Raw genomic sequence first — 72,089 nt, forward strand, 5'->3', positions numbered from 1 at the left:
CCCCAAACCCCACACCAAACTCAAAACACATATTAATGAAAAAAAATTAAAATTTGGGGAGACTAGACCTTTTGGCAAGATTGAGAGTGAGTGAGAATGAGAGGGAGGAGTGAGTGTGAGAAAATTAGAGGAGATAGTGAGAGAGAGAGAGAGAGATGAGAGAGTGAGTGAGAGAGAATGAGAGATGGTGAAGAGAGAGGAGAGATTAAGCGATGGGAGTGAGTGTGAGAGAGAGGGTCGGATTTGGGGAGAGGGAAAGAGAGGAAAGGTAAGAGTAGAGAAAAACATTGAGAAAATTGTGGAGGAGTTATTTTGGTTTTAAAAGCCGTATCACTTTGTGTGACGAAGGATATGAGTTTGCGTGACGAAATATTAGTCGCGCAAAATCTTAAAAAAAATAATAAAAAAAAAACTTCCCGTTTCCAATTTTTGGTGCCTGCCCAAATTTTTAGAGTTTTGCGCAACGAAGTGTTGGTCGCTCAAAGTTTTGTGCGACGAAAATTGGTCGCGCAAAGTCTTAAAAAATAAATTTCCTGCATCCCATTTTTGGTGCCCACCCAAATTTTTAGAGTTTTGCGTGACAAAAAATTGGTTGCGCAAAGTCTTAAAAAAAAAAAAAAAAAATTCCCGCGTCCCATTTTTGGTGCCCGCCCAAATTTTTAGAGTTTTGCACGACGAAGTGTCAGTCGCACACAATCGTAAAAAAAAATTTAAAAATTCCCGCGTCCCATTTTTGGCTCCCATCCAAATTTAAGGATTATGCGCGACGAAAGATTGGTTCGTCGCGCAAAATTTATAAAAATAATTTTATTTTACAATTTAAAATATAAATAAATAAGGTTTAGGCGACCAAATGTGTATTCGTTGTGCAAAGAAAATAATAAAAAATAAAAAAATAATTTAGTTTAACAATATTAATATAAAAATAAATAAATAACGATTAAGCGACGAAATATTGATATTCATCACGCAAAGCTTTTAAAAAATAATAAAAACTTATGAAAACAACTATATTTTAAAATTTATAATATAAAATAAAATAAAAAACAAAAATAAATTGGCTTGTGCAACACATGTATATAGCTACACTTATATGAATAAACGAAAAATCACGATTTAACGATTATTTTAACTCCGATTTTGATAATTTTTTACAGCTACACTCCTTGACAAGGGCGGATCCACATAGGGACCTAGGAGGTCCCAGGGGACCCTTTAGCAATCCTAAATCGCTGCTATAAATTTTACGGGGACCCTTTGTACTCAAGCATGAGGTCTGTGCAGGTTGTAGGTTGCAGGTTGCAGTGGCTGTCTTCTTCTCAGAGAAGATGACCGCGCACGGAGAAGAAAGAAAATAGGGACCCTTCCCGCCTTTCTCCTCCTTGCTTCTGCCATGGTCTCATCTGTCGGTGCCACCCACTTGACACCCCGACCGAGATCGGAGCGTGCTGGCCGTCACACGAAGGTGACGTAGCCATGTGCACGTGCGGAAGCTAATAAAGTAGCAATATAAAAGTACGAATAATTAAAAACTAGCATACAAAGTACTAAAATAAGTGCTAGCAAGTGAGATACAATTTCAGAGCAGGTCTATAGCAGCCCAAACAAAACGACAACAGTAGTACGCCCGAACGCGACCCTACAATGGGGAGTGTCTGTCAGAACGCCGGAAAGCCCTCAGGGGAAACCACCGCAACGGCTAAGCAACTAAAACCTGGAGGGGCGCAAAACAAAAGCGTGAGTGGGCAAAAACAAAGTTCTTTGAAAACCATTTAGCAAAATACATTCTAACCCCTCGCCGTAAAACCTGTATACTTCCCAGAAAATAAACATATATACGTATGTATAAATATGCCAAACATGCTCAAGGGTATGCCAATCATGCTCAAGATATGCCATGCCAAAACCTCATAATGGAATGCAAGTGCTCAGGTATATCTCATAACGATAACATATAATCTGGCAGCCGGAGTCACCTAACGTGACCTGTACGGCTGCATATAGAGCTCAAATCTCAAACTCAATAACTGAACCTGCCCACGAGTCGGAACCACCTAAAGTGGTCTGTACGACAGGCCTGGGTGTAATACATATATACGCTCTAGTGCTACGATCACGTGAAGACTGTGCGAATAATCGCGAGTCACCTACGAGTCGGAACCACCTAATGTGGTCTGTACGACAGGCCTATGCACCTAACTTGGATCCAAGCTGAGCGTGTGGTGCGGGAGGTGAACATCACGTGAAGGACTGTGCCCTACTCTGGGCGGGAGCACTAACACCGGGGGTGCAGGTTATGAGCTCTCTAAGTCTCTCAAACTACTGCTGAAAGTAAATATGAATACCACTTACCTGGCACTTACCTGTGCGTCCACAGCACCCAATATGCATATATATGTATGCCACTACTAATACGTGCAATGATGCATAAACGATAATAATAACATGCATGGCATAAGGCAAATAACCCTTTTTAAATCAATTTCTGGGAATATAAATGTATATAGGTATATACGGAAAACAAAAGCCCACTCACTGGTATGTAGAAGGGTCGTAGCCCCCCTGCCTCGCGTGTGCACGCTCGTCCTCGGGGTACGTGTCACCTAAATGCGAAACAACTATACAAACGTTAACTTTAAAGCACATAACCAACTTCTCGTAATAACTTCTCATACATTGCTCAAAATGGACAAATGAATATACCAACGTGCTCTACACAACCTCAGGATCACAACCATATTTTTAAAATAATTTTCCTCCGCCGCATGCGCCCCCACGCGCCGGCCAAGGCACGGACCTACGCGCCCCCCACGCGCGGCCACGTGCCATGCACACTGACGGTGTCAACAGACGCCGTCAGGAATATTCCGTTAAACTGACGGAATATTCCATTAAACCTAACTGATGCCGTCACTGCCGTTAGGAATATTCCGTTAAACTTAACAGAATATTCTCCTTTCTTCTCCGGTCAACCCTCGCCGGACTCCGGTCGCCGGAAAACTGGGGAAAACTTCAAATTCACTATTCTCCTTCGTTTTTCAACCATTTTCTATGATTCTTGTACCAAAAGAAAGCCCTAGACTAGTAGAATCACGTTACACAACTTTTAACAGCTAAAAACCACGTGATCATACCTGTCTCAAAACTCAAAACTCGGCCAACTTCGAACCAGGCCTTCCCGACGTCCAAATTCGTCCAACGAGCTACTCCGACGCTCATTAGGACCTCACTAAGACACCTACGAGCTCAGAAATCCCAAAAATTCAATGTATAAACTTTGCATGAACAGTACTCAAATCGGCCATTGTTGAATCGACGTGAAAACGAAGTATTTCTCACCTGAAAATGGTATGTCTGAGCTCGCCTCGACCTCACGAGTTGAATGGTGTCCTTGGTTTCCTCGATCTGTGATGGTTTGGGTGGTTTTGGTGCTTGTCCGTACGTATGGTGATAACGGGAAGGAAGAGAGAGATACGGGGAAGAGAGACAGAGGGAGGGGAAAGAGTGACTGTGTGTGTGAGTGTGTGTGTGTGGTCCAACACATGCCACACCACACAAAACACCCACAACGTGACAAAAAAAAACGAACTAGGGGCAAAAAGGTAATTTCACACGTGCGTTTTAATAATCCCGGGATGGGATGTCACACACTTCTCCTCCAACCTTTTTCTGTCGTCTGGCGGGGGCAGTACATAAGCCCAAATTTCCCCAAATTATTTCAACCATCTTAGTAATTTTTCTTATGGGTGAAATTTCCTTCATAAGGTTAGTAAGATCGATATGATCTATCATGGGTTGGTGAAATTTGGGGGTGGAGCTACCATGGCTTCGGGAGAATAGGGAGGGAGGCGGTTGGTGGAGGTATGACAACTTTGTTCTTAGTGAAAGAGAATGTGGATGTTTGGAAACTGGTAAAAGAGAAAAATGGTGTGTTTGGTTAGAAAGATAGTGGGAGTTTGGGGAGAGTTTTATTTGACCGGTGTTTTAAATTTAGTAGTTCATATTAGATAATCAATAACTTAGGTACTCCCTAGTAACTTATGAAACCTCGTAATAGACGCCGGAATTATGATTTTATAATTTGTAATATTGTTTTGCATATGATTTTTGAATGAAATGTATTATATTTAAATTTTCAATATTATTTTTGTCTATAAATTTTTTGACCTTTATAATTGGGACCCCTCGAATTTAAAATCCTAGATCTGCTATCACTTCTTGACCCTATATGAATACAATTAATGAATTTGATCTTCAAATTAAAATATTTACACTAATGGATACCACAAAATCTTATGTTATACTTAATGAAAGTATAAATAAACTCTAAGTGTTAGTGAATCTATTGTTTTGATGGGATACGCATTCTACAAGACTAGTTTCAATGATCTAACCATCAAACTTGTTTCTATATACTTCGAGATCGCATATCAAAAATCACAAAAAACAAACATTCAAAGATAAAGTAACGGGACAAAACTGTTCAACGGTTATAAACGAAAAATCACGATTTAACGGTTATTTTAACTTCGATTTTGATGATTTTTTACAGCTACACTCCTTGATCCTATATGAATACAATGACTGAATTCGATCTTCAATTTAAAATATTTACATTAGTGGATACCACAAAATCTTATGTTATACTTAATGAACGTATAAATAAAATTTAAGTGTTAGTAAATCTATTGTTTTGATGGGATACGCATTCTACGAAACTAGTTTCAACGATCCAACCGTCAAACTTATTTGTATATGCTTTGAGATCACATATGCCAAAAATTACAAAAAAAAAAACATTTAGAGATCAAGTAAAAGGACACAACTTTTCAACGGTTATACACGAAAAATCACGATTTAATGGTTACTTTAACTCCAATTTTGATGATTTTTTACAGCTACACTCCTTAACCCTATATGAATACAATGACTGAATTCAATCTTCAATTTAAAATATTTACACTAATGGATACCACAAAATCTTATGTTATACTTAATGAAAGTATAAATAAATTCTAAATGTTAGTGAATCTATTGTTTTGATGGGATACGCATTCTACGAAACTAGTTTCAACGATCCAACTGTCAAACTTGTTTGTATATACTTCGAGATCATATACGCCAAAAATTTTAAAAAATAAACATTCAGAGATCAAGGAATAGGACAAAACTTTTCGACGGTTATAAACGAAAAATCACGATTTAATGGTTCTTTCAACTCCGATTTTGATGATTTTTTTTTATAGCTACACTTCTTGACCCTATATGAATATAATGAACTAATTCGATCGTCAATTTAAAATATATTTTTCCAACAAAAATCCGATCCGAACTACAATAATATATTTTTAGGTAAATTATAAACTATCTCAACTATGGGTCAAACTACAATCTCATACCTCATGTTTTAAAAATGACAATATTATACCTCATTTTGACAAATTTGTTTCAATATCATACCTCCGTCAATTTGTCAGTTAAATGCTGACGTGGCGTAAGGCAGAGCCCACCCCCTAGCCAAATGGATAAAAATATTAATAAATTAAAGATAAATTATTTTAATATTTTTATTTAAAAACATGTGAGACCCACCCATTTTCTCTTCCCTTTCTCACATCCGATCTCTCTCATCTCTTTCTTATATCTCTCTCACATCCATTCTTCACCTTCACCTTCACCTTCATTCATTCTCTGGATTTCTGTGCTTAAAGCCCCCACTCATTACAAACTTACAATTTAACGATTCAAACCCTAACCCATAAATTTCTCTAATTCTTAATTTCATTTTTGATTGATTAATCGTCACAGAAGAAGAGATGTCGACCTTGTCTTGTTGTGTAGACGTTACTGTGGCACCTCCTGGCCACCTCTTTGCTGGGGATAACTCTATTCTCGCGTCATTGTTCTCAGGCGTACCTCTGGTGACCATCATCACCACTGCTGCCGTTGATAATTCCCATTAGTCCCCATCCCTCTCATTCAACCTCTACCGAATCGACGCTTGGGGTGGGCCCTACTCCACCGTCAATTCCTTTGGCAACGTTGTCGTCTGTCCTCACAGGAGGGCGAGTCTGCCGCACCAGGAGATGGATCTGCTGAAGATCATGAAGAAGGTTTCGGGGTGCCTTCGATCTGCTCAAGAACCAACTCGAGTAGGTCCAGGGTGCCTTCGATTTGGCGATCCGGTCCCACAAATACGGCTCCCACTACCAGGGCGTGTACCCAGTGAAGTGCAACCAGGACTGGTTCGTCGTGGAAGACATTGTCAAGTTTAGATCGCCATTCCGATTTGGACTGGAAGCCGGGTCGAAGCTGAAGCTCAGATGTGAGAGATAGGATAGTGGTGAATTTTTTTCTCTCTGCCAATTTAAATGTCTGGAGGATATGTGTGTGTGAGAGAGGAGAGAGCTTGGATGTGAGAGAGAGATAGGACAGAGAGGAGAGAGAGATTGGATGTGAGAAAGAAGGGAGAGAGAATGGATGTGAGAGAGATAAGAGAGATCGGATGTGAGAGAGGGGAGAGATAAGGGGTGCGTCTCACATGTTTTTAAATAAAAATATTAAAATAATTTTATCTTTAATTTATTAATATTTAATTAATATTTTTATCCACTTGGCTAAAGGGTGGGCTCCGCCTCACGCCACATCAACATTTAACAGACAAATTGATAGAGGTATGACATTGGAACAAATTCGTAAGATGAGGTATGACATTGTCATTTTTAAAACATGAGGTATGAGATTGTAGTTCGACCTATAGTTGAGGTAGTTTAATGTAATTTACCCTATATTTTTCTAACAAAAACCTGATCCGTATAATAATAAATTTAAAGCTACTTAATAAATATATATACCATTCAATTTCTTAAGTGTTATACATACAAAAGAAAAAAACGAAGTCTTTACGAAGTTTAGAATTTTGTGCTTATACATTCAAAGATTTTGTGCTTATACATTCAATTGGTTTAGAATTTTCGCAAAGTCTTGTGTTATACATTCAATTTCTTAAGTCTTAACGAAATAAAATAATTTTTTTATTTTATTTATTTTTGTAAAGACTTTGTGTGACGATGTGTTTTTCGTCACAAAATTTCGTTGCACAAGACTTTGCGCAACGAAGTTTAGAATTTTGTGCTTTTCGTCGCGCAAAATTTCGTCACACAAAACTTAGCACAACAAAGTTTAAAGTTTCGTCGCACAAAGTGACTTTGGACGACGATGTGTGTTTCGTTGTGCAAGGTTTTTTTTTTACTAGTGTTAGATGTCTACAAATGTTTGGCTTCTAGTTGTTAATTCAAGCAATTAACTATATGTCAGTTTAGTGGTATATTTTTTTTTATTAATTTATCAAAGCAATCTGAAGTTCTAATTCCCCAAGATATTAAAAAAAGTTGTAGTTTAACTCACTTTAAACTCCAACTTGGATTTGCTTTGAAACTGTAAATTGAAAGGCACCATTCAAGTTGGAACCGGTTAGCTGAAAAATACCAGGCAATAATTAAAATCCAAAAAGAAAAAAAATTGAAAACATTTATAATAGCTATTGGTTTATTGCAGAATCGTCACCATGAAGTCTCACTTCTTCTATTATTTTTGATAGAGGATTGCGTAGCACATCGCGGCAATGACAAAAAATTAATTATGCCTATTTATTCAGTTGCGAGTTCAATTTCTCTCGATTCTCCTTTTTTTTTTATAATTATTTATTTAATTCATTCATGCTAACATTATCGTTCTACTAAAAAATAATTAATGAGGATCGTGATCATATCTTTCTTCAATTTAATGATATCTGTTCTTTTTCATGTTACAGGATGTTCTAGTTTGATAATAAATAAAGAAAGCTGTTATTGGTACTCAAAAATTATACTGTACACTTCAAACTTTCTATATTTAAAAAGAAAAATATGCACAATGAGATTTTTAGAGTGTGACTAGTGTTGTAGGCATAATTTACTGAACAATTATGGAGGCTAGAAAGAGATAGAGGGTGCGGCATAGAGAGAGAAGAAGAGAGATGTGTAATTGACTTCGTTGATGTATCATGGCTTGGTCGGGTTGATACATGCGACATAATCTTCATAGATCGTCGTCGGGACTCAACGATGGATGAAAACACAGCAAGTACTTCGAAATTCTCAACAATAACTCCTAACCATGTCTCACTTGTGGCATAGTGAAGTGAGGATAGTCTTGGAACGATTCGAAGATTTTGCAACTAAGGTTATATCGTGGACCTCCAAGATATTGCGATATCCTTAACGGTAAAGACATAACCATTTGGGGATTTTGCCTTGTGCGGGTTTGATAAGTAACCAGCGTCAGTATAACAAACAAGGTAAGCATCATTCTGAGGATCAAGGGGTTGGATCCACTAAGATGCGTTGGGATTTGCCCGTACCTTCAGGGTACGTCTTTAATACCAATTCAGTGGATGCATGTAGGAGCGTTGTTGCGTCTTTACCAATAGATCAACAGCGAAGGAGATGTCCTGTCTAAATAAAATAAGCTAAGTACAACGAAGTGCAAAGTTAAACTTTAGATATGGAATTTCGGATTCCATAACCTCTTCAAGAGTCTCATTTGTATATAACATACAGACGATTAAATGTATACTCAAAAGTAACACATTTGAGATGTAGTTCGACTAGTAGACCAAAATACCGTCAGAACAATGCTTCAACTTCAGGTCAAGGTATAAGCGAGTTTCCCAAGATCCTTTATCTCAAATTCCATCTTCAGGTGCAAGGCAGGTTTCTCAATTTGGAATAAGATTTCATAGTTTAACACGTAAGGGCATAATTCATATCCTTGACTGATAAAATAATCACTTAGATAAGTATACCACATTCGTCGGATTGTAAGTGAATGCCTCAAAACGAGGTAAGAGGGTGTTTCGTGGTTTTGGAACTATTTGAACCAATCCATGTAATTCTTCAAGAACTTACATGTAAATCTCCGTATCTATATCCCCATGGAGAAAACACTGACCATATTTCATAATGCTGTTATCAATCATAGGACATTTAAGAGAAACCTTGCACCGTAAAACATGCATCATATCGCACTATTTCATTCATCCCATAATGCTTCATTTCCCACTTGTAACATAAGAGGGTTACCTTGGGCTGTGTAGGAACGACATGTCCAATACACACTTTGGTAAGGAATTTGACCTAGATTGTAATTTCAGTTGTCTAATCACTTCTACATTGCCACTTAATCAACGAAACACGGTTCGATATCGTCGCTTTTCAATTTATATCGATAGATGGCATATAAGTGAAAATATCATCGATGATAATCTCATTTCAATTCCATTCAGCTCATCCAAACTAGTATACTGGACCAAGAACTTTAAGTCTCGGGAGAAATCCGGATTAATCTCATGAGATGGAAATGATTTGAGACAGCGATCGAGTTTAGATTCATTGTTGTGCCATGTCTTCCTCTTCCAGGGAAGTGAATCTAACAAACCGAGTGATCTGTCATGCTCTAGGCTAAGATAGATTGATTGGTTATCCACCGGTGTACCGAACAATCCAACAGAGGTGACACACCCTCTAGGGATGTTGACTCGACATCTGTTAAGTACGTCTATCCTTGAAGGCATGTTTGCAGCTGGTATATGATCTCATCACTTTAGCTAGATCAGAGGAATGCGTCTAGAGCAACATTCTGAAATCTAGAATTCATCGTACTTACTCATCATACATGTGTGGTACGGGGATCGAGATGAGACATAGTGGGTAACGTCTACGCAAATTCACGCCGTTTTATAAGAATGTTGACGTTCTTATCTCCCCCTAACGACGAGAAGACTGTTTCATTAAAGTGACAACCCGCAAATGAGCAGTAAAGAGATCACATGCAAGGGCTCTAAGAGAGCTAGTATGAATGAGAATCATGATCGACAAAAGATACACATCCTTCTTTGAAGACCCATAATGGTACCTTGCGGCGGTGTAACTTGGCACATGGAATGCATACCCAAATGTGTAAATACGAAAATCGTCAGGTTCGTACCCAGTAACCAACTGTAACGCCATATAGGTTGGGTAGTAATGGGCCTTAAGGCAGACCAACATAGCTGCGTACAAGATTGCATAGCCCTAGGAAAAAATCGAAAACTTGATACGTTTACCAAAATTCGGATGATCATTTAAATTACGTTTTATGATCGCTAAGCGAGGCTATTTGGGGTGAACATAGGAATTCGATGTTCAAATTATAAACCCAAAATACATGCAATACTTTATCGAAAAACAGTCGATATAAACTCTCCGGCATTATCTAGTCTCCCGGACCTTAAGGGATAAGTAGGGTAGTGAGCCCTTAATCAACCATGAGGTTTAGCAGCAATGTGTGTGGACAAACATATAACCAGTTTGTCGATTCATCAACCAAAACCATAAGTATTTATATAGTCCGCATTTTGGTTGGATTAGTCCACATATATTCCCTTGAATCCACTGTGAAAAGTGAGTCGTGTTGCATCTTTGCAAGGAATGATATAGAAAATCAATTTCCCTAATGAGCATGCTTGGCAAAGTGTGCTTGTAGGCACAATATCCTTACTTCAGATAAGGAGATGCGTTGTAGTATCATTGTTCGACCTGAATGTCCCAAAAGGTCGTGTCAAAGCAAGTAAACTGCTCAATCACCAGGCTATAGGGCGGCCACATATGGTGTATTCCCAGTTGGGAGACAACCCATTAGCCCCAAATCAAAGCTTCAGACTCATTCTTGGAGGTGATGCAAAGATATTTCACTCCATTTTCTTTAGTGGTTTAATTTATGATCGTTGTCATCTCGAATATCCTTAAAAACTCAACGTCAGGGACAATTTAAGGTCCCTTAAATAGTGATGCAGTACCATTCATACAACGAGGAGAGTGCCAATGCTCTTAATCAGGTTGGATAGACCTGAAGTCATTGTTAGAGATGTGATTTAGGTGTAAAGTTAGTGTGCGTAGTACACATTCATCCAAACAACTAACTTTCCCACATTCCTACCTAATCACATGTTTAATTAAATTGGTCACATGTACTAAGAAACATGATTCAATTAACTCATATTCAAGGACAATATCAATAAGATTATCCATAAGTAAAACATACACCAAACTTAAATCCAAGAACATGGAAAAATGTTCACAAAGTAAACCAAAGTTACTAGGGTAGATTCGGCCAACAAGGCCATCCATGTCAAAATTCTGCTCTTCCAACGATGTTTGGTGGAGCAAAATTAGTGTCACATATTGACTACTAGAATGGTACTCCTTAACAACATTGTTAGAGGCACGAACATGTGCATAACCAATGATCTATTCCATCAAGAAGGAAGTAGATTATGCGGGGTTAAGGTTTGGGAATACTATCCCTTATTCTTGAAGTTTTAGGTCTTAAGTACCAATGATCACACTTCGGGCATGATGCCACACCTTGGCAGGCCTTGATTCTACCCTATGTTTGTGGTAGTTATCAGATCCAAGAATTTGGTAAACTTCTGCTTTCTACACTACTGCTTCAGGGTCGAGTTAGAAACATGGAATGACGGGAAAAGTATTCTCCATTCAAAATTCGATCGGATTCATAAACTTCAGAATTGTACTCATTCATAGATGTAATCATGGTGTACTTCGGACAATATGTCGCATGATCACACGATCTGTAGGAGCGAGCCAAAGAGCTATGGAATCCTCATTTGGGAGGTATTTCCATTGATAATGCTTCGGGCATAAGTCTTCGAATGAAGATTATGGCGGAGGCTTATTTAGCTCTTTATTGCCATTATTGGCTTCAATGGTTTGTCAACTTCTTGATAGTCAAGTGGAGATTCATGTCTTGTACCCCACATAAAGTGGTTTCTATTATAGATGTCTAAATCAGGAAAATAGAACTTGTTACAGTTCGACAATCCACTCAATTGGAGGGAATAAGATTGTGATTAGTGCTATAGGAATGAATCAACCATAAGCATCAAAGTTAGAACATTCGAGTGCTAAGACATGGTTTTCATGAAAACGTCGGGTTTTCATGGGTGTATTGTTTTATGAAAACTTCGGGTTTCAAAGGCACTGAATGTGAAACTACAAGTTCAATTTAATTTTATGAACAAATAGTTCATAATGAGAAGTTCCTGTAAGAAACACATAATGCAATATGCTAATTTAAGTATAGTGGATTTGAGTTTCTTTAAGAACTCAAGTGTGAGAGCTTCGTTACTACGAAAGTATGTGACGGTTCAAAGTATAAAAATAAATTATTGAATCGTTAATGTCCAAAAGTGATCTTCAGGTTAATAATTTTGGATACATTATCAGATTAATGGACTACAAGTCACTTTTAATTAATTCAATAAATCGGGCCATACCGGGTCGATTGTAGAAGCAAAATAATATTAAAATAATATTATTGGGCGAAAAATATAGCCCCAAAATAATTTGGGCTTAGTGCCGTGAAAGCTCGGGTTAGCTGCAGGAAAGCAGTCTCATGGTAGCTGCAGGCCACGGGCCTGGGTAGGGTGGCATGGGGACAAGCCCAGCATACGCTGGCTTGTAGGTTAGCACATGGAAAAACCCTAAAAAACTGGGGCCATGGTCCTTGGCGCGAGAAGCCTAGCCGCATGTCTGGAGTCAGTTTGTTGTGGGTCGAGCAACAGGCTGCGGGCCTGGCATCACAGAACCTAGCAACCTTAAAGGTTGCAGCGTACAGGGAATAGAGCCCAGTCAATCTGGGCTAGGTTGGATGGCTGTAGGCCGTAGTGCAAACGGGAGAATGGCTGTCGGCCCACCATATTTTCCCCAGGTCGAAGCCTGGTGTCTATGTGCACAGTGATGGTGCGGTGGTGTGCCGCACCATGTCCAATTCCCATATAGTTTTCAAAATCCCTTAAGGTTGAGGAAACCCTAAATATGCTTCTAATTTATTTTATATAATTTGACTCACAAATTCAACATAACAATTTAATTGTGCAATGCATGAAACAAATATATAAATTGAAAAATATATGAACATATACAATATATATATCGGAAGGAAAATGTAAACATAGGGGGGTTCATGCATCATGAGGAATGTTTTCATGCTTCGTGGACGTTTCAAATATCTTCCTATATTTTAAGTGTACCTGATTAGCAGAAAACGACAAAAGCCTTTGAATTTGTAGAAGATCCTTCTCGGAAAGCCGAAATTGTATCTCTAATGTGTTGTATCACGTTCAACAAAGAAAAAATAAATTGAATCAATAGCATGTAGATCAATTCAATAAAATAATAAATTAATCATAATAAGAATGATTAAAACGTAATACTTCCCTGATTGAAGAATAAACTTTCTTTAGCGCAGCGTAAAGAGCGTGCTGATAACGTGTTATAGGCATAATTTACTGAACAGTTATGGAGGCTAGAAAGAGAGAGAGAGTGCGGCATAGAGAGAGAAGAAGAGAGATGTGTAATTGTGAGTGTGTGTTATTCCACCCCATTATGCCTTTTTTTTTATAGTAGTAAGATAGGGAAAAACTTTTCCCTTTAGGATTACAACTCTTAATAGGTAATCTACTCCTAATAGGAATGTAAGATACATTCCTATATTTACTAGGATTTACACAATCACATTCCTATTCTAAATATGACTACAACAACTAGCAATTTTTTAAATAAATAAATACTTGAACATTCCATCAATTAATGATCAAAATAAGATGCATGGTCGTAGACCATTACGTTCATGTCCCTGGATAATTAATTATTTTCTGGTCAATGCCATCTTTTTTGCTTTTATTTTCTGGTCAATGCCATCTTTTTTGCTTTCTTTGCCATCGATCTAAAAGGATTTGTATACGCAAGGAAGGGATCGAAAAAAATCCCATCCAAAGAAGTTTTTTGTAGAGAACATGCATGCTTTTGTTAAAGAGGGGAAACATCGTGGAAGACGAAGAAAAAATAAAGGAGCTTAAAAAGTGAGAGCGGTGCAAATGTGATGCATAGGGGAACGAATACTCGCTGTTGCACATGTGTATGTTTGCTCAAAGACATGCTTCTTTTCAAAGATCAATCCTATGTAAATCGATCATTCTAGAGAGACTTGAGTGGATGCATATGGTTTGGAAAATATAACTGCCCATATGTGCATTTCAATTTATTAATTTCATGTGTTAAAATACTTTTGTTTGGTATATGATTGAGAACTCTAGTTTGTAGCAGTGGTGGATGCATATTGGAATCTAGGTGGTCCCAAGACCATCTGAAGTCTAAGAAATATACTATGAAGGTCTTCTGAGGACTCTTTGAATGTTTGGTATGATTTTTTTTTGTGCACACCAAGTGTTTGAGGAAAGCTCTCACATGTTGTATCGGCAACACTCTTCAAATTCTTTCAATAACACTCAACATATTGCTTCGGCATATGTCAATACCTATTGACATGTGTGCAACTTGGTTTAGTTGACGATACAAATTCATCAAGTGTTCGACAAAATGTCTCAGCGAATAGACTGTATTTTTTTTTTTTTTGCGCGCGCTTCCTGCTCTTTTTCGATCTAAAAAACTTGAACCTTTAATAGTGGTGTTTAGAATAAATCCCACATTGATGGGAGGAGAGACTTTGCATGAGCTTATAAGTAAGTTGAGCTACTCCCATATTGCCAATTGGTTTTATGGTTGAACCTCAACTTTCTTCATGGTATTATAGTTGGTTGTCCCATGTGTGAAGCAAACAGCCACAAGTGCTCCATGACATACATTGTGATGTCCACATGTTAGGCTTGAAAATTCGCCACACGTGTTGAGACGTGTTGAGAATGAATCCCACATATTGATAGGATGAGGGACCTTGCATGGGCTTATAAGTAAGTTAGGTTACTCTCCATATTGCCAATTGATTTTATGATTAAACCTCAACTTTCTTCAACTAAGACACCCTAAAATTCGAATCTTGAATCTGTCACTGATTTGTAGCGATAACACGAAAAATACACAAATCAAATAAAGAAGCTCGGGATCATATTTGTAGACATCGAAATTTCGGTGAAATAAATGTTCACCAACACATTAAAGTTTCGACATGACAGGGCATATGTGGCATGCATCATGTGTCTCACAAATCACACATGTGAATGTGACTCATCAAAATCGGACGATTCATCAAGAAAGACACGTGTCAACACTTGGCGAAAAGGAATTATTTGATTTTAATTAAATTAAATCAAATATTAATTGATGAAGTCAAATCACGAACCAGCCTACAAATCGAGTCCTGGTTCTTTTGTAAATTAATCAAGCCCACAATCAAGGCCAACCATATGTAGGCAAAGCTTAGAAGTTTATAAATATGAGGCTCCATGACAAAAAAAAGGATCCAGAAATCATTCAAGCACCCAGATGCTGCTAAAGCTCAAGCACCCAAATCCCCAAAACACTTTGAAGATTTTAGAAAGCTCTATGCATTCTTCACCAAACCTTCAAAGAATCATCAAGCACTACTACCTGTGCCGATCCTTCAAATAGCCAAGAACCAAAACCTCGCAGCAACTGTTCATCCAAGATTAAGTCATCGCGATCCTTGGATCAACAACATACATATCTACACATCTTTTGGAGATCAAATCAGAGGAAACTTGTAAACAGAGATTGGAACCCTACAATTACATTAATACAAACATTTACTTTGTACACGTGTTCTTATTTTATTTGCTACAAGATTTTCATGTTTACAATATTGCTTGTAAACGTATTAAGTTTTTCTTTTCGTTTGCAAGAGTCAATCGCTTGCATTTTAGGGTTAGCTGATAGCCCTACCCATGCATGCAATTTTTTTTTTCTTCCTTCTTTTGTTAAAGCCATGCATAAAAATATACGTTGGAAAACAACAGCAACTTTGCAAGAAAAGAGCACGTTATCAAGATAAGGTACGCCAATTAATCACAAATGGTTGAAAAGCAAGAATGGTTATTGGGTTAGAGATATACAGTGTTCTGAATTTCTTAATAAGGTAACACAACCTCTCAAGTGTATAATTAGCTTTTGCTTTTTTATCTTAGCTATGCAGCTGTTACGCATCTAGTATGGTCGCAAGTTTTGGTGGGCGCCCAGTTCTGGTCGCCATGCAAGTCGGCCCTGCAATGAGACGTGGTTAAAGAAGAAAATGCCTCATCATGTAGGGCTTTTAACTCTTTTTATTTGGTTGTACATGGATCTCCAGTCTTCATCCGGTGAGATATTCTTAACATGCAAGTCCTCCTATGCATAACTTGTGTTTTATATAGAGACTAGTTGATAATTATTTCGTTTTCAATTTTTAGTTTTTATTTTCACTTTTTAAAAATTTTCAAAATGAAGTCTTGTTTGGTATCTATATTCAATGTTAATTGAACGATTAAAAGATTTATGTTTTGGTTGATTTTTTGTAGAGTTTACTTTTAAAGAGTAAAGTAGACCATTTCTATCATAATGCAACATTGTTAAATAAGAAAGAGAGTGGATAAAGTAGAACGAGAATGTCACAAATAAGGTCGTTCATCCTCCTTTACAAAAAGCTTTTTATGTTCCTACGAATTTGTAAGGGGTTGCTGATTTTCCCTTAACTTTAACTTTTGTTGATTACTCCCCTAAACTATTACAATTAGCCAATATCTCCTCTGACGTTAGATTTTGAAAACTTTCATCCAATTTTCTATTCATTTTGGTCACATGACAAATATTTGACGGCAATAAAGTAATTATATCTTTAATTGGAGAACAAATTGTTTTTTTTTTCCTTCTTCTCTTCTTCCACCGTTAGTTGACTCTGTACATTTTCTATTTGAATTAGCCATGGAAGTCCAATTAGCAGCTGCAATGCATTGGCTTTGTGCCCATTTTATCAAAACATTATTACCTTTTTGCCAACATACAGTTTCCATGTATTGTCCGCGTGACAATGATGGATGAAAATTTTCAAAATCTAACACTTGGAGAAATTGGCTATTTACAAAAGTTTTGGAGCGTAATTGGTTAAAATTAAAGTTCAAAAGAGAAGTTGACAGTTCTATACAAATTCGGAGGCAAATTGACAAATTGATCAAAAGAAAAAGAGAAAAATGTCCTTTGCCAATTGCCATCCATGCTGAATTTATGGATCACTTCTTTGGGCTTCAGTGTAGCTCATTAAGGTTTAGAAGTGAACTAAACTGGGCTGCCCTCTGTCTTAATTGGCTCGACCCTAATAGTCAGGTTTGGGTTGAAATATGTGGCCCAACTTCCAAGACTGGTTTCATCAAAACTTAATTAAATCGGACCATCTTACTTTTAAAAAATTTGATACTTTTATATTGCTTCAAACATACAAATTGTTATTAGCACTTTATACAATGTTATGGAGAAATGTTAAAGAGATCAAAAGAAAAAATTAAAAATTAAGCATTAGTGAATTTAGTAAGATTTACATAATAAGTCATTTCATTTTCTAAAATGTATATTGAGAAATGTTAAGGGTATTCCCTTAAAAGTAGAATTCTTTATGAATTCTCTATTACCTCGTATTTTAACGTCAATTCTCGTATAAACATTATAAAATATTGTGTCAAACCTCCCCTCCCCACTAAAAAAAAAACCAATATTAAACTTTTACCAGAACAAATTAAAAATTTAACTCAAAAGCAAAATTATACTTATGTCTTGATACAGGCAAATTTATACATACGTCACATGCAAGTAATAAAGGTAAAGCATTTAAAATGCGACAATGATTTAGAACACCAATAAACACTTGATCATGAATTTAATAGCTATATGCGGTTTCTTACCAAAATTTATGATTCTAGTTAGGTGTGGAATTTTTTGTCAAATTACAATACTAACTAAATTATCAACCGTACCATACCAAAGTTGTGTCAAAAAATTTGTACCATTGGTAATGGTACGGTATTTGTACCGTACCATACATTTTCGGTACGGTAATGGTATTCAAAACCATTACTAGTGGTATACATACCACTATTATTAATATTATATCATTTATTTATTTATTTATATATATATATATAATTATGTATTATTATCATTATATATGCACTTTATTTATTTTTCCTAGTCATTTATCAAATCATCTCACCCTCTAACCTCTACTTTCCCAATAAAAAAACCTAAGCCTTCTTGCCCTGCGACTCTTCATTTTTTCACTCATCTAACCATCGGCTTCATCTATGTTGCTGCCGTTCCGGCAACTCTCTCTCTCTCTCTTTGCTGTCCATCTCACCTTCTCCTTTATCAAATTGGGATGTCTTTCTCTCTAGCTTCATTTATCAAGTTAATTTTTGTACAATTTTAAAGAATGTAGAGATGGAATTTAGGAATCTTTGTACTATTTTTTTTAGGGATGTTGGGTTCTCTTAGCAATTCTTTCATCTATTTACTTCTTGTTTCTTAAATGAAACTCTATAAAATTCTCATAATTAAATAAAAAAGTTGTAGAAAGCCAAAGAGTAGCCAAACACACATTTGGGCCTTGAATTGGGTTGGAAAAAAAAATCAAATTTTCGCCCAAAAGAATGGCCCAAAACAAAATGATAATTACCATTATCATACCATGCCAACCGAATTATTTGGCATGCCGAAATTCGGTATACCAAAAATCTGGTAGGGTAATAATAATAGATTTTATCATATCAAAAATTTGATATGATAATTAGTACATAGGTTTTGGTACGGTAATCGTACAAATACCACCCCTAATTCTAGTTACAACAAAAAGATAAAATTTAACAACTTAACAAAATATAAACCATAAAACCTAAAAAAACAAGAAAGAAAAAAAATCTTTAGTCATTATTTCAAAAAGATATTTGGTCATTAATTACAGGAAAAAAAAAAGAAAGAAAAATGAATTAACTCTGACCTGGTTTGGTACTGAGGTGATTCTGAAAAAAACTGCTATAAAAAAAGCTGGGAGCTGTTTTTGTGTTTGGTAAACACTCAGCTTCAACTTTTTTTTCACAGTTTTGCATGAAAAAAAGCCAAAAACAAGAAGCTGCAAAACCTAGCTTTGAAAAACTGGCTTTTTTTTTCACATTTGTTTTATATAAAAGTTTACCAAAACACTCTAATAGTGTTTTTTTTTCTTTTCAAAAGCAATTTTACAAAAAAATTTACCAAACACTCTGCTGTTTTATTTCACAGCTGCTTATTTTCATAGCACAGCAGAAGCAGCTTTTTTTCAAAGCACATCAATACCAAACCAGCCCTCTCTCCTGAGAGATTTTTCAGTGTAATCGTTACACGGAATGATATATCATGTGTCATTACATAAATAGTGAAATATATATGTCCAAAACTTAACAACTTAAAAAATATAATTTTTCACTACGTGTATCATCTGTGTTCCCGTCACAATTAAAATTTTCTTCTCTCTTATCTGTTCTCTTCTCTCTCTCTATCTCTGTCTCGTGCCGGGGTCTAATCTGTCAGCTGCTGCCTTCTCAAATCTTCGTCTCGCTTTCTCTCTCCTCACTTTCTCTCTCTATCTCTTTCACTTACAATGCGCTGTTGATGAGTTTGATGTCTCACCCCACCAAACGCTCCTCAGCCATCAACCACAGCAGCAGCGGCACCTCCTCCTCCTCTTCCTCCTCTCTCAACCCTTCTTCCGCCGGCCCACCCATGAAAAAGGCCAAGTCGCAGGCGGTGGCCTGTTCCCTCGATCCCAGCAAAAATGGCCTCCACCACCACCACCACCACACTCACACTCACCCTCCCCAGGACCCCGATAACGACGCCGTATTCGACCCCTCTTCCATGTCCCTCGACGATGATCTCAGGCCCGACGACCCCTCTCCCCGAGGCGTCGCCGCCAATTTGTCCCGCAAAAAGGCCCAGCCCCCTCAGCCCTCTACCAAGAAGCTCGTCATCAAGCTCGTCAAAGGTACGGCTTCTTGATCCTAAAACGCCGTCGTCTTTTGGGCTAATTTTGATATATTGGGTTCAGATAGTCATTTCTAGGTTTTGTAGGATTGGATAGGATCTTTGGTTTTGCTTTGGGGTTTGAGGACTAGGGCAATTTGTTGACTTAGGTTTTGGGTTCAATTAGGTCGAACTGAGAGGTGGGTTCCAATTTGGATACTTCAATTTCATGTGGCTTTTGTGCAAAATTTCAACTTGTATCATTTGCAAGACGGGAATAAAGAAATCCTTTTATGTTTTTGAATGTGTATTTGCCCTTAATTTTCTTTCCATGCTAGCACTTCTGCAAATTAGTTTAACACTAGTGCTCGAATCTTGCGTGTCCTATGCAATTTGCATGCTTTCGATGAAAACATGTTTCGTCTGCGGTTACTGTGATTGGCTAGCTGATTTTGATGACAAGTACTTCTTAAGCCACTATCTGGTCAGTGATTGAACTAGGGAAGTTCCAGTTCTGTTTATGGTAATCTGAATTAGGTGTCAGCATTGCTGTCCTAGATGCTCTCTGTGTAGGAAGTAGTTGGTTCATGAACAAAGTGAAGGTTTTGCATGACATATAGCTTGAGCTTATTATCTACCATACATTTAGATGAGACACTTTAAAGTTCATAGGAATTCTCTTGTTAAGACCCTATGAATTGGTTAAAACCTCAGATTCATAGTAAAACCATGAGAATTCAATAAAGGTGTCATTTTGAAATTCCACGTGTCTTTGTAGTGTATTTGTATTGTTTTAGTAGTAGCTTTGTAGTGCATGGGTATTCTTTGGTAGTGTCCTTGTAGTAATTATGCCGAGTTTAAAGTTCCTTGGTACTTTCAACATCCCTCCTCCAAAACATAGGGCTAATGTTCTTTGTAGCATGATTAGGTTTGGATTAGAAATTATGTTTTTCTGGGGTGCTAGTTACAAGCGGACGTAGCAGTACACAATAATTGTTAATTTGGGCTGGTTGTCTGGTTTCATTGCAGCAAGGTCTAGTACTGGCTTCTACACACATACACACAAACGCACAGACATGCGTACACTCATACATGAAGATAGAGATAGAGAGAGTTACTCACCAATGTCATGCTCATTTTGTTTTGCAAATTACACTACATTTTGACAAAGGTTACCAACTAATTCCATGTTGTCTTAATGAAGCTAAACCCACATTACCCACAAATTTTGAAGAGGAAACATGGGCAAAGCTGAAGTCGGCTATTTGTGCTATATTCTTGAAGAAACCTGATTCTTGTGACTTGGAGAAGCTTTATCAGGTAGAACAACCACATTTCTCTTTGTTTTGCAATATGAATTTCCATGCATTAGGGTTAACAGAAAACAAATCATGTTCTCCTCAGGCTGTTACTGATCTCTGCCTGCACAAGATGGGAGGAAGTCTTTATCAACGGATTGAGAAGGAGTGCGAAAGACACATAGCTGCAGCGCTGCAATCTTTGGTTGGCCAAAGCCCAGATTTAGTGGTTTTTCTATCACTTGTTGAGAGATGCTGGCAGGACCTCTGTGATCAGATGTTAATGATTCGCAGTATAGCCTTATATCTTGATAGGACATATGTGAAACAAACACCAAATGTGCGTTCATTGTGGGACATGGGATTGCAGCTTTTCCGCAAACATCTTTCTCTGTCTCCAGAAGTTGAACACAAAACTGTCACTGGCCTTTTAAGAATGATAGAGAAAGAAAGGTAAGTTATATTCCATCAATATGTTAGCAGTAGTAAAATGATTTTGGTTGAGGTTGTCCTACTTGTAATCTGATCCTCTGGAGAGTTTTTCTTGTTCTGTTCTTGGTGGATTTCTTATCCACTTCTGTGTATTACACTTTTCTTTTTTAATAAACTGTTATAGTTTCTTCTCAAAAAAAAAAAATATCAACTAATGGTATGTTGTAGGACAGATTCGATAACATTTGTGGTGGGTTGGTTTGGAAAATGTAGGTCCAAAAAATGATTGTAAACTTTCAAGACCATAATTATAGTCCTTACTTCCCAGATTTCTCCTATTTCTAGAAGGTTAGTGAGGGTTTTAGGCTGTATGGGTGGATTGATTAGGTGAGGTTTTGATGGATGAATGCTTGTAGATATATGTTATATGTTATAGGCATTTGAATCGTCTTACTTTCAAAAGGAAACTTCTCACTTTTAAGTTCATTATATATAGCCAAGATTGTGTTGGGTCTGTAAGGGTAGACACTTGCAGCTCCAAATGTTTGTCTTATTAAGGGGTAATGGGGAGGCCATGAGGAGTAATAGTATATGTGGCGTGCCATAGAGCTCCCACACCATGAAGTAAAAAGCTTAGCGCCCAGGTGTTAATCAAGACCTAAGACTTGCATGTTGATCTATTAACATATTACAAGTCTCTTTATTAATTTGTTGCGTTTGTTTTTGCAACTAGTAAATCTACAATGTTGTGGTTTTGGTTTTCCAGATTAGGTGAAGCAGTGGCCAGGACTCTGCTTAACCATCTTTTGAAGATGTTTACAGCTTTAGGGATCTACTCAGAAAGCTTTGAGAAGTCATTTCTTGAATGTACTTCTGAATTCTATGCTGCTGAAGGCATGAAATATATGCAGCAAGCAGATGTTCCAGATTATTTGAAGCACGTGGAGGTGCATATTCTCTCTCCATCTCTCAAGTCTTTATGAGGCCTATTTACTTCAGCAATTTCTTTTCTTCTCATCTGTATTTTTTGAACATAATGACTTCTTCCTATTACTTTGAACCTATCTAGCTTGTCTCTTTGTCACTATGATGACTTATGCCTACCATTGGAGATTTTTGGATAACTTGTTGCAGACAAGGTTGCATGAAGAACATGAAAGATGTTTAATCTACCTGGATGCAAGTACAAGAAAGCCATTAGTTGCAACAGCGGAAAAACAGCTTTTAGAGCGCCATATTCCTGCCATTCTTGACAAGGTTTTGATCTTGTTATGAACTTTATTTTTCTGTCTTCAAGTTTTTGAACTCTTTCTACCCCTATGTACTGAATTTAGGTAATTATGGTTCCCTTATAGGGTTTCACATTGCTGATGGATGGGAATCGCATTGAGGACCTTCAAAGGATGCACACTCTTTTCTCCAGAGTCAATGCCCTTGAATCACTAAGGCAAGCACTTAGCTCATACATCCGGAGGACAGGGCAGGGGATTATCATGGATGAAGAAAAAGATAAAGAAATGGTTGCTTCTCTTTTGGAATTTAAGGCTTCTCTTGACACTATATGGGAAGAAAGCTTTTTCAAGAATGAAGTATTTTGCAACACCATAAAGGATGCCTTCGAGCATTTAATTAATCTCCGACAGGTAACCTTTTATCCCATTGCCTTTTCCCATGTTTCCTCGTGTTTCTTTTCCTTCATAATAAAATGGGAAATCTTCGACGGGGTTTCAAGTGATGCAATGTAGGAAAGGCATAATTTAGCAGAGAAATGATACTTGATTCAAAAGTGGCAAGAGTTTGGATAAGTTTTGGTTATGGCCTTTCTATCATGAATAACCATCTATAGATTTATTGTCTTCAGTTGAATGTAGCTAGTTTGATTCCATGTACAATCACCCCTTCCCCACCTTTTCCAGTGTGTTTACAATTTAAGTTTAATGCACTGCTCATAGACATGTTTGATGACGAGTTTTTCTTTCTGTTATAGAACCGACCTGCTGAGCTGATTGCCAAGTTTTTGGACGAGAAGCTTCGTGCTGGGAATAAGGGTACTTCTGAAGAGGAATTGGAGGGAATGCTTGATAAGGTCTTGGTTTTATTCAGGTTTATACAGGTAAGATTTAAGAGTTAATGTCCAAATTAATAATTTGATTACAGGGTTAATTAGCATATCTCATATGCATATTTTCTCTTATCTGTCCGTGCAAGCCCTTGTTACTTAGCTGCTCATGTCTGTCTACAAATGGTACTGATTTAAGGTTCTTTCTTCCTAATCCAGGGTAAGGACGTGTTTGAAGCATTTTATAAGAAAGATCTTGCAAAAAGGCTACTGTTGGGAAAGAGTGCTTCTATTGACGCAGAGAAGTCTATGATTTCCAAGGTAAATAATGGATTTTGATTTTCTTGACATAATACTGAATGAGCTCTCTGTCACTTGATTTGGCTGACCAAATTTCATATGTGGACAGCTGAAGACCGAGTGTGGCAGTCAGTTTACAAACAAACTCGAAGGAATGTTCAAGGTGTGCATATTTTCTAAGTTGTATTGATTAATTAATATTGTCCCATTATTCATGCCAAAATTAGGGATAGAATTTGTCCTCGCTGATGCATCATTTCAGAATGACTTTTATAGAGTGCACAAAAAGTGAGGTCAAGATCGTAGGGGTTGATTTGTTCTTAAACTTAATCCAGGCCCAAGGTTGCTCATCTCTATAGGATGTAAAATGTGGAAATGGATCTCTTACAGGCTTGTTTAACTGTTATAGTCTAATGAATTCTTGTACTAATTTAAGCTATTCCATCTTACATGCTGGTAGGTGTTGTAGTTAACATAGCACGAATAACACAGTTTCTAGGCTTAACTTTTTCGCTGTTCTCTTTTTGCGAGTACTCTTGGCTGTTCTACTGTTGGAGGATTTTGTTAAAGATTGTAGATTTAATTAGCAATGCAAAGCATTATCTGATAGCCATTAGTTGATCACAATATGCGGTACCACATTAGTGGTTTTCAGTCAACCATTTTGCTCATGTAACACTATGATAGGTACTAGGGAAGGAAACTAGGGAGAATGAATTAGGGTATGTTATGAAAGGAACGAAAAGTTGGAAGGATGGAGAGGAGTGTTCTTCTCTCCTGTTGTTTCGTATGCATCGTAGGAAGGAAAGGCTAGTCGAAATGAAGGAACAATTGGAATCTCCTTCTGAATGTCTTACTTTATTTGTTTTCTGTTTTTCGTTGCAGATGAAAACCATATTTAATGATGGTAAAACACAAGAAAAGGAACTTTCTGTATGGTTGAGTTCAACTTTGCTCATGTTATGGGTTGTAGGTTTTTTTCTTTTCTTTGTGGGCAACAGGGGAAATGTAAATAGTATAGCACTGGGTTGAGATCAACAAAGTTCATTTGTATATGAGCTCCTGTAGTTAGTTTGGGATTCATAATTACTTTCTGTATCGTCCACTTTCTTCATTTCTTCTAAAAATCATAGTTACTTTATATAGGGATGGATTTGTGATTCACTTGTGGCTAGAGTTATATTGCAATATTTAATGATACTAATTTTTTTTTTTTTGCATGTACATCTTTTCAGGATATTGAACTGTCGAAAGAGATAAACGAGTCCTTCAAACAATCATCCCAGGCTAGGACAAAACTCCCATCAGGGATTGAGATGAGTGTTCATGTCCTTACGACTGGGTATGCTTCAAATTATTATTTTTTCTTTTAATTTTAAAAAATGGAATGCGAAAAGTTGGTTTGGTTTCTTGTGATGTGTTCAATATGTTCCCTTACAATATTAGCATTAAAACTGAAGATCATGAATCTGACTAAACATTTGTCTTAAAAAAATGAATTCATAAATTTTCACATTTAATTTAAATTTCTTCGATATTGCTGGATCTACTTTAAAACTGTTTATAAAGTTTGGTGAATTTGATTTATATGTCATTTCCATTTAATTCAACCGCATTTCAATCTGTCAAACAAGATATATTCTATATTTATTTAAAAGTATTCATTTGTGCATATACCTTATTATTGAAATTATACATTTTAGTGAGAGAACATATGGAACCTATTGTGAAGAACTTTACTTAGAACTTGGACTTTATTTTTTTGCATTGTTTATTTTCTCCGTATCTGCAAAGAGTTCTAAGTAGTGCTTTGGTACAGGTACTGGCCTACATATCCTCCCATGGATGTTAGACTTCCTCATGAATTGAATGTATACCAGGTCAGTACATGCTACCCAACAGATGCTTTCATTTTTGGCGAGGTTAATGTGCTTAGTAAATTGTTTAACTCATTTTTCTTTGTTCAACAGGATATCTTCAAGGAGTTTTACCTAAGCAAGTACAGTGGTAGGCGTTTGATGTGGCAAAATTCATTAGGCCACTGTGTCTTGAAAGCAGAGTTTCCTAAAGGCAAAAAGGAGCTTGCAGTTTCTCTGTTTCAGGTTGGTCATTATGCTTCTGTTTGCCGGCATTCGTTTTCGTTATCCAGCAGAATTCTGTAAATCTACTTGTCTAAGTGAATGAATTATAATCGTTTGGTTTGCCAGACCGTTGTCTTGATGCTGTTTAATGATGCTGAGAAGCTAAGCCTTGAAGACATTAAGGATTCAACTGGCATTGAGGACAAGGAACTGAGAAGAACTCTGCAGTCCCTTGCATGTGGAAAAGTTCGTGTCCTACAAAAGGTCGGTGTTTGGATAACTTTCCAGATTCATCTGCAAAATCTTTGTCTATAACATAATTGGAAATGTTGAGTCTTATCCTTATTTTTGGTGTTTTTCCATTTTCTAATTTGTGCTATAGTTTCCCAAACATAATTGGAAATGTTGAGTCTTATCCTTATTTTTGGTGTTTTTCCATTTTCTAATTTGTGCTATAGTTTCCCAAAGGGAGAGACGTGGACGATGGCGATACATTTACGTTCAATGATTCATTTACTGCTCCTCTCTACCGCATAAAGGTAATTTGATTTGCTTGTGCTTAGTGCAAAGTAACAGTTATCAAAAGGTCTCAAGCTCCATGTGCACAAAGGCTTGTATAAGTCTGAGAATTTGCATAGCTGAAAGTATTGTCCTGTCGGTTTTCACCTGTGCTTTAAACCACTCAGGTTCACTGTAGTTTTGGACCACTCCCATGATGTTGCTTACTTTATTTTGATGGATGCAGGTGAATGCGATCCAAATGAAGGAAACAGTGGAGGAGAACACGAGCACCACTGAGAGAGTATTTCAAGACCGCCAATATCAGGTCAGCCTTTTCTCTGTGTTCCAGATTTTTCCTATTACGCACGTTGGTCGCATCCGAAATTTCAAAATAGATTGTTGTGATCGTTCTGATTGAAAATTGTCTGGCAGGTTGATGCTGCAATTGTTCGGATAATGAAAACTAGGAAGGTGCTGAGTCACACTCTTCTGATAACAGAACTGTTCCAACAGGTAAGTAAAAAGTCATTTGATTTCTTATTCAAATCCATTCATTTATACAAATCAGCATTTACGGGCCTGGAAACAAGTAACGAGCGAGGAACACTATTGAGGGAAATTGTGTGTTGATGGTGTTTGTTGTGGTGAGCAGCTTAAATTTCCGATTAAGCCGGCAGATTTGAAGAAAAGGATTGAAAGCCTGATTGACCGGGAGTACCTAGAACGGGACAAGAACAACCCGCAAATTTACAACTACCTAGCATAATAAAGGAAATGAAACCCAGCAGATATTGAAGTTTTCTCCTTTGTAAATGACACGGGAAAGACCACGACTTCTGTCTTGGGGAGGGAAGAAGGCAGGATGTCCTGTCCGGTCCGGTCCGGTCCCTTCCCTCGTCTAATTTATTATGTACAGCAACTTGTAGTTTTTATCTTTTTTTCTCTTAAATTTTTGTACTTCGATTGTAAAGAATATTTAGTTCCTGCGAAAAAGAGTCGACCACTTGAATGAATTGCTGTGAACAAAGAAAAAGGAAAGAATTATCTTTATCTTCTCTTGCGGCGTCGGTGGCGTCTTCTCTGTGTTGTTGTCTTCTTCACCCGTTTTGTTTTCAGTAGTCTTTACAACACAAAAGTTCGTACCAAAATTCATCAATCGCTTCTTTCACTGGATTAACGTTTGGTTTTGCAAATTTCAACAAAAAAAAGTTCGTCATAAAACGTGTTTCTGTAGAATTTTCACGGGGCCAAAAGCTTTTCAAAAACTCATGCAAGACATTTCAAAAATGTTTGATGTTTGACGGAAGTTCGTTTCAGGCTGTATGTCTTTTTCAACAGACGATAACGTTAACGGACTGGATGTTAGGGGAGAAGGAAATCAGTGAAGATTGAACTTATACTGTGATACATGGGTATGGATGCTTTTTGTTGCTGCAGTAGAGCGTTGATTTTTTCTGCCATTGCGGTAAAACGTTATTTGTCCTGGCTGTAATGGTTTTTATAACAAAATGTGACCACAAAATACCGTCACCCTGGGAGTCGATATATCAAGGGTGAAAAGGTTTAGAATGCATGGTAGTGCTTTGATGTTTTAATCTCCACCATCGGTTTTAAATGCGACGGTGGTGATTATAAACTCAGATCATCATGTAGAGAACGAGATTACAGTTCTATAAAATTCTTTTCGCTCCACGTGATAAATAACCACGACATATTGTACTAATTTACCCTTAAAAAATTTAATTGAGTTTTAGAAATAATTATTAATAATAATAACAAAATATAAGAAAAAAATTGAAAAGTAAGTTAACAGCGTATGATCGGAAAAGGAAAAGGAAAACTATCAGACGGCCTTGACGCCGTCGGAATGTGAAGAAGCTGCGATGGCAGCAGCGGCCTTGGGATCCTCCGCCTCGAGATCCACGGCGATGGTATTGACGGCGGGAGGGTTGAGAGGGGCGTGGATGTCGGAGGAGACGACGGCGTCGTCTGGATCGTAGTCGGGATTGAGGTTGCGATCGATGGCTTCGCGGCCCTGTTCGAGGCAGGGCTTGCAGGCAATCTCGATGGCGATCCAACCGAGAACCACTCCCACTATCGCAATCACTGAGGTCGTTATCGCCCCCATTTTCTTCTTCTTCTTCCTTCTCCGCGGTTCTGCTTCGTCGATTCTAGGATTTCACCCTCGAGTCTCAACTCACAACGGTGTCGTTTTGTTCATTACGCCAACGAAGAGTATATTTGATAAAGCTACCTCGCTGGGCCACACTCCGCACCACCTAACCCTCGTCTAAGCCCATTTAGCAAGGCCTCCATGGGAAATGACGTGAACATGTGTTTTTTTTTTTTTTTTTGGGCAAAAAACATTAAGTTAGTTGGTTAAACCAGTGTTCACTTTTAGAAACCAAGTTCGAATCATTCATCAAAAGAAAAGAGGCGATCCTAGTCTTATTCTTTTTCGCACTGAAAAATGGTCTCTATGCACCCAAAAATCATCTACGAAAATTGTTTCTGTGTGCTCGAAAATAGTGTCCATGTGCTTGAAAATGATTTCGACACCCGGAAGGGAATTAATTTTTCGCATGCGCATTTTCTCCTTCTAAATACTTTCTGCTCATTTATGTCTCGTAATTCTCTTCCAATTTGCTTACCTCAAAATACAAGCGTGCATAAGTAAAAAGTGCAGAATTCACTTCTCAAGAATCCCTATCCACCCTAATGTATAAGCACAAAAGACAGCAGCGTTGAGTCTTGCTCCTGGGGTAAGCTAGTACACAGTAAAAATTTAGGAAAGGAAAGAATCATTTACAGTTTACTATTTTTTTTAACGTTGAGGTACCATTCACGCTTTGTTTTCAGTAACATAGGCACTTTGTTTCACAATAGCCCCACAAATTATATCCTGTTTCCGAAGATTCTAAAGTACATAATGTATGATATCCATTGCTCAATTTAACGATCAGATATGCACTTAAAAAGTTAAGAGAATTTAACAGACAAATCTAAGCCACTTAAAACGCAATGTATACTATATAGTGATGTATAGTAGGACTCTTGAGTTTCTTCTACTTTTCTCCTCTCTCTCATCACATGAGTAGTCACGTGATGAGAGAGAGATAAAGAGAGGCGTATGAAACAAGGGATATAAAAGTATCTTCCCTCACAGGACTCTTCGACTCCAAGCTGTACGTTAACTGGTTTCCACCAGCTGTTCCTCTGTGTTTTGGTGTCCTTTTCAACCCCAAATCCAGCTCTTCTCAACCTCAAATGCCACAAATGCTCCATTAACTCCCAGTTACTGAACAATCCTGCAACTCAATTAAGGGCATGGTCCTCTTTAAGTTTGGTTCAAGGACAGCTATATACCTACCTTCACCCTTTTCTTCGACGCTCACACAGCTTCTTGAGCAATCCAGATGCCAATACCATAAATGTAAAGCGCTGAAATATCCGATGCAGATGCCACGAAAGCAACTCATCCAAGGGTTTACTAAAACTGCATACGAAAACAGTCGCAAACCTAAGAAAGTCATGGAGGGATTACGTAAACCTGGTGTTTAGGTTGGAGGAATCTAAGCAAACCATGTGACCACAATAAGGAGCAAAAGTAGCTAGCTCAATCGAACCCTATGATCATGGGCAAGATGCAGTTAAGGAGAGATGACTAACAATCTGCATTAGTAAGAGGAGCAGCGTATTTAAATTAATCTTGCGATAAACAGTATATCAAGTTCATCCGAAAACATGGGGATAATATCAGGGGTATCCAAGCAAGAGTAAAATAGTCTATGCAACACACAATGAGAAATCAAGATAAGAGAGGAAGAGAAACCAAACGATGAACAGCCATATAAACAGAGGAAAAACAACCGTATACTTAAATACATTCCAATAACACATAACCATTTTACGCACGTCCATTAGCTTTTTATAGCTACGGTATTTTATATAACCACAACTTATTCAAGGACATACAAAGTGGCAGAACATGAAATGAGAGATCGACAAGCTAAGCAAACAGGACCTGCGAACTTGAGGGCGTCAAGTCAGAGAAACAATCCGGTGCATCAACCACATTCCATCGAACACCAAAGCTCCACTTCTTCTCGCAAGTTCCTTTACGGCTAACCCTTGAGATTTGACCAACAGCAACATGAAGGTTCTTGCCCACAACATATATCATGCAATCACAGGCATTGACAGCAAAGGGTTTACAGATCTGCTCTGGCAAAGGGGGCCCTTCTATTGGTTCCCAGGAATCAGTATCCGCATCATAAACCTTAAGCTTCATCCTTTCAAGCTCTGAGACCACAAACAAATGGCCACAAATCACCACACTTGAACCTGTCCAGCCTTCTCTCAGTCCAACAGCCATGCTCTCCCAATTATTAGTTCTCGGATCATAAACCTGACCCCTGGGAGAGACAAAGAAAGGCCACAACCAGCCTTCTGTAACAAGAAGCTTTCCGTTGAGAACTGCTGCATCATAAGAGGCCATATTTGCTCCCATGCTAGCTATGGGATGCCAACTCCCTTTAACGGGGTCCAAAACCTCGGCTGAGTCAAGCTCAAAAAGATCTGAGCTGTTTCCTCCAGCCACATAAATCTTCCCATCAATAACTCCACTTGCAAAAAAAGACCTCGCACTTATCATCTGATTTATCACAGTCCACCGATTCTTCTGAACTTCATATTTCAGGACCAAGTCAAGCGGACAGTCCATATCAGAGACCATACCACCGCAAATAAAGAGAGTTCCTTCGTGGGGCATCGATACACATCTGAATCCATGGGGAAAAACTTTGTCCCTGCAAGGCATGGCAGGGATAGTGTGCCAAGAGAAATTAGTGAGATCAAGAACCTGCCATTGAATCCTTCCAGTGCACTTGTGAAAGGCAAAGACAAAAAGCCAAGGGACTTTGAAGCCTAATTCTTTTCTTCGAGTAAAAAATCGCTCTTTACTACCAAACATTAGATGCCAACGCTTGCTGACAGCTTTGCTTGCTGTGTGGCCTTCGACTGGAACCCGAAGGAGACAGTTAAGTGCAACATCATCAGGAAGGCCAGGAATGAGGGGGGTTTCCTCAAGAGACAGCTCTAACTCCGGGGAAGGATTCAACAACGAAGACTGGATAACCGCTAATCTAAACTTCGGGGATAACGCAATCTGAGAATCCCCTAGCTTGTGTACCGGCGCCTGTTGGGAGGACAGTCTAACCCGTTGCATCCTATCCCCCTTTGAGCAAAATATACAAAACCCTTGCTTTAAATGCAACTTAGTTCCTATATTTCGTCTCCGATAATCTTACTAAGAAAAGCACTTATCTTCCACAGGTTTTGTGCAAACAAAGCAATCCCAATATCCAAATTTACAGAAGCAAAGCCCTTTGCATGATCACAATCTAAACATCCAAACTTCTACTCACATTTATGAACAAAAAAACATGAACTTTTCCTCTCTATATACACCGCAGCCACTGTAGCCAATCAGAACACCAAATTCAGAACCAAAAGCTACGAAATTTCATCCCACTGATTAAAAAAACAGAAAACACCCAAATTTCACAATCACTCATAAAACAAAAATACCTCAAAAAGCAGCTCAAAATCCAATCTTTTGTCCTTTAATGCAAGCAAATCCAACCGAAGACAAAAACCCAGTTCGGAAATCATACAGAATCAAACTTTCTGTGACCTTTTCAGCTTCAACATTCACCAAACACTAAACCCAGAAGAACACAAACAAGCTGTACAGCTTGTGAACATAAGCAGCATAGGAGAGCGAAAGAAGGAAGAGAGAGAAAGTGGTAAGGGGAACAATGACTTACAACCAGAAAAGGGTTGAAAGATTGTTATATAAAGATGGTGACTTGATAAGATTTAGAGAGGTTTTTTTTTTTTTTTCATTTGCAAGGAAGAGAAGGAACATGGTTCTTTGATTCTGGATTAAGTAATAATTACGCGCCAAATCAGCGAGGTAATTACGCATGAGAGTGAAAAGATGCGGAATTCTTTTGATATAAGTTGGAGAGTGATTTGCACGCTCCTTAAGGAAAGTGGAGTAAGCTGCGGACTCACTCTTAAAATATTGAAAAGGAGATTGACTACAAAATAAGATTAAGATTAAGATAAATGATAAAACCCTTGTTAATGCGTGTTTTTATGCTCGAAATGTTGTGTTTGATAGAGATTTTTGTTTTAAGTTCAATTCTAGAAGCTTGCATGTTTATTTTAGTTCTACTTATCTATGTAGTTATTTGATTTTCTTTTTGTTTCTGAACTTTTGACTTAACGTAATCATAACGCATAATTATCTTAAGGGTTTGAACATTTCGGTTAGTTTGAGCTACAAATATATGTTATTGTATATCTTGCTAATTAACAAATAAGCGAGAACGAGTGTGTTATGTAATTTTGGACGAAGACCTATTAGAATCAAAGTTATGACATCATATTAGACCTATTATTAAAGTTAGAGGTGAAATCAGCTCAAAATAGCTTGAATTTGCATTTATTCATGCTAGTGTTTGATGGAAGAAATTTGACCACTTATGTGTTAAACTAGTAATCCATGCATAAAATAAAGGGCCCTAAAATAAAATAGAATAAGTTCTCAACTTTATATCTTATAAAGTCCCATATATTATTCTCCTTTGCTAGGAAGATAAGAATTTTGCTGTGATTAAACCTTGGAGGTACCACAATGCTAAAGGAGCAAGATACCATCATTCACTTTTAACAAAATGAGAAAGAAAGGGAACCATCACGAGGAGGTTTAATGGTCGAGGTGAACTTCAGGTACATATTCCACATGATTGGTTTTGAGTTTGATTCTTACTGCTCGTGAAGACTGAAATGCCTCTGTGGATCTTCCCAACTCCTGACTAGTCCCTAAAAAAGAAAATTAAAAATAAAATTAAAAAATTAAAAAAAATTAAAAAAAAAAAAGAAGAAGAAGAAAAGGGATGTCTCCTCTAAACGGAAGAAAAGAATTTTGCAGTCATCAAACCTTGGAGGTACCACAATGCTAAAGGAGAAAGATACCATTATTCTCTTTTAACAAAAAGAGAAGGAAGGAACCACCACGAGGTGGTCCAGTGATTGAGGTAATTTCAAACTGGTATTTCACAAGATTAGTCTTAGGTTTGATATGCTCGTAAATCACACGATGGTAACTAAAAAGAGGCTGGAACGCTTCTGTAAGTGATCTTGGCCCCCAAAAGAGTGGATTGTAGTAACTTTGCTACCAACTGATTCCCTTTTTTGAAAAAAAAAAAAAAAAAAAAAAAAAAAAAAAAAAGAAGAAGAAGAAGAAGAAGAAGAAGAAGGGGAATGTCTCATTTTAACCAAAAAAGAAAAAGATAGAAAAGTGGTGTTTACATTCTTTGCTATAATAAATAAAAGGTTAGGAATATCCAATAAGTTTGTGATAAATAAATTGAGAGATACGTTTAGTCTTTTTTTTTTTTCTTCTAAGAGATACGTTTAGTCTTTCACTCTTTTTAGAGATGATTGAAAACGAAAGAAAGACAAATGGGAATCAAACCGAATTTTATTTTATTTTTTGGGAAAAATGAAACACTACTTTCTCATGGTCGCCGTGTTTTATTTTGCCATCTGAACTTTCAGTTTAATTCTAAAACTGCTTTGCACTTTTAATTCATGCAAATGTCTCTCGACGTTGGTTTGTTCAGTTACACACCGTTAAATTGATGGTCATTTTTTGTTTATTTTATTCTTATTTCTTTCTCATCACTTAGTTATCAAAATTCCAAGCGTTTATTAAGTTACGTTGTAAAATTACATTCTTAAAAGTTTTCACGTGACTACATTTCATAAAATTAGCAAAAAATTGTAACAAAATTGAGGTTGAGGTGTTGGTTTGTGAAAAAAATCGAGAGTTTATGGAGAAGCGAAACAAGTTCCTCAATTCATGGAGCATTGCTAGATTTTTTTCTTTTAATTTTGGGTAGTGCCATTCAGTATTCACACCCCTTTTGTACCTTCCGCACACATTTATTAATTTTTGTCTATTGATCTTGTTCATTTCATTTGATCAACCAACCGAAAATTAAGAAGAGTATGAGAAGTAAAAGTAAGTGTCTGGATAGCACCACACTAGATTTTTAGGTGTGTCTTGTTTGTATTGTTGGGTTTGGTTTGGTCCAAATCACATAACCATCACACAATCAATGAGGGTATGAGATGGAGGGCTAATGGCCATGCAGTGAGCATGGATTTTTTGAATCCCAAACCCTTTGAAGTCCAACCAATTCACGTCACTGCATTTGTTGTTTGGAGGCATGTCATTTTTCAACCTCCTACACTGCAATTCCTATGATTCCTAATCCTCCTTGCTGGATCGGATACTTCTCTTTGCAAAACAGACCCAAGTTTGCAGACATTTCAAAGAAAAACACATGTTGGGTTTGCTGATTTTGGAAAGATAAAATAGGCAGATAGGAACCGTCACCAAACCCAACCACATTGTTAATAATCTGGTTATGTTAAAAAAAGAACCGAGTAACTATCTAAGCAACCGGTGCCTCTCATTCGTGAGAAAAACTTGGCTATCGTGGGTTCAAACACTCATGTTTTCTGTGTCTCTCATCACCTGACATGTCGTGTGATAAATTTCCAAAGAGAAGCTCTAGCTTGTCTTGACAGAAGACTGCAACTGCTCATTAACATCCTTGATCATGATCTGCAATCTACGTATAAACAGAACAACCTCCAATCGACAAAGAAAGAAAAAGAAATGCAGCAGTAAGATTCCTGCAATGATTCCATAAAAATAATGCAATGAAGGTCTAAACACGATTCTGTACAGGGGAAAAACAGCAATAAGAATGCTTACGTGGTCGAATTTAGACTCCCAAATGAGTGTTATAGCTCCATTTGCTATCTCATCTGCCACTGCATTCTTCTCTCTATAAACATGCAGTGTTCAAATTGCTGCATAAAAAAATCTGCACTTCAAAAGGGGTGACAGCGGAAGCATTACCTTGCTTCATCAATTTTAGAATAATAGCGAAGTCCACCTGAATACATCTTTTAGTGCTTTTCTTCTAAATTGGAAACTGCAAGCCAAAATGTATCCCCAGATTTCTGCTTCAATATCCCCTGCCAAGATTGGATTAAATAACTTTCCCTGCTCCAAATCCACCAGATGCCATTCTCCTCGGCGCATCAACATTCATATTCTGACATCCCATGTCAGGAGGCTCCCATGCCAGAAAGACCTGTACTTCCAATTGGTTTTTGAGAACAGGGGAAGTGGCGTCCAGCCAACCTCTGACAGATACCGACATGTGCAGATAAAAAGGCTACTCCCTTCAAGACTATCACACTACAAGCATACAAGACTTATAATCCAAATAAAAGGAGTAACAAACTGGTTTGCCACTCTGATGTCTCCCAAATGGTTTAAGCTCTGCTGCAATCTCTCAATATATGAAATATAGATCAATGGGCCAATGCCGTAGTTGGCATACAGCAATTTTCCCACAGAAGCTCCAGCAAGAGCCAGGCCGTTGGTCCCCTTCAAAGAACAGGCCATATGCAGACACTAAAGTGAACATTTCAAGTGTCCCCCATAGATGTATATCACTGACATGTCCAATTAAAACCAGCAGGATCACCAGTAATAGTCGCACCAAATTTTCTGCGGGCATGCAACTGCAAAATGTTTAAGAATTAAAAATAACAAGCATTTCTGAGAGTGCAAGGACCATATGTCACTTACCGATAAGGTACTTTTGTCCACTGTACAACCCTATTCAATAACAGAAATAAATTTGTTGTGATAACCTTGTTGCTTAGTAATCATGTAAGGTAAATCAGGCAATTACATGCATTGTACAAGATAGTACAGAAAGAGGGATACGAAGACTTGAAAACCCTATCATATTCAGGATAACAATGTATAAGACAACAATAATCCAAGATGATCTTAAGGCTTAAGCAAGTTTGAGTGGATCGGTTACTCCGCCAGGCTTGTAAACCAAAACTGAAGGTGCAGACTATAGTTAGTAATAAAGTACGGAGGCACACCACAATATCTCAGTTTATTTCCTAAACACAATACATTTACTTCGAGGATGAAAAAGAAACAGAATAGTGCAGGTATAGAATGAGTAAAAATATGAAATCATTAATGAAAATAAAAAATTAAGATTTCTTTTCATTTTAGAGAGGGAGAGGGAGAGGGAGAGGGAGAGCTCATGTTCTTCTATCAAACCCATATTTATTTATATATATTCACTACTTACAAATACATTGAATAGATAAAGCAACAAATTAGAGATTGAACTAGATTTACCTGGCCTTCCAATTTAACATAAAAGTTATTTGTGACCCAAAAAAGGAGTTTTCATCTTTAGAAAGATCTTCCGAGGCTGATCTGTTCCATGATCACTTAGAGTTTTGTAATATAGCTGAAGCAAAGCTACAGATCTAGCAAAAGATGAAGATCTGTCTGGCTTTCCTCTTTCGCATTAGAAGCTATTCTTGACCCAGAAAGGCAGTTCTCTGAATCTTTAAAAAGAAGAAGCTCTCTCTCCGGAGGCTTTTCACTTTCCATTGACAGTGAATTCATGATCTCAGCGCTTCCTCCTCCTCCTCCACCAAACCAGTGTCCGTTACCTCCTACAGAGTTTAAGGCAGTTTTGTCTTATACAGACCAATTTCACCTTCGCCTGAAGATTGACAGAGATGTGGAGGCTTATCTGTTTCCATTGATGACTCAGAGTTGATCTCAGGCCTTTTTATTGCATTCATCATCTCAGCACTTCCTCTGGCTTTGCATCAGGACCACCGCTTCCTTTTTTCAGAGGTTAAGACAGTCTCTGTCTTACACCGACCAAATTCACCTTGGCCAGAAGATTGACTGGGATGTGGAGGCAAGGAACCACCAGTTTGAGGTTCCTCGAAGCCAGGTGACTGATTTGAGCTGAGACCTGAATCAAGATCAGTTACAGCTTTCGCAAGATATGAAATCATACCATCAATGCGGCCTTGAAGGTATGGCATACCATCCGTAAAAGATTGAAATCAATCCTTATTAAGCTCACAAACCCCATTTATGACATAAGAGAATAATGGGCTGGAAGGGACACCAGTTGGTACTGCGCTACCAGAGGAACCGGCCATAAAGGATAAAGGTTTAGAATCTGGGATTTCATCATAGCCACTGCTAGATGAAAATTTTGGAGGCATGGCGCTTGTATTGGTCTCATAGGCCCTCACATTCACCCGGCTATTTTGATTTGAGTAGAATCTCGTGGAGAAATTCGAAGGAGAGGTTAACTTATTGATGAGATTACTTGGATGCTGAAAGGAGGAGCATTGTAAGTCATATTTGTCGAGTTGTCGAAATGGCTATCATAAATCTAGCTCTTCTTTACCCTAAGATGGCCCTCTAAAGCCTGACGATTTTGTAACACCCTTTTGCAATAGAAGCAGTGGACACCCACATGTTTGTTTGCCTTTTATTTCTTAGGAATTAAAAGGACATTCATTCTTGAAGTGAAAACAGCAACCCTTAACAAAAGCCTTGAGAAGAAGAACATAAAAACTAGCATGAGCAAAAGCAATGAAGGGGTAAAGAAGATGCCCTGCTTCTTTGCCTGTTATATCCATGTGTGGGGATGCTACAAAACCTATTGATAAATTAAAATATTCGAAAAATGACAATTCTCATAAAACTCATTTAAGAAAAGAAGACACGTTACACAAATACGACCAAAACAGCTGCCACGTAAAGCTCATGTAGAGGAAATTTTAAATCACTCTTATCGGCAAGAATTTGCATGGAGGGCTCATACTGCTTAAGAAAAAAAAATGTGCATGCAGGATGAACACGTTGCAAAACAAATGCCATAGAACTATAATTAATACACATTCTTATAACATGGTCATGAAACATGTCAGTATCGTTTTTGCATCAGTTAAGGGGTAATATAAGAAATTTCATCTCGCAGCAAAATATGGTATTGGCGTAAACTCACATAAGAAATGGTCTTCACTATGACATTGAGTCACCTTTTTCAATTTTGTATCTTTCTGCAAGATACAAAGTCCAATACTAACTGATGTAAACAGTGACAGGTTGTTTCATGACACCCTATTATAGAATGTGTAATAATTATATTTCTATTACTTTTTTCTTCAACGTGTTCACCGCCCATGCAATTTATTTTTCTTAAGCATTAATAACTCTCTTTCATGCAGATTCTTACCGATAAGTACTTTTCTCCACTGTACAAACCTATTCAATAATAGAAATAAATTTGTTGCAATAACCTTGTTGCTTAGTAATCATGTAAGGTCAATAAGGCAATTATATGCATTGAATAGATATAGCTACAAATTAGAGATCGATCTAGACTTATTTGGCCTTCCTATTACGCATAAAAGCTATTTGTGACCTAGAAAAGGAGTTTTCATCTTTAGAAAGCTCTTCCGAGGCTTATCTGTTCCATGGTCCCTTCGAGTTTTGTAATATAGCTGATACAAAGCTACAGATGTAGCGAGAGATCAAAATTTGTTTGGCTTTCCTCTTTCGCATTAAAAGTTATTCATGTCCCAGAAAAGCAGTTCTCTGAATCTTTAAAAAGAAGAAGCTCTCTCTTTGAAGATTCTCTCTTTCCATTAACGATGAATTCATGATCTCATCACTTCCTCCTCCTTCACCAAAGCAGTGTTCGTTACCTCTTACAGAGTTCAAGGCAGTTTGTGTCTTATACAAACGATGTGAATTCATGATCTGACCTTGGCCTAAAGATTGACAGAGATACGGATGCTTATCCATTTCAATTGACGACTCAGAGTTGATCTTAAGCTTTTTTAGTGCATTCATCATCTCAGGTGTTCCTCTGGCTTCACGTAAGAGTACCGTTTCCTTTACTCAGAGGTTAAGACAATCTCTGTCTTACACCGACCGATTTCACCTTGGCCAGAAGATTGACTGGGATGTGGAGGCAAGGAACCACCAATATGAGGTTCCTTGAAGTCAGGTGACTGATATGAGCTAAAACTTGAATCAAGATTAGTTATAGCTTTCACAAGATATGAAATCATACCATCGATGCAGGCCAGAAGGTATGGCGTACCATCCATAAATGATTGGAATTGATCCTTATTAAGCTCACAAACTCCATTTATGACAAAAGAGAATAATCGATCCATTTGTGTAACGTATCTTCTTTTCGTAAATGAGTTTTATGAGAACTGCCGTTTTCCGAATATTTTTATTTATCAGTAGGTTTTGTATCATCCCGCACATGGTATAATAGAGGAAAGAAGCAAGGTATCTTCCTCACCGTTTCATTGTTTTTGCTCCTACTAGTTTTTATCTTCTTCTTCTCAAAACTCTTGTTAAGGGTCGCCATTTTCACTTCAACAATGAATTTCCTTTTAACCCCTAAGAAAGGAAAGGTAGAGAAACATGTGGGTGTCCACTGCTTCTATTACAAAAGGGTGAATATGACAAAAAAGTTGCCACGTAGAACTTATGTAATGGAAACTTTAAATCAATATTATCGCCAAGAATTTGCATGGAGAGCTCATACTACTTGAGAAAAAAATTTGCATGGACAATGAACATGTTGCAGAATGGTCATGAAACATGTCAATACCGCTTTTGCATCAGTTACGAAGTAGTATTGGAAATTTCATCTCGCAGAAAAATAGGGCATTGGCGTAAACTCACATAATGGTCTTGACTATGACATTGAGTCACCTTTCTTAATTCTGTATTTTTCTACGAGATAAAAAATCCAATACTAACTGATGCAAAAGCAGCAGTGATACATTGTTTCATGACACCCTATTATAGAATGTGTAATAATTGAGTTCTATTACATTTGTTCTTCAACGTGTTTGCCGCTCATGCAATTTATTTTTCTTAAGCATTAATGACACTCTTTCATGCAGATTGTTGGCGATAAGATTGATTTAAAGTTTTACTGCATAACCTTTACGTGACAACATTTTTTATCCTATTAAGCATTAACGGCTTTCCTAGATCAATCTCCTAGATCAATCTCTATATTTGTAGTTATCTATTCATTGCATTTGATATTTATATAGATTATAGACGTAGGGTTTGATAGAAGGACATGAGGTCTCCCTCTCTGAAATAAAAAAGAAATCTTCATTTTTTTTTTTTACCCTTTCATTAACGTCTTCATATTTTTATTAATTCTATATCTGCACTTTCAGCTGTCTACCAATGAATTTATTTCTTCCTTTTTCTTATATCTCTTTTCTTCATTAAATTTATTATAATTTATTATTTTAAATGTTAGATTACAATGAACAATGCAATTAGAAGAATATTATCAGGTGGGTAGCATTATGTTAAGGAATCAAGGGTTTGAGGACAAAACTAAATGTAAAAGCTTATGACAACAAAATTACACAACTGGAAAAGATGTCCTTAAAGAAAACTCAAAAGAGAATCAGCGAGACAACAACTAAAATCCCCCTCGCTATGGAAACTCAGAAAGCTAACTGATAGCAGCTTTCCAATCAAGCCAAACTATGGAAAAGGACAAATCTTTAAAATTTATAGAAACCGACGCTCACAATGAAGACCATACTCTTTAAACAAAACAAAAAATGTAAAATTAAAATTCAAAACCAGACGTACCTTTGCTTCACCTGTTGCTGAAGCCATAAAGCCCCTTGTTTCACGCCATTCATCACTCCTGGAACATTAAGCCAAAATAACATCATTTTCACATGAATGGTAAGCATCATACCTAGTTTTTGCACAGCTTCTTTTAAGGGTAAGAATATACCTATCTTTTTGGGCCTAATTGGCATACAAAGGATGTCAAAATCTTACCCAAAACCATAACAAGCCCAAGCAGTTGGGTTTTGAGTAGTTCTCTTCAACATCATTGATGATGTAAAACAGAAAAGGACAAAAATAAAAATAAAAACCGTAAACGCCTTTCAAAATGCTGAGCTTGAACCATTTTGGGTTGGACTCGAATTTTTTTCAGTAGTCTTTTCAAGACCATTTCGAATGTTCAAATGGTTTCAGGTACTATACTTGAAATCTTTTTCAGCATGCTCAGAAGGCTTCAAGTAAAGTACTTCAAAACCATGTTTACATTTTTTTTTTTCGTTTCAGCTACATTACTTGAAGATATGTCAAGCTAGTTTCAAAGCTTAATAAAAAGTGTCAATGAAAACATGAAAAGTTTAAAACAGTTGAAAAGACGATAATGCATTCTCTAGATAATAAATGACTACAGCAACTTTAGGCCTATTCGTGTCCCAATTCTAGGTAGCAAACTCACTTTCGAAATTGAGATGAAGAGTAATAGCGTTGTTGCAGGTTTTACAGTAATGACCAGTTGAGCCACATTTTCCACAATTCCGTGTAGACTGTTCTTCTCCATGAGACTTTCTTTTTTTTTTTGGTTGAGATGAAAATCTTTCCTTCTTGCACCTTTCGCATGACCTCCATTTAGAAGAAAGTTCTTACCCTAATATCTTTCAATGCACATTCAAAAACCCTCCTAGCTGTCGAATAACTTATATCCACTCCAAGATCTTTCCGCACATCCTCAATCATATTTTTCGGTTTGCATTGGCACAAAACACGCTTGTACTTTGACTTTACAAACTCACCAATGAGAGAGCTGCTTGCTTGTGGTTGACTGCCATTTTTAGCATCTACTGAACCGCCATTTTTAGCATCTGATGAACAAGAGTGGCGGCTATCATATTTTGTTGTCATAAAATAATCAGCCTCGCGACTTGGTCGCATGGACTTTCCATATGCAGTTTTCATTCACGCAGTTCAGCAATTCTCCAATTTGATTGGACATGTAAGTGATTAAAAGGCTCTGAATACCAATCTGGGCCAGGATCGGACTGGTCGGTGGCCGAACAAAACCAGTAACACACAAAAGAACACACTTTTAGACAAGGTATGATTTGCAGATGAATAAGTTAACTGGGATTACAATGTTGCGCATAGATAAATCCACAACACCAATGCAAAAAAGAACATAAGAATGCAACCGATTATACAACTTATGTTAACCCAGCTCTTAGATGTGCAAAAACAAGGCAAGAATTGTCATTGGCTACAACCAAGATAAGTTCTTCCATCATGGAAGAGCTTTTGCAAGCAAAGTTGATGCTTTCGGAACAATGTAGCTCGTGATTTATGCCCAATTCCAATGGAAATGGATTGAGTCGGCCAAATTATTCAAATTTTTTTTCGAATGAGCTCATCAGGCTGCGAAGAAACCCTAAACCCTAGCTTAATTTACAGCACAAGGTTTCATTTGTTTTGGTACATATAGGGGAGCAAAATTCCTAAATCAAATCGATTGCATAATTTAATCCAACAAAACCAAAATTTAACATCAATAAAGCGTAAGAATTTTACCAACGGCGAAAGCTACAGAGTGTTGCTGACGATGGGCGCGGTGTCGCCCGCGGCGGAGCTGACGGAGGCGTTTGGAGAGTTCTGAGCATGAAGCAAGCTGTTGTACGACGGGTGTCGAGTGAGGTGCCAAGGCGTGGCGGATTTTAGATCAGTGGTGTTGGAAATGGATATACATTGAACCTCGGGGGCATCGACTTGGGCCTGGAGGGCCCATGAATAACTTTTTCCCATTTGGATTACAAATTCTTGGCCCATTTTTGGAAACCTGTGGAATTTACTCAACACACCCTCTCTTTAGAAAGTATAGAAGTACCATGTCCCATTCGTCATATTCCGAGCAAACGACCTGAATTGGATTGTAGAAATAATTTTCTTTTTTATTACATTGGAGGGTTTCGAACTCTAGGCCTGCTCCTGCCCACCACAATACTCATCTTACGAGAGATTTTTCTATGTTAATGGAACACAGCTCGATATACCACGTGTCATGATATAAGTAAAGGGATACATGAGATGTACCGTGTCGTTTTCTGAACACACTGAAAAATCTCTCTATCTTTATCAAAGTCTAATCCTAGTGGCTTAGATTGTATAAATAATTGACAAAAAGAACGGTTGGAATTCATAGTTCCACTATTGCCCTTTTGTGTCAAATCACCAAAGCCATGAACCATACAAACACAACTAGGGATGGGCAAATACCCATTAGTTATGAGTAACCGCGGTTATCCGCCCATTTAAATTTGACGGTTACAGTTATGGGTAACCGTTTAGATAAATAAATGGTTATGGGTATAACCGTTTATCTGTGAAATTTAAATGGGCGATTATGGCTATTACCTGCGGTTATAAACGGGTACCCATTTAACCATTTATTTTAATATATGTAAAACTAAAAAGCAAAAAAAGAAAAAAAATAATTTCTAACTAGGTTTAGTATCCCGAGAAATGGTTATAAAGGGCCATATAATATATATATATATATATATATATTTTTTTTTATGCCTCACTTGAGAGAAAAATATAGTTGATAATACAGGCTAATATTTAATATAAGTGATTAAATGTGTTAAAGCATTAGTGTTCGACATTTTTGTTTTGGAGTCTTTTGGAGCTTTGACTAATTAAAGATAATGATTACCTTGAACATTTAAAAACATGTTATTATTAGATGATGCATACCTATATATATATATATATATATATATATTTAATTGGCCTTGAGTTTTCAATAAATATTTGATCCCAAAATTAGAAATCAATTAAAGGGCTTGGATCGATGAACATATGTTTCTAAATAAAAATCCAAATATTTATCAAATTAGCCTATTAGCAGATTGATGTGCACTTACATATATATATATATATATATATATATATATATGTATGTATGTATACCAGAATATTAATTAACCTACAACCATGCATGATTCTTGTAATAGATTGACCGTCAAATAATTGGGAGACATCACATAAATTCATAAATAATATTGCCATTAATATAAAAATACATGTTAAATGTACTTATAACGGTATTTAATAGTTAGAAAAAAAGAAAATTATGACAAATTTCTTTTTAATTTTCAAGTTGTTAAAAAAATAGGTAGATAGGTAAAAACAAAAAAGTAAACGGGTACGTGGTTATGGGTAAATGGGTATACGGTTATAGGTATGGTTAACCGTTTATAAATAGTTATGGGTATGGTTATACCCATTTATGTAAATACCCATTTATGTAAATACCCAATAGGTAAACGGTTATGTGGGTAAAAGCTTAAACGGCTATAGGTAAATAACCGCGGCTACCCGCCCGCCATAACCGTTGCCCATCCCTAAACACAACCCCAAATGTAGAGTAGGCCCTCTCTAATAATTAGGCTATATTGTTGGTGATAAAGAAAGTTTAACATGCATAGAGACGAAATATCAAGGACAAGGGTTTTGGGTGTAGGACCAACTGCTGTTTTACGTGGTTCAGAGTGGCATCAGCTTTGTCCAATTGGGTAGGCCCATGAAAACACAAGTTGCTTCTTTGTTTGTTTCATTGTTTGTTTTACTCCAAGACCAAACCAGGGCCCAAGTGAGGCCATTGCAGACTTGCAGTGCTAGATTTCAGTATTAATCGGAATACAGAGCAGTACGCTTATATGGTATTATATAATTGTAGAGACGTATGACATATTGTTTCGTGTTTCGATCACATTGAAAAATCTCTCATTGTGCTCTGTCTTGCTAACCCATCAGAGTCGTTGAGTGCTCTCACAAAATGAAGATCAATTCAATGTGATACATATGTGTTAGCTTTATAATTAATCAATTAATCATGTTGGTTCTTCACAATCCATAGTTAATTTGGATTACTTGATACTATGGCAATTACTTACCAAGTTTTTGTGTGTCTTAGGCATCAAAATCTGGTTGAAATGATTTGCAAAGTGATCTGACACCACACTGTGGATATATATATATTTACGTTGCATCCAATTCATGTTTTTACAACTAATTCAAAAACGTCCTTTCAAACTAGTGATGATAAGTACGAGCATGAAACTCTGTCAACCCCATATTTGTTCTTCTTTCCGTCTCAAAAAATATAATCCACCAAATTTATTTGTAACATTACGTACGCGCAATATACTTTATAATAACGACAAGTCTTTTCAATTACGCACCTACTCTATTAACATATCAAAATTTGGTTCAATTGAACTAACTTTACGTTGAACTCTACAAAGTGGAAGTCAATTTCACCTTGTATGATGTGTCTTTGTTGCTTCTAGTCCTGAATCACTAAGATCTCCTATTTGGGATTGGAAAAGCCCCTCCAAAAGAATGGAAAATTTGCAATTGTATTTGTATAAAAAATCAGTAATTATAATTTTCAATAACCTAAGTCCTAAACCTGAATTCCAAGGCACACGCAAATTCTCCTAATTTTAATTACGATAAAATATATATTGATTGCATGTAGATTGTACAACCTATAGGTATGCAAAACCGTAGAAAAACCAGATCCAATTCCCTTCTTAGCCATGGATGCAATTCTCTGGCAATCTACACTTTGGGTTTAGGGTTTAGGGTCATTGCAATGGAGACCATGGGGAGACCATTGACCCAATTTATCCACTGTTTTAAGGTTTTGGGTTTCAACGAATCAATTTCATAATGCAATCCATGATCATGATCACATCAGATTGTGCTTCTGATAAATATAGTAATTAGTAAGTTCATTGATTTGGCAAACTACATACGTAACTATAATTTCTGAGCAAATGTGGGTAAAAAGTTCCATCCTTTTTGTAAAGGATAAAGAATTTCTTTGGTGAAAGTGGTTGTATAAGTGGAAAATTGGCATGGACTTTAGGGAAAAATTGGAAAATTGGCATGGAGTATATATTGATGAGTTTGTACGAATTGAAGTTTCTGCAAGTGGAGAGAGAGAGGACTCTATATCGATCTCATTGATTATTCTGGGGATGGTGAGTCTGATGACAACATGACATGGAAAATAATTTTCACACATTTTTTTCTTTCTCTTTTTAAGAGACAATTGTAAACAAAAATGTAAGAGAAACATATTGAAGGTGCATAAATCATTTTCCATTCTTCAAGTGCATAGAGGACTATCGATCTCATTAATAGGATTATATATGTGGCTGCCTTGCCCTAGGCAGCATGTTGCCTGTTGGGTGTGTGGTTTATCGCTGTTTTTGCCAGTTGTATATTAATTATATGGTGCAGCCAGATCAGATGTTGATGTGGGATTTCTTCGACGTTTATACGCCTAACTTGGTTGCTCCACAATGCTCGGGTCCAGTTAGAAATACATACCATCATCAACACTTCTTGTCCCTGCTTGGCAATAACGCAAGCAACTTATAGTCACACTTTTCTCCTGAAAATTTTCTGCCCACCACTTGCATATCTACGACCCAAAACATGCATGCATATTGGGCGGCTCAAAAACACATTGACCACATATAAAGCATTTGTCCAATAATTTAAGTTTCTCAGCATGAGTATATTACTTGCACATACATTTAAGTTAATGATCAGCATATATATGTAGGAACTGTATGAAGAAGTATAAATGGTATCTTATGATTAGAGGTGGAGCTATGAAGGAACCAAGATGCTCCCATATCCATCCTGACTTTTTTTTACGCAAGAAAGTTTTGTGTTATGCCTATGATTTTCAAGGTTGTCCGTGGGCTTAAGGCTCCAATCTGACGTTTTTACTTTGATTTCTTTTATCGTGTTTGATTTGATATTATCATATTGGTGGCTCCTATGGAGTGCAAGCAATCCGTTGCTTGTGAGCTTGAGAAGGACTTTGGTCTGCAATCAGTGAAGGGAGAGAGGAAGAAAGTTAGAGAGAGGCTTGGAGTTTAGGTTTAAGGAAGGTGATGATGAAGACGACACCATACCAGGCCCAAACAACATTGGTTGGTTGCTTACCACACTGTAGAGTAATTTTTATACGATCAAGAGAGCTTTTCGGATTGAGACCTTTGGACCCCTCCTAGGTTAAATTTCTGACTCCACCATTGCAACTAATTAAGTTAATTTTAATAAGTTAGTTTCAGGTTAGGTTGAATAACGTGTGGGGGCGGTAAGCCCTATATATCTTGACTCATGATTTATGTCTTCCAACCCCACTTGCCTAACTTGAATATTAAGATACTTTAGAGTTTTCTGTTCCCAGATATGCTTTAGATATCATTGGTCTGGTTCATGCACCTGAACGAGTACTAAAAAACCTAATGATTATATAGAAATACTCATAAGCAAGCAAGAAAGAAAGAAAACAAAAGAAAAGTTTATTAAATTGGAAGTTTAGCAAACTGATCTAGAAGGCCAGGAATTATTATGAAAGAGGGATAGAAAAAGGGTGTGGAAAAGTAACATATCCTATATTCATAGTTAAAGAATAACGTATGGAACTCTTGAAGATATTGATCTGGGATTGGCTCAAGGTACACCTACGGAACAAGAATCTGACACATATATCATTGGAATAATTTTTGTTGCAAATTGCAATCAGTCCTAACTGGAAAAATACAAGTAATTCAAAAGAAAATGTGACCATTTGCAAAACACCATCAGAGTTTTCTTACTAGAGACTCAATTTCAACACACATGCAATGCTCATTTTTGAAACTCGGATCCAAAAATCTAAACCATTCAATTTAAATTATGTGGCCCTATTAGCTCATTTTATCGGTCTACTTCATGCGAAACTAAGCCTTTAAACGATCCGGATCTTTTTCTCTCTATCTCAAACAGTCCAGATTTTCAAATCCGTCGACTTTGGATACAGAGATTTGGCAATGATCTCAACTCAAAATTTCCAACCTTTGTATTCCATGGATTATACATCCCATGTTATTCAATAATCTCTCTCTCTCTCTCTCTCTCGTAAATATTGTTCTGCCTAAAAAGGTAGCCAAATTCTTCTAGAAAACAGATTCCAAGATGAATTTGGTATGTTGTTGAAGTGTTTTCATTCCGCAAGCCAAAGTTATAAGAAAACAATATTACTTATTAGAACTTGGTCAAAGGGTGTAAGGCATATATAAGAGAGTCTACGATAGGGAGTGAGTGGCAAGAAGAGAAAACGAAATTAAGGTAGAGTACCCAATACAATTCCTTAAGGAATATTACGTAGCATAAAGCTTTCCATCATGAAAAAAAAAAAACCAAAGAAGATAACTTATATGGCATTAAGTATTAATTAAGAGCTAATTAGTTAATTAATCAAGTGATAAAGTTAGGTAGGTTTTGGCAGTTGGTAGTTTATTCAGGTCGGTCAGATCAGTTGGAGATCTGTTTTATTAATTTATCCATGTGGAACTCCTCCTTGCAGTCGATTATTCTATAAAAAAAAAAATTAGAAAGAAAAAGAGGACCACATGATTTGCATCCCAATATGCATACACTGAGCCGTGTTTGGTGTGTAAAAACTGGAAAGCTCGGAAAGGAGGCTTTAGCAGGGGTAATATTATCCACATACCTAAATTTTGATTTGCATAATCTCTACCTACCAAAATACTAAGGAAATATTGGCAAAACTAAGGAAATGAATCCTCTCCGGATCACTTCTACTAAATTCACTCAATCAATCAATTCGGATCTTTAAAATTTGATCAAGCGGCGACAAACAGGATGCCCTTTAAAAGTTATAATAACTTTAACCGTTGGATCAAATTTTAAAGATCTAAATTGATTAATTAGATAGATTTGATAGAAGTGATCCGGCGAGCATCACTTTCCAAAAACTGGGGGGTTTGTCAAAAGTTAGGGGACTTTTAAAAGTTACTAGGTGTTAATATTTTCTAGTTAGGTGTACGATACTACTTTATACTTTTTTAAGTAGTCAATCTTCATTATCCCACTTTTTGCCTAAGATAACTAACTAACATAGGCATGCATTTTCATTCAACTTTTATAAAAGATTTTTCAATATACTGAAATAAGGGACGAAATACAAGTTATATAATTGAAGGAAAATCTTTTTCAAGTATTCTTACAATTGTATAATGATATGTAGTATTTCGCCATGTATTCATAACGTACTGAAAGAATCTCTCCAATGCTATAGTCAAGGGACGAATAAGTCTTCCTCAATTAATTGCGTTGGTCAAAATAGAAAAAGCTTAAAACAAAAGGATGACACACATTGATTAATTAATCTAAGGGAGAGTGTTGATCATGCGTTTTCTTGCATCACTTTTGCTATTGCTAATTTGGTAGTCGGAGGTCATATCTAATGAATTAGGGTTATGATAGATAAAAAAGATAGAAAATTTCATTTTAATCCTTGGTAAAGATGACTTTTAGATTAAAATTATGAGTAAGATCAAAATCTAATTTTAGTCTCTTGATACATTAATAACCTCATTTATTAATTATATTTTGATTTTTTTTATTTCTCTTTTTCTTCCTAATTTTTAATGTATTAATTTTATTTCATTATAATTTTCATTTTCATTTCATTTATCGTAATATATTTTATTGTAAACATTTAGATAAATTAATTTTTGTTATACAACATATTTCGATGTACTTTGTCTTCTTCATTTAAGTACATTAAAATCATTATAACACATTTCAGTGCATACATTTAGGTACACACATTTCGGTATATTCATTTCAATACAAACATTTAGGTACATTACTTCAATGTAATACATTTCGGTGCATACATTTCGGTACACACATTTAGGTACTTTAATTTAATATAATACTTTTTGGTGCATGTATTTTGGTCAGTGTTCTAAAAAAGGGCTTAGGCCCTGGGCGAAGGGTGGCCGAGGCGTTTTCTTGCAAAACGGTGGGAAAAAGCGAATGGGCTCTAAGCAGCCCTAGGCAGAGCTGGGCGGTTTTTTTTTTTTTTTTTGAAATTGAAAAAAAAAAATCCTATCTTTATTCTAACTTTCTAAGTTCTCGTTCCCTACATGCGCCTATGTTTATACTTTGAAATTTTGTTAATTTTATAGAATATGTGTGTATCAACTTAAATTCCGGGATGTTAAAGACAATTAATATATTTCCTTATTTTCCTCTTATTTTGCATTTTATGTGGTTTTAAATTGCGAACTTGTTGTACATGTGTCATTGTAACATCCCACATTGCCCAGGAGAGTGGATACTATAAGCCTTATATGTATATTCCCATCTCTACCTAGCACAAGGGCTTTTGGGAGCTCACTTGCTTTGGGTTCCATGGAAACTCCGAAGTTAAGTGAGTAGCGTGCGAGAGCAATCTCATGATGGGTGACCCACTGGGAAGTTCTCGTGTGAGTTCCCAGAAATAAAACCATGAGGGCGTGGTCGGGGCTCAAAGCGGACAATATCGTGTTACAGTGGAGTCGAGCTCGGGATGTGGTGGGTGCCCGGGTTGGGATGTGACAATTTGGTATCAGAGTCAATCTCTGGCCAGATATGTGCCGACGAGGACGTCGGGCCCCTAAGAGGGGTGGATTCTAACATCCCACAGCGCCCAGGGTAGTGGATACTATAAGCCTTATATGTATATTCTCATCTCTACCTAGCACGATGCCTTTTGGGAGCTAACTGGCTTCAGGTTCCATGGGAACTCCGAAGTTAAGCGAGTAGTGCGCAAGAGCAATCCCATGATGGGTGACCCACTGGAAAGTTCTCGTGTGAGTTACCAGAAACAAAACCGTGAGGGCGTGGTCAGGGCCCAAAGCAGACAATATCGTGCTACAGTGGTGGAGCGGGCCCGGGATATGGTGGACCCCGGGCCGGATGTGACAGTCATCCTACAATACTTTTCACTATGGTTATATGGCATATATGCTTAATATATTTTTAAATTTTGGACTTGTTGGATACTCTTTTTGCATTTTATCGTTCTTTTATTATCTTATTCTTAGATTTCATACAAGTATAATTTTTTGTAAGTGTCAATATATACTTATTTACAAGAAATTTACCTAAATTAGCCTAGGTAGTCGGTCTAGGTGTTAGGCGCTAGCCCGCCGCCAGACTAGCGCCTAGCCTTTTTTAGAACCTTGATTTTGGTACATACATTTTGGTACTAACATTTAAATACATTAGTTCAATATAATACATTTCGGTACTAATATTTAGGTACATTTATTGAGTATTTCAAGTTTGAAGAATGTTAAATAAAATTAATAAATTGAAAAACTCTTTTTTGTCAAAAAATAAATTAAAATTTGTATATTAATACATTTAAATATTTAATGGGAGACATTAAATAAAATGCACATTGATTATTTTGAAATAAGGACACATCAAGAGATTATAATTAATATGTAATCTAACACCAGGTTTACTTTAAATTTTAATCTTCTTAAAGGATTAAAGTTAAAAAAAAAACCCTAAAAAGGACTAGGGTTTCTTGACATAGTTAATTCTTTCAATATTGTAAAAAAGAACACTAGGGTTTATCTAATCTGCGTGTGCACACATGTGCAACCATGTGTGCGTGGGAAGAATGGAACCGAACACTACCGTAATGCGCTTTTTCAGCCAGCCTTTCCTTGGAGGTCCTACATGCTGACTAGTAACCTCGTAGATATGGGGGTTTGGATCTCTTGCCTTCCTAATATATATAGTTTTATATTACGGATTTAATTAGGTTCAGTTAAATTGATTAGAATAGTGTATGTTTTTTTTTTATACTCAAATTTGAATCCATTTCTACGTAATTTGAATTTACTAATATGAACTATCCCTTATATGAAAAAAATAATAAAACCTTTATTATCTCAAACAGTTCATCATGAATTATAATAATTAGATTTAAATTCCTTATTTGTGTCCAAGATCCTCACTATATACTCCATCACTAATAAATCAATATAGTTTTCTGTTTTTGGCCATATATTATCATAAACTACTACATACGTTGTCTCAGTCATTAGGGTTGTTGAACATTCTATGGGCTATGTTTACTCATAAAACATGGGTGTCGATCATTTCTCCTTCGTATGGAAATTTCTTTAACAGCAGCAGCAGCAACAACAACCAAATTCTTGATTCCTATATGATCTTTTCCAATCTTTAACCACTAAATTCCTTGGTTATTAGGCCTCATAACGAACATCATATCTTCTGCGATTAAATTTGGACACATTTAAACATAAATTAGGATCAAGTCCCTAGTCACCAATGTTCATAGATTAAAACCTTATTGGTTTTCAGTTTTTAATCAAAGTCTTTTGACTTCTTGACTTTGTACACCTCAACATTTTACTATTAAAATACTTCCATGTCATCTTTTTATTTTTTTACAACAAATTTTAATTTATAATCTCCCACAATATCACTTTTGTAATTGAAAATCCTCAAATTCTCTCACTCAAATTTGTGCTTATATTCAAATTCAACATTATTATATTGAATATGTATTTCTTCAAATTTAAATTTCGCCAAAAAAATTTCAAACTTATTTTTTCTCCGTGACCATCATATTGCAAAATCATAACAAATGAACATTATATTGCTCTGAATGCAATTTTAATTTCATTGGGTACATTTTATTCTCTTGTTCCTCAATCCGCGCACCCAACTTTTATTCTATACTACCATTGTAACTTTTTCTTCTAAATTTTTTTGTACGCATACATGTATAACTTTTTCCTATAAGATTTATATAGTATGTACCCTTAAGTAATTTGGTCTTATGGTTTGCTTCCATTTTTCTATCCTTTAATCATTTTTTACATTAAGAATTTATATGGGTACATTGTTTTTCTTGTTGTCGTCACATATGGGCTTTAATGTTTGGATTTTATATCCCATAAATGTGGTAATTTATTTTATTTAATTGCTTTAAATGTTCAGACATGGAAATTGATTAATGTTAATATGTTGATGTGTACAAAGTCAAAAGATTTTGATCAAAATCTAAATTTCAATTAATGTACATTAGTAATTAAGGACAACATCCAAAGTATCCCTTATTTATTCCTCACCCTTTGTCACATCCCGACTCGGGCCCCCACCACATCCCGGGTCTGACTCCACTGTAACATGATATTGTCCGCTTTGGGCCCCTACCACACCATCACGGTTTTGTTTCTGGGAACTCACACGAGAACTTCCCAATGGGTCATCCATCCTGGGATTGCTCTCGCGAACTCGCTTAACTTCGGAGTTCCCATGGAACCCGAAGCCAGTGAGCTCCCAAAATGCCTCGTGCTAGGTAGGGATGGAAATATACATATATGACTTACATGATCCACTCCCCTGGGCAATGTGGGATGTTACAATCCACCCCCTTTAGGGGCCTGACATCCTCGTCGGCATACACACGGCCAAGGTTAAGCTCTGGTACCAAATTGTCACATCCCGCCCCGGGCCCCCACCACATCCCGGGCCCGACTCCACCGTATCACTATATTGTCCGCTTTGGGCCCCTACCACATCTTCACGATTTTATTTCTGGAAACTCACACGAGAACTTCCCAGTGGGTCACCCATCCTGGAATTGCTCTCGCGCGAACTCGCTTAACTTTGGAGTTCCCATGGAACCCAAAACCAATGAGCTCCCAAAAGGTCTCGTGGTAGGTAGGGATGAGAATATACATATAAGGCTTACAGGATCCACTATCCTGAGCGATATGGGATGTTACACCCTTCCCTTTTCTTATCTTTTAAAATAATCGTCTTCCTTCCACTTACTTTGGATTAGTCATATTTGCATAACTTCAACTATCCAGAATCATGGAAGATTGACGGATTGACTAGGGATCAGATTTAGCTAGTACGACGCTATGGTTTAGCCGGTGTTGTGATACAACTTTTGAATATTCAGAGGAAGTGGAGTGGTGACAATAATTTTTATTTTTTTATTTTGTTTTTGTTTAATACTTTTCAAGAATTGTTTTATTTAGGAGAGTTTCTAGTTTGATTGTTCTTTACAGGAGAGTTGCTTCATTTAATTTTTTTCGTTTTGGTGTGCTACATCTCTTTTGGATCTATGTGTGAATTGTGAAGGGTGGAGTTGTTTGATTTGCTGAATCTACTTCACTTGGTGTTATAGGATCGTGACAGTGATTAGGTGTGTGATTAGACTCATGGGCATCGTACTCTCTACCCCAATATATGATTAGAGATTTTTGTTCTCACATAATTTCCGTGTAACATAAGTTAATGATTATATTGACCTATGTACTGTTGCAGTTTCCAATAAGCTCGGACGAGTGCTTGATGTCTATTCATTACGTTACGATTAGTGATGCTTTATTGTAACATTTTTAGATCTACTTTGTAAAAACCCTTTTGGAAGTTGAGCGATTTCTTCATAATATGTATTTGTAAAGCCATTTTTTCAATGAATGAAATATCATTCTCCTCTTTTCAAAAAAAGTTAGATGGTACCTTCTATGAATCCAATTCATTGCACCTTGACTTGTATTGTTAAAAATTTGTCATCATCAGAAACCACTTTCTAAAATCTCAATTAACGACTGCACTAATCAACTATTATTGCTCTAAATTATAGTTGTTCAAAATATATTTTCTTGTGTATTCCATGTGCCAACTGCTAACTACCACAATAACCAACTTCTCCATTTGAAATAATCAGGTTTCTGAGCTTTAACCCATCCATTAACTCATTATTGGTTCATGTTATAATTATTATAATGTGGTTTAATTTAAGGAATTGGTATTGGCACTCTAAAAATTTTATTTTGCACTTCAAACTTTCTATAATTAGAAATAAAATACACTTGTGAGAAGTGTAAAATGAGATTTATGGAGTGCTAATAATAGTTCCCTTAATTTATAGGGTTTAATTAATTAAACTTTTAAGTGCTAACATGTGATTTGTCCGGCTTCATGGATCGGAAACTTGGTTATCCTAAGTTTTTGATGATTATGGGTAATCCACTCAACTAATAATTAATCTTTATACATACGCGTTTAAAGCCTTATCCAAGGTGGTGCTTTTCCAGATTAATAATATATTGATCCATACTACTACTACTGCTGAATAAAGGGAAGAACATACGGGAAAAAGTAAATATTATATACAAGTAACACAGAGAAACCAAAACCGACACTCACGAAGAGTTTGATTAATATTCTTTTTAGAATTAGAGGGACAAAAGAAGAATACCACTTTGTTTGAAGATGCCATAAGTTCAAATTCAACGCACAAAAACCGACACTCAAGTTTCTAAAATGAACAATAAAAATAATAATAATAGAAGCTCTACTGTGTAACACACACACACATATATGCGTGTGTGCGCGTGCGTGTGTATATATTACAAACCTACTTTTTGTGTGAGGAAACAGAATGTTATGAAAACATAACTGTAAACAGGAAGCATAACGTTTGAGTTGAGCACAAACCATTCATTTCCTTCAAGCTAGTTGTGTCTGTCACTATATGATGTAGTAAAAGTACTTTTGTCCCCGTATTGTGAAGCGATTTGTGTGGTTTGTCGATGTCAAGGCCAGTCAGATGAGCCGTGGATGGCCTAAATGTCGTTTCTCTTTAGTAATGGACAGCAACATTTTTCTTCATTAGTTCGATTGTCTGAACGATTAAAATTGGCTTAAGTAATAAAAAAAACAATGTCCAATTCCTGGGAATTGACGGTATATTAAAAAAGCCATCTACAAACGTTTTACATCCAATCATTGTACATTATAACTAAGAAATGATAATGACTAAACTAAGCAACTTGGGTCGCGGAGTTGGCTAGCTAGGGTTGTCCTGAAATCATTTAACTAATAGATAATGAGGTGTGACCCCCAAATTAATGGCCAATTTTCATTTTAATCCAACGCTGTGTTGTGATACTATTTGTCCCGGAATTGCGAACCAAGTAATTGGGTGGTTTGTCATTTTCAAAGCCAATCAGATCCTATGAGCTAGCTAGGACAACAAAGCGTCATGCATGGCTTTTCACTAGTAGCTTAGACTGCAACATTGTTCCTTAATAGGCTTGGATTGTTCTTTTAGGTATTGTTTGGTATGCAGACGGGACGGGACGGAACGGAATGGGAGGGGACGGGACGGAACAGAACGGAACGGAATGGAGCGGGAGCAAAGATGCCCTCGGATAGAAACAAGGAGGAAGAAGAAGGAGACGGAGAAGTTATAATTTTGTGTTCCACGGATGTGGAACGAGTCGTTCCAGGGGATGAGGTGGAACGAAAATTCACCCAAAACTTGTCCCGTGGAACAGCTCGTTCCACCCGTTTTAGGCGTACCAAACGTGGGACGGAACGCCTTGTCCCACTCTGTTCCGTCCGTCCCACGTACCAAACGGTACCTTAACGAGTAGCAATCATTCACATTGAACAAAGTTAAGATTCATTATAAAATTTATTGGCAAAATAAGAAGTAGCTTAATTTCTTATAAGTCCATGCAATGTTCATTTTTTCATCAACGTGAAATTTATTCTCAACACGTGGCCTCATGTGTGACCGTTAGCTTCACACGTGAGACAACATGCTCTGATACTATGAAGAAAATTGAGATTCTACCATAAAACTAATTAGCAATATGGTGAGCAGCCAAACTTCTTATAAGCATATGTAAGATCATTTTTCCATTAACGTGAGATTCATTTGTAACACATATATGTAGATGCATAACAAAAAGGATTGGCCAATATTTAACAATATTAAACTGGAAGACTTTAGATCTCTGTTATAATAGTTATCTTGTACTAGAAAGTTTTCATCATTTCACCAATCCCTCACGGTGTCGATGACCCCATCCGATGTTGTCGCCTTAAAAATTTTCCGAGTCACTTTGATATATATTTTGCTTGGACGGTCGTTGTAGTAATTAAACCTGCAGGGTCCACGAGTGTTAAGATGGCAAAAAGACGAAGAAGTACGACTTTTATTGATGAATATTTGGAGAAAGGTTTCGTAAAGAAGAGAGGGACAGAGAGATCATTTCACACTCAAAATTGAACAGAATTAACCTAAAACTAAATCTTATCCTCTCTAACCTTAACAGAATGAATAACAATATTCTCTAAGTCCAGTGCATGGGCAAAGGAAGGCCCATGAGAAAAATACTATCAAGTCCACAGTGGTAAGGCTGGAAATGGAGTGACTATTTCCTGCCATAGTATAGCTCAAACGGAAGAGAAGTCCTTGAGATTTCATAACACTTACTTGAGATTCGTAATAAAAATAAATAAATAAATAAAAATAAATAAAAACATATTTCACTCTTCTATTTCAAAATATAATGAAGAAATTGCACATTTAACTTACCAAAAGAAAATTGATTTTTGGGTCATATTATAGGAAGGATATTTTATACATATTAGCAGTTGTATAAAATATAGTATTGGTTACTTATGCAAGGAAATATTCACTTAAAATTAGGTACACTACTATTAGAACATTTTGGTAAAGCTTGATAGGGCTCTACTATTTTGTTAAGTTAACAACTATTGTTAAGAAATAGGTTCTATAACAAACCAGTAAATGAAGCACTTAAATGTGGTTCATTCCTTGTTTTATTTCATTTGAGCATACCGTGTGTAAAATGAAAGTGACTCTGAGTATCTGCTGCTTGCTGGATGCATCATCCATGTATTCTTTTCAACTTTTTAAATTGTTTGACTCTATCAAACCATGGAGTTAAATTATGGTACTTTGAAAATGTTGTCTAGGGTTAGGTTATCCTGTTAATTATAATTAAAGAAGGCAGTCCCTACTTGTCTAGGTTTGAAGTTTGATATGTAAGTCTTCTCCAACAGGAAACATACAACAATAGTTGCTTATATAAGGTGAAGATATATATGGAGAGGTGAAGATAATGCACCATCAGCCATCTTTATCAACCTTCTTTGTCCGGTGGCCCTCGAAAGTGCCTCCGGTGGCTTTGATATTCGACAGCAACCCGAAGCCCATCTTGGGGTCCTGGATATGTTCACTAAACTACAAATCACACACCAAATTACCGACTTTCGATCCCATCATTAATTAAAATCACTAGGACATCCCAAACTAAGAAGGCAACCATTGGCATTTTGGGGATGCAGGACCTCCATATGGAACAATAAATCATCTTAACTACTTGAGTTGCAAGTTCTTTAATAATTTATAATTATATATATGCTAATTAAGCATGCACCTCTCTTTCAATATATGTTTTTAGCAAATAAATACAGTCCAACCAGAAAAAGGCAAATAAATACAGAAAATTAATAATTAAGCATTCATTCTTCAATCTTGTCAAGGTACATACATGATGTGAACAATACATAGAATTCTAAACATTAAAAGTGCATGTATGATTTAATTAAACCTTGATTATACAGATGAGAGGTCAAGAGTAATTTTCATTTATTTTATTTTATTGTTTTCTATGATAGCGGTTGAGATATGATGGAGAATTTCGGTTGGGATTTTTAAATATAAAGAAAAACAAACTATATGATATAAATATGGCAATAATAAGGACAACAATGTGGTCGCAACAATTACTCTAGCCAGACAAAAAGAAAGTTTTGAATTAAATCAATGGGGCACAACATTTACAATAAAAAAAATGGGTGGGAACGTGCACATAGAGGGACCATGGATGTTGATAGAGTTCATGACAGGGGGCATCATATTCATAGTGTTATGTGCAACAGGAATAAATCAAACACAATGAAACACAACCAAATGGATAGTGAAAATGGCTAAACAAATCATATATTTTTGCTTCATTTGACCTTCAACTATATTCTATACTACTTTATCCTACTAAAATTCTATTTGATAATGTTTTTAAAACGATTAAAAACGCTTTTCAAATAACTAAAAGAGTTTATAAGGTACATAAATATCTTTGTAGTGAGTAGTGCATTTTGAAAAAGCTCGTGTTATATAAACTAAACGCTATACAATATATATACACACACACACACAAGCCCTTTAACAAGAGGGATTCTCATTTTTCTAAAAAAATGGGGATATCCACTTGATCGTTGAATTGACTTTAATGAAATTGTGTGGTTGAGATTAAATCATAAATTTCAAACTCAAATTTTTCTTAATAATCAGTTTTATCTTTTCTCCCACCTTCAGAAAACTAAAGCATAAGCATTTTCACTATTATTCTAAGCCACATAATCTCAACCACACAATTTCATTAAAGTCAAATCCAACGGTCAATGAAGTGTCCCTATTTTTTTAGAAAAATGAGAATCCTCTTGTTAAAAGATTGCTATAAATATATATATATATATATATATATCAACTTTATATCATGCCATGCGATTAAGTAATGGAGCTCCTAACCAATGTAATATAAAAAAGTGATTACTCCTACTTTACTTTGGTATAATATACGTATGTCTGATGTGGGAGGGATGAGGGGGAGGTGTGGCGGCAAGTGATTTAACCACGATTTTAGTGGTGGCAAGAAAGTAGAAAACGGCCACGTGGGGTGGGGTGACCTGACCATGAGGGCCTGAAGAGGGCGGGACGCGGAGTTGCATAAAAAAAGGGTATCATCACTAAGGATAATGCTAAGAAGATAGTATTTGGAGATAAAAATTTAAAAATTAAAACAGATAAAAGTTGATGATTAGTTGATTATTTAAACATTAATAAAATTGAATCACATAGAAGTTGATAATTAGTTGATTACTTAAACGTTGATAAATTGACTTATATTTCTAATGATGACGCATCATTTAGTTTACAAATTAAAAAAAATCCTCTGTACTTGATATTCCCCTTTTGTGGGCATGCATGTGTCATTGTGTTCCTTCTTTCTTACTCTTATTTTATTGGTCCCTAATTCTACAATCCCAATTGAATAATAACCCAATTATTCAATTCCCTTTTGTTTCAAATTACAAACGTATAAAAAATTTATAGTTCAGTTAGTTAAAATTAATATTCATTGTTATTTTGCGTTCGATCTTTTTTTTTTTCACATGACCAACACGACTTAAGTGCACAATTACTTTAGCGTCTTAAATTATGTAAGTTACTCTCCTCTAATTTAGGTATAGTTATGATTATGTCCTACGATTAAATCTTTAAACTAAATTTGCAAACTAAATAATATATCATCAATAAGAAATAAGCATGTTAATCAACACTTAAGTAATAATTCAATAATCAATCACCATATTATTTGATTTACAAATTTGATTTAAAAGTTTTAATCTTCCTAACATTACCCTTTTTTTTTCATTTTCGTTTTGTTTGAGGAAGAAAAATTGGAATTGACCCTCTCATTCGAATGTCCATCCCCAAATGCCCTTTCCACCAATCCAACACAATACGTGGTCTTCTCTCAAGATGTCTGAGGCGGACTGGACCTCCCTTCCTCACAAGCTACTCTTTTCATCTCCTCTCCCAACTCTATTTATACTCCACATTTCCCACTTTCTCCCCAAACCTCTCACTCCCTCTTCTCTTTGCTTTCATAATCAAAACCATCCAGAGGTTTTAACAGAAGCAAAAACGCAAAAACCACTGCGAACATACACAAAACTATGGCAACTCTTCCAAAAGCACCCAACTCTAATAGTTGGGCAAAAATGCATCACTCTTTCTCTTCTTCTTCTTCCTCATCAGTAGTGGATCCTATGGGCTTCCCAAAAAGGTCCATCTTCTTGAAGAGCAGCAAAAACCGCAGTTCTAGTAGCATTCACTGTGCTTTGCAATCTCCCTCGGTTCTTCACTTCCCAAAACAACCCTACAACACACCAGTAGTTACCAAGGAAGCCACTCCTGCAAAACCCAGAACACGTCAGCTTCCACAGTGGAACTTACTACAGAAAGCAGCTGCCATGGCGATCGACATGGTCGAAGGAGCGTTAGTCTCACGCGAACGCCAAAACCCACTTCCCAAAACCTCAGACCCACGTGTCCAAATCGCCGGAAACTACGCTCCGGTGCCGGAACAAGCCGTCCACCACTGCTTACCAATTACCGGCACCATACCTGACTGCATTAACGGCGTCTACCTCCGCAACGGCGCCAACCCTTTACACGAGCCCGTGGCCGGACACCACCTTTTCGACGGCGACGGCATGGTTCACGCCGTCAGCATCGATTCCGGATCGGCCAGCTACGCCTGCCGGTTCACGGAGACCCAGAGGCTCGTCCAAGAAAGGGAAATGGGGCGACCCGTTTTCCCCAAAGCCATCGGCGAGCTCCACGGCCACTCCGGCATCGCTCGCCTCCTCTTATTTTTCGCACGTGGGGCCTTAGGCCTCCTCGACAAAAACCACGGCACTGGTGTCGCAAACGCTGGCCTCGTCTACCACAACGGCCGCCTCTTGGCCATGTCGGAAGACGACTTGCCGTACCATGTCCGGGTCACTAAATCCGGGGACCTCGAAACGGTGGGTCGTTACGATTTCGACAGCCAGCTGGGGTCCACAATGATCGCACACCCGAAGGTCGAACCGGAATCCGGCTTCCTCCACGCGCTCAGCTACGATGTTGTTCAGAAGCCGTATTTAAAATACTTCCACTTCAGCCCCAACGGCGCGAAATCCCCGGACGTGGAGATCCCATTGGCAGGGCCCACCATGATGCATGACTTTGCGATCACCGAGAACTACGTGGTGATCCCGGACCAGCAGGTCGTGTTCAAGCTCGGAGACATGATCACGGGTGGGTCCCCCGTGATCTACGACAAGAGCAAGATGTCGCGGTTCGGAATTCTTAAGAAGAATGCCGACAACGCCGACGACATCATCTGGGTCGACTCTCCCGACACGTTCTGCTTCCACCTCTGGAACGCGTGGGAGGAGCCCGAGTCCGATGAGGTCGTCGTGATCGGCTCCTGCATGACGCCGCCCGACTCGATCTTCAACGAGTGCGACGAGAACTTAAAGAGCGTGCTGTCCGAAATCAGGCTCAATTTGAAAACCGGCGAGTCGAATCGGCGGGCTATTTTGTCTGAATCGGATGATGTGAATTTGGAGGCGGGAATGGTAAATCGGAACTTACTCGGGAGGAAAACGCGGTTCGCTTACCTCGCAATTGCCGAACCCTGGCCTAAAGTTTCGGGTTTTGCTAAAGTTGATCTTTTTACCGGGGAGGTGAAAAAGTTTTTTTACGGCGAGAAAATGTACGGCGGTGAGCCCTTTTTCGTGCCGAGCATGGAAGAGGGCGCGTCGGAGGACGACGGTTACATTCTGACGTTCGTTCACGACGAGAAGAACTGGAAGTCGGAGCTTCAGATTGTTAACGCGGTCAATATGAAGTTGGAGGCTACGGTAAAATTACCTTCAAGGGTGCCCTACGGGTTTCATGGGACGTTTATAGAATCGAAGGACTTGGTAAATCAAGCATAGAGAGAACGGTAAAAAAAAAAAAAAAAAGAGAGATGTTGTTACTGTTGTTGTTGATGGTGGGTTAAAATACGGAAGGGAGAAATTACCAGAGGGATTTGCAGAGAAGCAGACAAGGTCCCCGGATTTTATCCTGGAATATTTTTTAACCCTACCAACTTTTTTGGTTTTGTTAGGCAGGCAGACAGTTTTTTTTACAGTCATCTTTTGGGTACTGTAATTAGGTTTCGACGATGATGATCGGAGACCAGCTTGTAGCTTTTGGATTGTAGGTTGCCTTTCGAGCTCAGCTGGTTTATGTTGTTTCTTTCTTCTTTCTGTGATGTATTTTAAAGGAAAAATAATGAAAAATGCTTGAAAAGTCTGAGTTTTAGCAAAAATGACAAAAAAATGTTGTAAGTAAATAGTACCAGTATTGATTTTTTAGAGTAAAAATGTGGTTTTTTTCGTTAAGGTGAATAATACAGGGAATTTTTCGTTAAAGTTCCTATAGTTTAATGCAGAAGATCGATCTCTGTTTTATCTCTGTCTTTTCTCTGTTGTAAATGATGAGATAAATATATATTTACAGTTTTACCTTTACACATCTGAGAATTTTATTTTATGAATTTGCACCTTATGCAATTATTGTTTTCGCAATTGTTTCCAGCACTAGCAAAAATTAGGGAAAACGTGAATTAAGAATCTGAAGCACGAATGTTTTCATGAATTAAGAAAAACGTGATACATAAAAATTAAGGAAATTCAAGAACTAAAACTTTTTTTCAAAAAGGCTATTGAGAAACAAATATGTCAATTTTATGTGTCCGAATAGTATCACTCAAGCCATATGAATCCGTTACCCCTCATTTTTTATTGTTGTTATTCAAAGTTCGTACAATATTTAGTAAAGGGTTAATTTGGAGACTACATTTTGATAAACCGTATTGTACAACCTCTCTAACGAGATGAGAACTACTTCTTCAGCTCTCCCTAACACAGTAAAAGGTCTCTCACGAACTGTGGTAAATTTTGGAGTCGGTGCGAACTAGGTAAAGCGACATGCGTGCTTTATTTTGCACCCACGAAGAATGGTTCATTAATCTGACATTTTCATTACATTACTTGTGCAATAGTATGAGTGTTTCCCTTGACAAAAGGAAAATTCAGAGCGTAAATCTGTGAGGTTGGAATTCAATTAGCTAAACTAACAATATTAAAAAAGATTGGGGACCGTGGTTGCAATTAAAAGTATCTACTCTACTGGATTTTTCTCTGTTGAATGGGCCAACTCAGAAACTTTTTGAATCATTGTCGGCGCATAACCCTAAATACCCACCAACGGTCGGTTGCAAAGCATTTTCCTCTCTGACCAATTAACCATGGTCAAGGCCAACATTAACGCCTAACCTTTGGTAAGTGGGTGATAGATTTAGGATCCGAGAAAGACGTCACACTGTGCTACGAGTTCAGAAATTATTTTTTGTAGCATAAATTAGTATAAAATATAATTTGTACTAAAAAATATCGGAATGTTCATCACATTTTCTAGTCTTATACTGCTAAAGATTCCCAATATCTTGAATATCATGTCGGTATACAACTTTGCTTTCATGGAAGCATTTTTGCGGCCTAGGCCATACATAAAAGGCTAAAAACCATATCAAAGATGGATTATATGACTAATATGGATGAACGACTATCCAATTTACAAGACAATTATGTTAGCAATACTGTATGAGCGTTGTCTTCATCACATAATGACAAAGTATATAAAATATCTTATTTGATAAGATTACGTGTAACATGAATTATCGCTAGCAACACATACGTACACGATAAATAAGAACAATACATTTGATAAGCCATATAATGTGTCAAATTACCAAGTTAAAACAACTTAACGGTACTGTTATATTATAAAGATGATGACCACAAGACGTTGATGACATGATCCTCCATGGGTATTTATTGAACATATGGTTTCTGTATTTGCACATATGTTGCTTACCATATGAGAAGTAGTGATGATGATAGTGAAACCCCACATGCAGCTCTAAGTCCCTAATTATTTCAATACAATACATATGCATATATGTGTTCAGATTTTTTAAAATTAAGACATTTTATTCTTATTTGCCGCCGAATCAATGGTGGCCATAACTTTGCAAAAACATGTTTATGGGCAGTGACAGTTACAGCAAAGTGAGGTGGGGATACAAAAGTCCCACTTGACTTTATCGTAGAGAGGTTTGTCTAAAAGGCTAAGGGGTCCAGGCTTTTCTTCTCAAATGATGATGAGATTTAAAGGCTAAGGGGTCCAGGCTTTTCTTCTCAAATTTGAAAGTGAAAATTTTCATGGATCATCTGTCATATTTATTTTAACATCATTTTATGTATTAATATTATAAAATATTATGTAAAAAAAATATATAAAGTAATAGAAAATCCACAGTTCAAAATTTGAGAATCTTCTTAGTATTTACCTTCTTATATCAGTTGGAAATGGACTAGCAAAGGTCACCTTTTACTTTTCTATATATATGCATGGTTGCACTTCTTCTAATTGCTTGAAAACGAACTCTTAATTATTTGCAATGGATGGAGAGATACACTATAAAAAATATATAGTACCATTATAGGAAGCCAATAATTATAACTAGGCTAAGGAGATTAAATTTGTAGACAAAATTTTGTAAACTAAATGATATGGAAATTGATGATTTGATTATTACTTAAGCGTTGATAAACGTGCTCATTCATATTGGTAAAAATAATTTAGTTTGCAAATTTTTTCTATAAATTTAGTTTCTCTAACATTACCCATTATAATTGGCAGTATCATCAAATGAATAATTAACTTGAAATATAGTACAACTTCAAAAATTATAACTGATAAAAAGTTGGAAGCCTACTTTATTTTTTAAAATTAATGACCATGATATCATCTCATGATCTTGATCCAGGTTTAAAATACAATGGCCACTTTATTTTCTAGATAAATGTACGTAGTTCTTCGAAATGCCCCTAGCGTGCTTCATATGATCGATTAATGTAGCAAACTTCGTGCAATGGTGAGTCCTCCTTACGATTAATTAACTTCAAATATAGTGTAACTAGTTAGTGATGTTATGACGCACCAACGTCCAAATACTAAAAGTAGGTGTCGGGGGAGGTGACTATTGTAATGTTGGGGAAGGCAATAGACAATGGCTAGCTAGGGTTTGAGTGACAAATATGAGTAATGTTAGGTAAATCAATTTTTAGATTAAATTTACAAGTCATGTGATGTGTCAGTAACAAGAAATAAGCACATTAATCAATATTTAAGTAATAATCTAATTACCAACAATCACGTCATGTGATTTACAATATTTGTTCTAAATAGTTGGGTCTCACTAGCATTACTCTCCAAATATATGTATATATATATATATATGGAAAATTATTCATTATTCATCACATATATTTGGTTCCATGGGATTAATATACAGTTATTTGAACTGCAATGAGAATTTTAACATCATGAATTAAGTTTCATGTTAAATTTGAATTATAAAGAAATGTTTTCTTGATGGATTAACAAAGGCATATTACATCTATAGCGTAATGGATCGAAGATCAAATTGAAATGCTCAAGTTTGGCAACAAAATCCAAGCTTTGTAGATTGGGATTTTAGCGTTTGATTTGAGCAATGAGCCACTACTTGAAAGTGAATATTATCAGAAGTGCAACTCAACACGTTGTTGTGAATTATGGCTTTTTAGGCCAAAAGCCATCGTTTACTATGTTTTATTAACATTTTAAGTTTTTAGAATATTGTTAAGTTTTTTGTTTCTCTAATTCGTTTCCTATTTGATCTAAAGTCTAGGGCTAAGAGGCATTATATAAACAACCTTCAGGATGCTAGAGTTTGTAATCTTTCATATCTTTTAATTAATAAACTTGAGGTTTTTTTTTATTTTATATTTTCTAATAAATTCTAATTTATTGTTGATATATTCTCTTTATTAAAATCTGTCTTTAATTATATGAAAATGTAATCATTTGAAACACTGATTAGGTTGATTGATGCAAAATATATTAAGCACACAAATTAAACCCTCTTCTGACAATTGTAGCAAAGTATGTAAGTAGGGATCGTTCAAAACCGGGGATTAGGAGGGATTGCTAAACTCTTGAAAACTGACCTAAGAAGTCCAAAACAAAGTTAAAAACACTAATTTGGACTCAAAGAATGAAAAACCAAAGTTAAAACACTAAAACAAAACAAAAACTCAAAACAGCAACTAGAAGACTCAAAACTGCCTAAAAACCACTTTCTGGGCAGTTTTGAGCACCTACACTAATTTGGACGAAATTGGTTGAAAACATGACTCAAAACACTTAAAAACATGAACCAAAACAATTTCTAACTAAATTGAGACTTCAAAGTAAAGGGGGATTTGATTTGGACGAAATTAAAGTTGAGAAAACAGATTGCAAAGTAAAACTGATCTTGAAACGTTTTTGGGGTTTTTAATGGATGATGGACTAGTTAGGGGTTCTTTCTCCACACATGACAAGTATGCAAATGACTCGATTTCCAGTTATTCCTTCATAGAATTATGAATGACAATGCCCCAAATTAACCGTGACATCACTAGTTAATTCTCAAGTTTTCCTTGTGTTATTGAATTGGATGACATCATACGACAACCCAAAGCATTCTTCAAAAGTTCCTTACATGACATCATAATAAAGATACAATCAAAGATCATTACGTTCAATGAAAACTATAAGCATTAACAAAGCACTTGTGACTATGACATCATGACACTTATGCTAGGAATTGAACTTAACGCGATTGTGACTAGCAATCTTCACTACTTGTGCATATAAGTGTGTGACAATTATGTGAAACAAACTTATATTCTAGCATCATATTCATGCAAGCCAATTAAGTGTCGACCCCTAATTAACAAACACAAATACGTTATTACTCGCACAGTTAAGCCAATTGCATTCACGATTCAAGAACTCATAACTGGAATTTATCAAATCAACTTGCACACATAGTTATGGCTTCGAAATCACCCCTAACCAATAGGGGTTTAGCCACTCATGTTCATAGCAAAATGAAAGGAAAATAAATTAAACATTGAAATCATAAAACGAATTACACCTAGAATGCACCAACGACGAAGCTTGAGCATCCAAGAGTCCTTCCTTCTTTCTCCTTGCTACGGCACAAAGGTGGATGGGATGGTTGGGATGTGTTTTAGGATCAGGGATTATGGAATTGGATGGAGGATAGGCACGGCAAGGTGTAGTGTTTGGTTGGAATTGTGTTTCTAGGATTTTAGGATGTGGAGAGTGGTGTGGCTAGATGAATGGACGAAAATTGGGTGAATGAGTCATTCCCCTAGTGCCTTGCTGCAAACCCTTATTTATAGGGCTAGGAAAGGTTTTGAAACACTTAAAGGATATATGTGTGTAGCTTGGACAAGGTAGGACGGCTAGTGACAAGCTAGGAAGGCTAGGAGACAAGGTAGGACGGCTAGGAGACAAGCTAGGACGGCTAGTGACAAGCTAGGATGGCTAGTGACAAGCTAGGACGGCTAGGAGACAAGCTAGGACGGCTAGGAGACAAGGTAGGACGGCTAGGAGACAAGCTAGGACGGCTAGTGACAAGCTAGGACGGCTAGGAGACAAGCTAGGACGGCTAGGAGACAAGCTAGGACGGCTAGTGACAAGCTAGGACGGCTAGGAGACAAGCTAGGACGGCTAGGAGACAAGCTAGGACGGCTAGTGACAAGCTAGGACGGCTAGTGACAAGCTAGGACAGCTAGGAGACAAGCTAGGACGGCTAGTGACAAGCTAGGACGGCTTGTTCTTCCAATACAGAAATTAGGCACCATGTGTGAATAGATAAAGCCTTCTAGAAATAAGGTTTTTAGGCCCCCTTGCAGCTCCCTAACTGAATTCAAGCCTTCAAATTCGTCCATCCTCATGCCTCCATGCTTGCACTATCCAATCTTGGCCCAAAAATGCTCTAGAATGCTCCAAATTGCTTCTTTTTGCATACTTTGACACTAAAACCTGAAATTGCACGAAAATGACTTTAAACACTAAACTAACTAAGGAAAAACAACATAAATGCATGAGAACAAGCCAATTAAGTCACATAAAAATGCTCCTATCAAATTCCCCCACACTTAGCTTTTGCTAGTCCTCGAGCAAAACAAAGAAATAAAACAAGACAAAACAAACAAACATAATCTAAACCTTCCAACGTTTGCCTCAGGGATTTCCAATGCACATGACATGTTAAAGATTATCATTCCCACAAATTTGAGTCAATTTAACACTTAAGCACATGCTTAATCATAGTCACTACTTACTAGTTCACAATTAACCAATTAAAACAATGTTTTGAATGTAGTAACATGCCTTAGAGAATTCCCTCAATCCTTAATAGATTTGCACTCTATTTTCACTCAGATTTTCTAACTACACACCCTATACTAGTTATATGTGAGAGAATTGATGTAGATATAAAAACGAATGCTCACATATATGTATCACAAAGAACGCAATTTCCGGACTTAATAGGCATGTTTAGATATGATCTCATGAATGGAATGCTACTACTTAGATGCGAGAACCAGTGACACCATATGCTCATACCAAATTCAAACTCAACAAATTGAAACACATAACACTCAAGATAGAAGTTTAAGGGTTGCAACGGGGCTTGGGGTATTGGTTAACAAAGAAAGGATAGGGAAAACAAACGTTCTTCAAGCATTAGTAAGCAAAGTAATGAAGTTAAGACTTAGAATTCACTTAGTTTGCAGAAATTAACTTAAAAATACAAGGGGAAGACTTTAAACAACTTCTTGGGGCCGAATTCAACTTTTTGGACCCTTTCTTCAACAAACAACACCTTGGAACTTTTTTTCTCATATTGTTCAACTCTTTTCATACTTTATTTATTTATTTTTTTCACGAATTTTTCTTTTCTTTTCTTTCTACCCGTGCTTATGGCACATAATTCTCAAAATAAAAACTTCCCCCACACTTGGTTTCTGTCATAAAGGAATTCCATTTGAATCATGCTTACTATACTTTAAGAACAAGGGTATGGATAGTCCTAATCTAGGCTAGGTGAGGGTAATGTGGGTTAACAAAGAAAAGGCTAAACAAGGCTCAATGGGGTTAACACCTAAACATATAATGGAGTAGGGCACACGGCTTTTTGGCTAAAGTGGTGGTCACTACACAACTTCATCTTGAATATGTGTTATGCTAATCAATACCATGCTTTGAATGAAATGGGCATGACTTCTAGTGTTTGGAACTAAATGATGAAACGCCTTCTAAGTAGCAACCAAGCAAAGAATAATGAGATCATGCAACGATTTTAGAAAACAAAGAATGCACAGATTTGAACTCTCCAAATAAACGTTTAGGTTCAAGTCTCACAAGGTTGTAGCGTTAATTTGAGTTCCTTCCTTCAAGCATGTTACAAAAACTGATTTTTTTTTTTATTTTTATTTTTATTTTTTATGATTGCATGTGAATTCATAAGTTATAACCACAACCAAGCATAAACATAGAGTAAATCAAACTTTCATCCATGTTAATCACTCTCTTTAACAGCCATGTATTTAAAAACCAAATCCTCATCATTGTGTTGGAAGGTACCCTAAGACACAAACAAACACACAAAAACAACTCTTTTTTGGGTTTTTTAAAACAAATTTTTCAAATTTTTCTTTGATTTTCGGATTTTTACTTCAAAACATACTAAAACACACCAAAACTGCTTAAAAACACTTAAAAACAGCAAGGAACAAGTTTTGAAATAATGGGTGATAAAATCCCACGAATTTGAATGAAAAACACTTAGTTACCCCCCCACACTTAAATCAAACATTGTCCTCAATGTTTTAAGCATAGAATCACACAAAGAAACACACAAACAGCAAGTAAAACAACTAAATAGGCAGATTAGAAGGAATCAACAAAGAGAAGGGTTTAGGAACGCAAATCTGGAATTGGAGTGCTTTCTAGGTCTTCCTTTGTTGAATGGCATGGGTTGCCTCCCAAGTAGCGCTTTCTTTAACGTCTTGCAGCCGGACGAAGAACACGTTCAGGCACCATTGGTGCCCACGGCATGGAGTGAGATCTCCTCCACAACCTGCCCCATGGCATTCTCATAGTATGGCTTCAATCTATGTCCGTTGACCTTGAATTCCACCCCATTCCTTAAGCTTTGGACTTGAACTGCACCATGTGGGAAAACATTAGTAACAACAAAAGGTCCAATCCATTTAGAACGTAACTTTCCGGGAAATAAACGTAAACGAGAATTAAAAAGTAAAACTTTCTGCCCAATTGTGAAGGTTTTGCCCCTAATCATCTTGTCATGAAACGCCTTCGTCTTTTCCTTGTAAATGCGGGCATTCTCGTAGGCTTCATTCCTTAGTTCCTCAAGCTCATTCAATTGGAGCTTCCGATGCATTCCAGCAGCATCTAAGTCCAAATTGAACGTTTTGATGGCCCAATGTGCCTTATGCTCTAGCTCCACGGGTAAGTGACAAGGTTTTCCATAAACTAGCCGAAATGGAGACATCCCTAGGGGTGTTTTGTAGGCAGTGCGATATGCCCATAGTGCATCGTCTAAACGCATGCTCCAATCCTTCCGGTTAGGCCCCACGGTCTTCTCCAAGATTTGCTTGACCTCTCTATTTGATACTTCGGCTTGGCCACTTGTTTGTGGGTGATAAGGTGTTGAAACCTTATGCTTGACATTGTACTTCTTGAAGAGTGCCTCAATGGTCCTATTGCAGAAATGTGAACCTCCATCACTTATAAATACCCGCGGCATCCCAAATCTAGAGAAAATGTTAGTCTTGATGAAATCTGAAACCACTCTAGAATCGTTAGTACGGGTAGCTTTTGCTTCTACCCATTTAGAAACATAATCAACCGCAAGCAAAATATAAGTGAAACCAAATGAAGAAGGAAAAGGACCCATGAAATCAATACCCCAAACATCAAAGATTTCAACATTGAAGATGGGTGTTTGCGGCATTTGGTCTTTTGCACCAATAGAACCTGTTCTTTGACATCTATCACATGTTAAGCAAAACATTCTAGCATCTTTGAACAATGTAGGCCAATAAAAACCAGATTCTAACACTTTACGAGCTGTCCTTTGGGTACCAAAATGGCCTCCACATGCATAAGAATGACAAAATGCTAGAATTGAGTTAAAATCAGAAGTTGGCACACATCTTCTAATAATCTGATCTGGGCAATATTTCCATAGATATGGATCATCCCACACATAAAATCTTGCATCA

General features: G+C 36.8%; 5 protein-coding genes across 13 annotated transcripts; 2 read left to right on the plus strand and 3 right to left on the minus strand.

The window, feature by feature from the left end:
• Positions 1 to 19,432: 19,432 nt before the first annotated feature.
• LOC137726147 (cullin-4-like) lies at positions 19,433 to 27,603 on the plus strand. Its single transcript, XM_068465022.1, has 17 exons — positions 19,433 to 19,899; positions 21,082 to 21,197; positions 21,282 to 21,628; positions 22,374 to 22,554; positions 22,742 to 22,864; positions 22,963 to 23,250; positions 23,595 to 23,720; positions 23,886 to 23,987; positions 24,076 to 24,129; positions 25,202 to 25,308; positions 25,786 to 25,846; positions 25,937 to 26,068; positions 26,174 to 26,311; positions 26,506 to 26,586; positions 26,793 to 26,873; positions 26,981 to 27,061; positions 27,201 to 27,603. Exons 1-17 carry the CDS (start codon positions 19,527 to 19,529, stop codon positions 27,312 to 27,314), a joined length of 2,505 nt encoding a protein of 834 aa, XP_068321123.1. The 5' UTR covers positions 19,433 to 19,526; the 3' UTR covers positions 27,315 to 27,603.
• A 703-nt stretch (positions 27,604 to 28,306) lies between these two features.
• LOC137721939 (uncharacterized) lies at positions 28,307 to 28,765 on the minus strand. Its single transcript, XM_068460958.1, has one exon. The coding sequence runs from the start codon at positions 28,674 to 28,676 to the stop codon at positions 28,392 to 28,394; it is 285 nt and encodes a 94-aa protein (XP_068317059.1). The 5' UTR covers positions 28,677 to 28,765; the 3' UTR covers positions 28,307 to 28,391.
• Positions 28,766 to 29,700: 935 nt separating this feature from the next.
• Positions 29,701 to 32,466, minus strand: LOC137725537 (F-box/kelch-repeat protein At1g30090-like). 3 transcript variants are annotated; one of them, XM_068464264.1, is made up of 2 exons: positions 30,573 to 32,465; positions 29,701 to 30,044 (listed from the first exon to the last, which is right to left on the minus strand). In XM_068464264.1, the coding sequence occupies exons 1-2, from the start codon at positions 31,773 to 31,775 to the stop codon at positions 30,039 to 30,041; spliced, it is 1,209 nt and encodes a 402-aa protein (XP_068320365.1). In that variant the 5' UTR covers positions 31,776 to 32,465; the 3' UTR covers positions 29,701 to 30,038. The 3 variants fall into 3 exon arrangements, with proteins under 3 accessions (XP_068320365.1, XP_068320363.1, XP_068320364.1); XM_068464262.1 differs by lacking the exon at positions 29,701 to 30,044 and adding an exon at positions 30,071 to 30,220 and having other exon boundaries at positions 30,573 to 32,466; XM_068464263.1 differs by lacking the exon at positions 29,701 to 30,044 and having other exon boundaries at positions 30,371 to 32,464.
• Positions 32,467 to 34,277: 1,811 nt separating this feature from the next.
• Positions 34,278 to 43,099, minus strand: LOC137726350 (uncharacterized). 7 transcript variants are annotated; one of them, XR_011067615.1, is made up of 7 exons: positions 42,963 to 43,099; positions 41,860 to 42,439; positions 41,202 to 41,259; positions 36,294 to 36,323; positions 35,553 to 36,226; positions 35,406 to 35,478; positions 34,278 to 35,323 (listed from the first exon to the last, which is right to left on the minus strand). XR_011067615.1 is itself a non-coding variant. In XM_068465267.1 (5 exons), exons 3-5 carry the CDS (start codon positions 41,252 to 41,254, stop codon positions 35,995 to 35,997), a joined length of 315 nt encoding a protein of 104 aa, XP_068321368.1. In that variant the 5' UTR covers positions 41,255 to 41,259; positions 41,860 to 42,439; positions 42,963 to 43,099; the 3' UTR covers positions 34,278 to 35,994. The 7 variants fall into 7 exon arrangements, 1 of the variants encoding a protein (XP_068321368.1); XR_011067616.1 differs by having other exon boundaries at positions 34,278 to 35,279; positions 35,406 to 36,226; XR_011067614.1 differs by having other exon boundaries at positions 34,279 to 35,323; positions 35,406 to 36,226.
• A 17,708-nt stretch (positions 43,100 to 60,807) lies between these two features.
• On the plus strand, positions 60,808 to 63,155 carry LOC137725790 (9-cis-epoxycarotenoid dioxygenase NCED2, chloroplastic-like). The gene has a single exon (XM_068464578.1). The coding sequence runs from the start codon at positions 60,945 to 60,947 to the stop codon at positions 62,757 to 62,759; it is 1,815 nt and encodes a 604-aa protein (XP_068320679.1). The 5' UTR covers positions 60,808 to 60,944; the 3' UTR covers positions 62,760 to 63,155.
• Positions 63,156 to 72,089: the final 8,934 nt, after the last annotated feature.

This window comes from Pyrus communis, chromosome 2 (genome assembly GCF_963583255.1).
Source record: "Pyrus communis chromosome 2, drPyrComm1.1, whole genome shotgun sequence".
NCBI lineage: Eukaryota > Viridiplantae > Streptophyta > Magnoliopsida > Rosales > Rosaceae > Pyrus > Pyrus communis.

Excerpts from the sequence above, each read along its gene's own strand:
- LOC137721939 (XM_068460958.1), bottom strand. The coding sequence starts at position 28,676 with ATGGGGGCGATAACGACCTCAGTGATTGCGATAGTGGGAGTGGTTCTC.
- LOC137725790 (XM_068464578.1), top strand. The coding sequence starts at position 60,945 with ATGGCAACTCTTCCAAAAGCACCCAACTCTAATAGTTGGGCAAAAATG.
- LOC137726350 (XM_068465267.1), bottom strand. The coding sequence starts at position 41,254 with ATGAATGGCGTGAAACAAGGGGCTTTATGGCTTCAGCAACAGGTGAAG. Across the intron at positions 36,324-41,201 it reads CAGCAACAGGTGAAGCAAAG|GGTTGTACAGTGGACAAAAG; the intron begins GTACGTCTGGTT and ends GTTATTGAATAG. Across the intron at positions 36,227-36,293 it reads TGGACAAAAGTACCTTATCG|TTGCATGCCCGCAGAAAATT; the intron begins GTAAGTGACATA and ends AACATTTTGCAG.
- LOC137726147 (XM_068465022.1), top strand. The coding sequence starts at position 19,527 with ATGAGTTTGATGTCTCACCCCACCAAACGCTCCTCAGCCATCAACCAC. Across the intron at positions 19,900-21,081 it reads CGTCATCAAGCTCGTCAAAG|CTAAACCCACATTACCCACA; the intron begins GTACGGCTTCTT and ends GTCTTAATGAAG. Across the intron at positions 23,251-23,594 it reads ATTTAATTAATCTCCGACAG|AACCGACCTGCTGAGCTGAT; the intron begins GTAACCTTTTAT and ends TTTCTGTTATAG.
- LOC137725537 (XM_068464262.1), bottom strand. The coding sequence starts at position 31,775 with ATGCAACGGGTTAGACTGTCCTCCCAACAGGCGCCGGTACACAAGCTA. Across the intron at positions 30,221-30,572 it reads TGACGCCCTCAAGTTCGCAG|ATTGTTAGTCATCTCTCCTT; the intron begins GTCCTGTTTGCT and ends TTACTAATGCAG.